This window comes from Lactuca saligna, chromosome 3 (genome assembly GCF_052625555.1).
Source record: "Lactuca saligna cultivar CGN05327 chromosome 3, ASM5262555v1, whole genome shotgun sequence".
Lineage (NCBI taxonomy): Eukaryota > Viridiplantae > Streptophyta > Magnoliopsida > Asterales > Asteraceae > Lactuca > Lactuca saligna.
Genome location: NC_136419.1, coordinates 72,739,423 through 72,811,511, shown reverse-complemented (window position 1 = coordinate 72,811,511; position 72,089 = coordinate 72,739,423).

The window sequence follows — 72,089 nt, the reverse complement described above, 5'->3', positions numbered from 1 at the left end:
CCTGCTGAAATGACCCGTCTTGCCACACTTGAAGCAACCATAAGCACCCACCATGCACACCCTATCGTGCGTCTTGCCGCACTTACTGCAGAGACCCCGACCCTGATAGTCCGTTGTCCTCGAATCAAAAACCTTGGGCCTCTTTCCCGAACCATCTGAACCCCGGACATGATCCGAATTCCTTTTCTTCTCCATCTCCAAGTTAATCTACCCCTCTTTGGCTCGTGGTATCATATCCTCTAGTGTCCTGCAACTGGATAAGCTCACAAAGTATCGGATATTTCTCCTTAGCATCTCGTGGTACATAGCCTTCTTTATCTCCTCGTCCGCCACATACTGTGGAACCAATAACGCCCTATCATGGAACACATAAGTGATCTACACTATCGTCTTAGTAGTCTGGCGAAGGTCTTGAAACTCCTTTGCCAACTACTCGACCTCAATCACAGGTGCGAACTCAGCCCCAAATCTTGTCACAAAATCCTCCCAAATCATCGACTTAATCACCTCGCCTCCAAAGGTGTGCCCAACCTCCTCCCACCAGTCTCAACCTCCTCCCAAGAATCCTATGTGCTCATACAAACTTTAATGCTTGGATTTAGGTTTCTCTATTGTACATGCATTGAATCCAAGACTTATAAACCCTAATCTAGCATACATATATCAAAAACTAACATATAGAATCAGATCTAGATGTTTACCTCTTCAATGGAAGCTTGATTCTACTTTCTTGGAGCTTAGAGTCAAAATTGTAACTCCTCTAATGGCTTATAAACACCACACACAAGAAGGCAACTATATGAGAGAGGTGGGAGGATGCTAAATTCGGCCTTAGGGTTTCCTTGGAAGCAAGTAGCCGAATTTGGGAGCTAGGGGTCCTTATTTATACCGGTAGATGCTAGAGTTTCAGTCAAAACCCTAATGGATAACTTAGCAATCAAGCAGCCCAAGGAACCTTCTGGAATAAGGCCCTTGGACGAAAATATGATGATCCTTCATCATAATTTCGTTCCCCCTTAGTCCATTAGGTTTCCTTAGCCCAAAACTTAACTATCATACATTTGACAGTTTATACCCCTTTATTTAATTAATCTCTTTTAGTCACCAAATAAATTCCTAATTAATTTATGACTAATATTAATTAAATAATATGATTTCTCTTTTTAATATATTAATCTTATAATATATTAATAAATCATAATATCCTCTCTCTCCTTAAATTACCTTGTCAAGTTGCTCTAGTGAAGGCAACCCAAAAGGACCATGCATGACCGGGTCAAGTACATACCAAATATAGTTACGGACTTAGACACTAATCAAACAAGTCCGACCTTCACCTCCTTACGACAAAGGCTAGATCGAAAGACATTTCCGACGTCTGCCAACCAATGCCTGCTCACAATCGGGTCCTTATTCTCAAAGAACTCCTGGGCTCCACACGGCTAAAACTCACGGAAAGTTAAAGTGCGAGCTCCCAGCATCGCTACCATCTCAGAAGGAAAAGCACCCAAGCTCTCATCCAAAAGCTCCAGGATACCCTCCTTGACCGTTCCAAAGATCACAAGAGTCTAATCATGTCACAACTAGAAATTCTAATGCTTTTGTAAACATTAACAATGATGACTCTTGTGATTAAAATTTGAAGGCAAGTATGATGCTTATTCAATAAAACAAAATTCCATCAAACACTCTATACAAACACTCAAATAGTCAACAAAAGGTTAGAAACCCTAGAAATCCCAGTTTAAGTCGAATATGGACTAGGATTTCCTTATTGGACCTAATGGACCAATAAGCTTCCAATTTGACTATTTTGGGCTTAGGACCCTTAAATGGGCTCTAATTAGACCCACTTTCATGAGATTCAACATTTTAGGCCATAATGGGCCTAAAATGAAATAAATCACCCTATTGGGCCATATTGGGCTGAAATTGTTTTCCATTTACACTTACGAACCCTTATTGGGCCGTGAAATCAATTAAAGGGCCCAATGGGCCAAAAACTCCTTATTGGACCATATCTAATTTAATTAGCTCTAATGGACCATATATCCCTCCTTTTATGCTAAGTTTGGGTCGTGAATACACTTAAGGGCCTAATGTGCCGAGAACCTTTTTTTTCTATGGGCTTATAATTTCGAACAAGGCCCAAGCTCATCCATAAATGACCATTTCGGCCCATGTATATATAAAAAAAATGAAAATGAGAAGAATGGTGGGGAGAATTAACTAGGAGATGCCACCTCCCTATTATTCAACATGTAACAATGCTATAATTTCCCATACTTCCATGGATGTCAACTCATTATATCTCTCTTCTCCTTCTTCTTATTACTTGCGGCCGAAGATCACAATACACACATACACACACACATTTCATCAACTTCTTTCAAACACACACTCTTTAGAAAAGCTTCATCTTCTCCATTCAAATATTTGAGATCTTGGAACATTTCAAGGAGGTTCTTCCACAAGAATCATAATCATAGGTAATTTGATGTTTGGATCCATAATCTAGTCTCTTTATTTCATCAAGAATCTCTTCTAAACTCACACAAACTCATGATCATACTCTTAGAAAACTTTAAGTTCGAGATCCACCCAAGAAGGCCTACTAGGATCAAAATCTTGTTCATTTATTCTTTAAAACCGAATCATCAAAGCAAAGGTGAGTTCATACCCCCTTGTTTTCGGTTTTTACTTGTTTTTGTGGGGGAGAATACAAGTATTTTGTGATGATCTATGTGTGTTTGCATGCTATATGTAAATTCTTTAGTTTTTGGTTGTTATATTTCGAAATCTATAACAAAAAGGGTGAAATAATCATGAAAAAAAACTTGATAAACAAACATATATCATATATCTAAGGGTTATTAAGTTAAAGAGGTGAAAAACAAAACCAAAGAACCTTATAAGTGTCATTTTTGCAAAAATAACAAAGATTGGGTGTAAATTGTAAATTTTCAGTTTTATGGGGATTATAAGTTGTTTATTAGTATAAAAGCCGATTTTTATGAAAACCATACTTTTCAAAGGGTTAGCCATAAGAACTTTCCTATGTGCGCAAGCAAAACCCTATTGCTTGGATCTAGGCTTTCTAATAAACATGCTTTTGAATCCAAGACTTCTAATGGCTAATTAGGTTAAACAACAATATTAAAACAGATCTAGAATCATACCTTTGAATCCCTTGTTGATCTTGTTTGTCTTGGAGCTTCTAGAGTCACAATTGTCACTCCTCTAATGGCTTACAAACACCAATAGCAAGCAAGATGATTTAGGAGAGAGGAGAGGGGAGGAATTCGACCAGAGGTTCCTTGCTTTAGGTTGTGTGTCGAATTCCCACATCCATAGGGTCTATTTATACTATCAGACTCCTTAAGGGTTTCACCCTAAACCCTAATTGGATAATCTTCTCTTAAGGCTATCCAAATCCATTCCATAGATATCCCTATGGACGATTTTGAGCTATCCTAAAGCTCTTAGAATCCGTCCAAGGTGTATCCTAATGGATTTATAGTCTAAATTCTAACTATCAAACAATTGACAGTTTATACCCTCTTATTTAATTAATCTCTTTAAGTCACCAAATTAATACTAATTAATTTATGACTTATATTAATCAAATAGCTAAATATTATTCCTTATAATATTTACTCTATCTTAACAAATCATCCTTCAAGTTGCTATGGTGAAGGCAACCCAAAAGGACCATGCACCACCGAATATAGTTATAGCCTTAGACACTATTCCAACAGTCTCCCACTTGGATAAGTCTAATAACTATACAAGTATAATACGGTTTGCAATCGTAGCTCTCAAAGACGCTGTCAACTCTGATCTAATCAATCTTGTCCTTTAGATAAGGGATCGTACAGTCCTCTGTTAGATATCATGCTGACAATCCTATGGAATGGTTAGTCATGCATTTAAATTTCTCGATCTCCGATTTATTTGACATAAAACTTAATCGAACACATCAATTCAATTCTGACCGGGCCCGGCACATAAGTCAAATCAAATCATCGAGTGGCCAAGATATCTCTTCTATCCTCATAGGATAAAATCTACAGATAAACTTCGACTTATATGCATTTACTTATTCATTAACCAACTATACACAACAATGCGTTTTATAACATCAAGTTACTGATGCGTTTTCGCATTATCAATGCACAATCAATTAACAAATAATAAACCATATATCTAGGTTTTAAGACCATATGATATTATCGTCTTGCGATCACCTTTTATATCGTATTCCATAAGGTGATTCCAGCAAGCGCGGGTTTATTCCAATGCTCAAAACCAGTTCATAAGCACTCATGAACGTTGTAGCAACCCTTGCTATGTCTAACACCATTTAGATACTCTACACACCAATTCATGACAATCTTCATTCATATCTACTCCCAACATATGAACGATTGTGGACCATTTGAATAATTCGATTATTCCTAATAAACTCAATTATTCTGGAAGTCAAAACATGCAAAGTGAAACAATAGTTAAACAACTAACATGTGATAGTAACTTTACTCATAAATAAAACTTCTTTATTTAATCATCAAATGTCAATTACATTTATCCATTAATATCATCCTTCAGCCCAATACTCCTAGCATGCTGCAAGTGCTTAACCCTACTCAGTCCCTTCGTAAGCGGATCTGCTGGATTATCTTCTGATGATATCCTCTTCACTACGAGTTGTCCTTCTTCTACACGATGTCTAATGAAGTGATATTTTTTGTCGATATGTCGAGATCTACCATGATCCCTTGGTTCCTTGGTCAAGGCAACCGCACCTTCGTTATCACAGAAAATCTCCATGGGCTCCTTTATGGCCGGCACAACTCCAAGATCACCGATGAAGTTCTTCAGCCATATTGCCTCCTTCGACGCTTCGCTCGCTGCGATGTACTCTGATTCGCACGTTGAATCAGCTACGGTTTCTTGCTTGGAACTTTTCCATGTCACTGCTCCTCCATTTAGGGTAAAGACCCAGCCCGACTGCGAACGGTAGTTGTCCCTGTCGGTCTGAAAGCTGGCGTCACTATACCCTCGAACCTTCAAGTCATCACTCCCTCCAAGGACTAAGAACCATTCTTTTGTCCTCCGAAGGTACTTAAGGATGTTCTTCACCGCAATCCAATGTGCTTTGCCAGGGTTCCCTTGATATCTGCTAACCATGCTCAAAGCGAAGGCTACATCAGGGCGAGTACAAGTCATAGCGTACATGATTGAGCCAACTGCGGAAGCGTATGGTACTCGGCTCATTTCTGCTATCTCAGCTTCGGTACTCGGACTTTGAGTCTTACTCAACTTGGCATTTCCTTGTATCGGTAGTTCTCCCTTCTTTGAGTTTTCCATACTAAAACGTTTTAGTACCTTCTCCAAGTAAGTATTCTGACTAAGTCCAATTAGTCTCTTACTTCTTTCTCTTACTATCCTTATTCCCAAAATGTAAGAAGCCTCTCCGAGGTCCTTCATAGCGAAGCACTTCCCGAGCCAGGACTTAACCTCCTACAGACTCGGGATGTCGTTTCCTATGAGTAATATGTCATCGACATATAGAACGAGGAAGCTTACTACACTCCCACTGGCTTTGACATATACACAAGATTCGTCTTCGCTTCGTACAAATCCAAACTCTTTGACTTTCTCATCGAAGCAAAGATTCCATCTGCGAGACGCTTGCTTAAGTCCATAAATGGACTTCTCAAGCTTACACACTCTATTCGGATGCTTCGGATCCACAAACCCCTCTGGCTGAGCCATGTAAACATCCTCAGCCAACTTTCCGTTAAGGAAAGCGGTCTTGACATCCATTTGCCAAATCTCATAATCATGAAATGCGGCAATTGCTAGCATCACTCTAATAGATTTAATCTTCGCAACTGGTGAGAAGGTCTCATCATAGTCAACTCCGGGAGTTTGAGTAAAGCCCTTCGCAACCAATCGCGCCTTATATGTGTGTACGTTCCCATCCACGTCGGTCTTCTTCTTGAAGATCCACTTGCACCCTACGGTCTTACGTTCGGGCACATAATCAACCAAATTCCAAACTTGGTTATCGTACATGGATTGGATCTCGCTATCCATCGCCTCTTTCCATTTCGCAGACTCCGGGCCTGCCATGGCTTCCTTATAGCTATTAGGTTCATCAAGATTTACTAGTGTACCATCACTAATATACGTGTCCCCTTCGGTAGTGATATGAAAACCATAAAACTGGGGATGAACTCTAACTCTATCGGAACGTCTAAGAGGTAAGGATTCATCAATCGGTTCAACCGGAGTTTCCTCCTCGGGTTGAATGCCAGCGGTTGAGGTTCCTTCATCTATCGACTCTTGAATCTCTTCAAGTTCGATTTGCCTCCCACTGTCTCCTTGGCTTATGAGTTCTCGCTCTCGGAAAACTCCTCTCCTCGCAACAAAGATAACATTATCTTTCGGTCTATAGAAGAGATATCCAAAGGAAGTTTGCGGGTAGCCGATGAAAATACATCGCTCACTTCGAGGTTCAAGCTTGTCGTGAGTATCTCGTCTTACGAAAGCCTCGCAACCCCAAACCTTGATATGTGCCAACGAGGGAGCTTTCCCCGTCCACATCTCGTGAGGTGTTTTGGCAACCTTCTTAGTAGGGACTCGGTTAAGGATATGGGTGGCAGTCTGAAGAGATTAAAGCTTCTTTTAATCTGTAAAGATCGATTAGATCTTGAACAAGTATGTAAACAATGACAATATAAACACAGTAAAATAATAGAACAGAAATGAATCAAACGTGTCGAGTGATTAAAACAAAATCCTCAGAAGAGCTCGATTAAGAACATCAACTGTAGAGGATTGGAAGGTTACAAGTATGATCAAAGAAACCTTTAGTCGTCTGGAAAATATCGTATTTTCAGATCTCTAAAACCTTAACCTAATATGTATGCAAGCATAAGCTTATATACAAAGCATAAAAGACTCACGGTTGGACAGGCCCAAACCATAATACAAAACATTATAAAAAGACGAGCCCAAAAGATGCAATCTTCTAAGCCCAACAATCTCCTCCTTTGCGTCAATTTGGAGCGAGATCTTTATTTATTACTTGGGCTAGCAGCCGAAACTGGTACCTTCTTCACGGTACTAAACAGACACTTGGTGATGGAAAGAATTGTCTGTCTAAACCGGATGTACCAGTTGATCATATCTTCAAAATACTTAACATCATCGGCCGAATTCTCTTTACACCGTTTAACAATAAATAGCACATGCTCCAAGCAGGTTGTGGTGTAAAGATGCTTATCAGCTAAAGCGAAGAGACATTTCTGTCCTTCCGCTCTAGTGAACATAACTGTGTTACGTCTCGGATCAATCTTGCCCAGCTGCATTTGATTGAGATCACTGGCCGATCCCACAGGAGCAATTTTGGGTTTCTTCTTGAAGACTGTGGCGACCTCTTGATCCATAAGGGCAACCTCCATGATATAGCAGATTAACATCCTTTTGACATGGTCTAGAATGGGACCATATTCAGCTTCATTGGTCAAAAGGATATTATACAGGACGATCCAATCATGAGGATTTAGATTCGGTAGATCTGCCAGAGAGATGAGATGAACAGATTTTGCAGATCCCCGAATCAGTTTGAACCGAACGTTTATAAAACGTCCCTCAGTGTAGGGTTTTAGCACTCGAACATTGACAATCTTCTGAGCGCTCCATGTAAGGAATTGAGGACGAGCAGCCGTCATATAAAAGTCAATGAGCTCCCTGTCAAGCTCAGCGTTCGGGTGAGGGACCTCAAAGATATTAGAGAAGATGTGAAAGATAAACGCCTTTCGAGTCAGCGGCATATCGAACTGCGAATCGACAGTATTGCTGCAGTCGAACGATATAACCGGCTCGAGCCATAGGATGCTGGGTGTTTCGATGGCCTCTTTGATTAAGCGTTCCCTGGTCCAGGCAGGGAAGAGAGTCTTTCGGCTCTCAAGGAGATCGTGGGCTTCTTTTTGCTTGCGTTCGGCTTCGGCAGCCTCACGCGCCTCACGACTGGCATCATCACCAACCTTGCGATTGTTCTTTCGTTTCAAAATGTCGGCAATGGTCTCCTTGTCGCCTTCTTCATCTTCGTCCTCAGCTATATTTTTACCTTTGTTCTTCATACCTGAACTTAAAATTTGATGAGTTGAAGATGGTTTAGTTGTATGAGTAGCTTTGGAGGAAGGAGGTGGTTTTGTACTTGTCTTCTCATCTCCCCCTTGTTTCGGAATGGACACAAAACTTGGGAGGCCTTCGACTTTGTTAAGGAGATCGATGGCTGGAGAGAGCTTTTCAGCAAGGGATCGCCTCACCGAAAAGTTTAAAATTGGATCGTGTGCTTCCAGGATGTTTGAGATGACAGCGTGGACATCCGAAACACACGTCTTAACCACCTCCCTTTCAGAGCGAAGATCTTCCAGCTCTTGTTGAGATTGAGAGAGCTGAGTGGTCTTGACCTCAAGAGCAGTTGTTTTTGATGCCAGATCGTCCATTAAAGAACGCTCGGATGTCAGATCTTCTTGAAGCTTGACTAGACGAGCTTCAATGGAGGCTGTAAAAGCCGAGTTGTCATCGCTTATTGTTTTACGTAGATTGGCGAACGATGGCAACTCCAATGTGACAAAGGAGACCAATTGTTGGACAATCGGTTCCAAAGATGCCTGTGTGGCAACTGCATTTTGTTGTATGGACTGCAGAAGAGCAGTGGCATCAGAAAATAGTTTATCAACTTTTTTGGTCGCCACCTCACATGCTCGGGTAGATGCCTGAATTGCAGCCGTTGCTGAGGCTGCTGAATCATGTTGAGCCCTGGTGAAGGCATCAACAATCTTCTGAAGTGCAGCTTCAGACAGGATTGATTGCTGGTTGGACGAGGAGGCGAGAAGGAGATCAATCTTCTCGTTGAGCTGTTTGAGATGTTTCTTAGTGACAGGTGCATCATCCTCCTCGTCACTCTGAACTTGAAACGGACTATAGTAGACCGAATCAAAGATCATGTCTTCTCCCCCGAGATAAGGGTTTTCACCCTCAGAGGCATTGCCATGAGATGAAGAGGGTGGAGAGGTTGGGGGTGTGGAGGGTTTATTAGGAGAAGGTTGAGTGGGTGAAGGTGTAGTTTCGGTTGGTGGTGCTGTATGGGTAGTTTCGGTGGGTGGTTGTATATGGGTAGTTTCGGTTGTGTGGGTTTTGGGTTGAGGAGGTTCGGCTACATGGGGTGATTCAGTGGTAGTGGTAAAGATTTGTGGAGGAGAAGGAATTGGGGAATTAGGTATTTGAATCTCTGGGGTAGGGGATCGAGGTGGTGTATTGCCTCGTGGAGGAGAAGCATCCCCTTGAGAGTCGTCAGAATCCGAACTCTCACCCTCAGAGTCACTCGGATAGGAGGGTATAATAAGCTTTCGCTTTGGTTGAGTCTTCCTCTTCTTCGGTGGGGGGGAAGGTGCAGCTTTTGTCTGTTTCTTCTTCTTAGGAGAAGGCCCCTTTGAAGGTTTTGCTACTTGCTTTCCTTTGTCCGCCTTTTTACCTTTGCTCAGTGGTTTATCTGCATCGTGGATAGATTTGAGCATGTCCGGGGTCAGAACCCTTGGACCAGAAGGTGTTAGCTCCTTAAGCTTTCTAATCAGCCGGCTGTCCAAAGGTACATTACCATACATGGACTCTGGAATAGAGCCAATAAAGGAGAATTTGGAGGCATCTGAGATGATGATCTTCTTGGTGTGGAAAGTACCAACTGAAGTCATCGATGCACCTTCGGCTGTAGGAACGTCGAACCTGTCCATTGCCCATTTAGTGATTAGAATCCAGAATCGGGCCAATGAAACTTCAGAATGTCTGGATGAAGATGAGAGGCTCTGAAGAAGTTGTTGCCATAGAACAAACCCGTAATCCAGGTTGATCCCATTGTAAACTCCATACAGAATGGTAAGGAACAGACGACTGGCACCGTCTGAACCTGAGCTTCTCTCCGACAGTCCCTTGAACAGGACTGTAAATAAACCGTTCCATTGAGGCGGTAAGCAAGACTTCTTGAATCTGGCAACGAATGTAAGAACCTCCGTGTATCCCATGTTGTAAAACATGCTATACATATGACCGGTTTGTATGGACTCCGGATGGACTCTGGATGAGTCAGAAGCAAATCCGAGCAGAGAGCAGAAACGAGGACGAGAAACGGAGGTTTTGTGGTCTCCAATCTCGAAAATACTCGGTCGACGGCCTTGTCATAATATGCAGTCGCGTAGACCTGCGATAGGGCCGTCATAGGCACCGATGCGATTCTGGATAGTGCTGGTTCGAGTTGTGAGTATTTTAGGCATTCTATGACCGGCGACATGTAAGGATCGTATGCCTTTGGGTTAAGATCAATTACCAAGCATTGCTGTGGGCGAATGGGAAGGATTTGGGATGTAGCATGAACTGAAGAAGAGTCAGCCATGGATGCAGGTGTGAAGAAGATGATGAACAGGAAACTGTATGGGAGAGTTTGTGGTTTGGAAAATTTGAGAGTGGTAAAGAGGTAAAAGGAGGTATAACGGGCTATTTATAGTGGGAGGGAAGAGAGAGAAAGATCGTTTCAAATCTCTTATGGATGACAGTTGGGACGGACGATGATCACGTAGGAGAGAGCGTGTCAGATTCCTAGGATCACGCCGCCCAACAATCCCGTTTCATAGGGACAAGCCGTTACTGTTTAACCACGCGCATTAAATGCCACAGGACAAAGAAAACTTAGGATTTCAAAAGGAATTTCCGTTATTAATACGATCAACCATTTATTGAGAAATGTTGAAAGGCTTCTTTTAATTCGGCTAAAAACGACTGGTTAAAAGAAAATGAAATCTCAGAAAGAAAGATAAGGACAAGATCCCAGGGGAAGAAAAGTTATGGGTTAATAACATTTTCATAGGAATCACATAAAACTGGAGATTTTAATATGGTACTTTCATCAATTCTTTAGTAAAAGCTTGAACAATATAATTGTTCACCGTCAATTCCTTAGGTGTTGAATTTTGGGTTTCACTTAGTTCGTAGTGTCACAAAACTAAGATCATAAACACAGATGTTGTGCAACCATAAACCTCAGTGGTAAGTGCTGAGAGTCTCAAGGGTTACCATGATGGAATGAGTGTAGTGGAGAAGTAATAAGAGATGGTGTAAGATAACAAAAGTACCTCTACTGCAAGAAGAAGGACCAAGCAGGAAGTTCTTAACTCATGTGAGAAAAGAGTGAGGTAGCTCACGATTAGAATAAATGAAGTGGCCTTGTTGGGAAGACAAGGTTTGTGTATACCAGGTCATGAAGGCCTTTATTCGAAATCTTATGAGGCTTGAGACACATACAGCAGCATGCTTCTAGGGATATGTAGGAAGTTCATAAAGTGTATCCACATAAACGAATAAAAACACAAAAAAAATTTTGGAATTTTTGAGGTAAACCGAACCTGAACCTACGGTTGGTTTCGGTTGAGAAAAGTTTTGAAAAACCGAACCCGAACGTTCGGTTGGTTTCGGTTCTACTAAATTTTGAAAAACCGAACCCGAACCTTCGGTTGGTTTCGGTTTTGGAAAATTTTGAAAAACCGAACCCGAACCTTCGGTTGGTTTCGGTTCTAGAAAACTTTGAAAAACCGAACCTGAACCTTTGGTTGGTTTCAGTTAAGAGTTTTTTTTTTTTTTTTTTTTTTTTTTTTTTTTTTTTTTTTTTTTTTTAATCATATTAGTAAAAACAGAATTGTACACCCAATACACAACATTGAGAGACTATCTTTGACGAAATGAGTGGGTTAGATAGTTGAGACGAACCCTAACGTTCGATTGTTATGTTTAAGTTTGGTACTGATTCAGATTCCATCATACCAAGTCCTTGCAATATTTTATTGAATGATGCTTCAGGAAGAGCTTTTGTAAAGACGTCAGCCAGTTGATCAGTGGTTCTTACGAAGTGAACTTCGACGTTTCCATCCTCCACGTGATCTTTGATGAAGTGATACCTTAGTGCTATGTGCTTGGTTTTGGAGTGCTACACTGGGTTATGACAGATCCTAATTGCACTTTCGGAGTCACAATATAGTGGGATCTTCTTCATATTGAGTCCATAGTCTCGAAGTTGGCTTTGGATCCAAATCACTTGTGATGTGCAGGATGCAGCTGCAATATATTCCGCTTCGGCAGTAGACAGTGACACGCATGTCTGTTTCTTGGATTGCCAGCTGACTAACTTCCCGTCAAGAAATTGACATCCACCAGTCGTGCTTTTTCGGTCGAGTCCACATCCTCCAAGGTCAGCATCAGAATAGGCTTGAACAAAGAAGCCTGAGTTGGATGGATACCATAGACCTAAGGAGGTGGTTCGCTTGAGATATCGTAGGATGTTCTTCACTGCAAGCATGTGAGGTTCACGAGGGTTTGCCTGAAATCTAGCACAATAACACACAACAAACATGATATCAGGTCTGCTAGCAGTTAGATACATTAACGATCCAATCATTTGACGATAGAGCGTGATATCAACAGCTGGTTTGTCTAGAGATGGGGTAAGCTTAGTGCCGAATGCCATAGGGACTTTAACTTTTGAGTCTCCCATCATACCGAACTTTGCTAGGAGAGTCTTCGTGTAAGCTTCCTGATTAATAAAGATGCCTTCGGGTCCCTGTCTTATGTTTAAACCAAGGAAAAAGTTAATTGGACCCATTGAGCTCATTTCAAACTTAGTCTCCATCAGCTTTCTGAATTCAGCCGTTAAGCTAGGATTCGTGGAGCCAAAGATGATGTCATCGACATAAATTTGAACTATCATAAGGTGGTTACCTTCCTTTTTGCGAAAGAAGGTTGGGTCAACCGAACCTTGTTTGAATTAGACATGTTTAAAAATTTTGTAAGCGTTTCATACCAGGCTCTCGGAGCTTGTTTAAGTCCGTACACTGCTTTATCCAGAATATAGCAATGATTTGGATGCTTTTCCTTCACGAACCCAGGAGGTTGCTCCACGTACACCGTTTCTTCAAGTTCTCCATTGAGAAATGCACCCTTGACGTCCATTTGGAAAACTTCAAAGTTCTTGTGGGCAGCATAAGCCAGAAATATTCTAACAGATTCTAGCCGGGCTACTGGAGCGAAAGTCTCTTCATAGTCGATCCCTTCCTCCTGACAATATCCCTTTACCACCAGACGAGCCTTGTTCCGTATAACATTACCTTCCTTGTCCATTTTGTTCCTAAAAACCCATTTGAGACCAACAACCGAAGCATCTGGAGGAGTTGGAATTAGGCGCCAGACTTTGTTCCTTTCAAATTCGTTCAACTCGTCTTGCATTGCTTGAACCCAATCAGAGTGATCGAGAGCAGTGTTAACTGTCTTTGGTTCAACTTTTGATACGAATGAATTGAACATGCAAAAATCTACCTTTGAAAATAAGGAAGTTTGTTTTGCCTTCAGTTGTGATCGGGTCAGAACCTTTTCAGATACATCCCCAACTACTTGAGAGACAGGATGATCTCTGGTCCATTTGATAAGAGGAGGGTAATTTGGATCAACGGTTGGGTCTAATTCGGCATTGATTATCTCGTCTAGCTCAGATTGGCTATCATAACCGAGTGTCACATCATCATGTTCCACTCCAGTTGGTGTACTTTGGAGGATATGAGGTTCGTGAGATTCTAGTGGGCCTGAGCTTCCTGGTGTTGAGACCTCTTCGGTTGAAGTTGTGGAATTTGGCTCCCCCTGGACTTGAGCGTTTGGCTCCCCCTGGAGTTGAGCACTTGGCTCCCCCTCGACCTGAGCGTCGTTGGAAGGAGAGTCGTTAGAAATTGATACTTCTTCATACATTCTCCTTGCAGCGTCTTCGACAATCTGCTCCATGTGATCAACCTTGTTATCTGCTGCACCTGCTTCAGAGAGTGAAGCATTCTCTGGTTCGTCAAAGAGCTCCAGAAATGTCTCGAATACATTAGCAACCGAGACTGTAACTTTGCCATTTAGAGGAAAGATTTCCCCAGTGATATTTTCTTTAGCCTGTAGCTTCTTGACATAGTTGTCGTCAAAGGTCACATAATACGTCTCTTCAATTTTTCTTGAACGCTTGTTTAGGACCCTGTATGCCTTGGATGCGAGAGAGTAACCCAGAAATATTCCTTCGTCGGCTTTGACATCAAACTTGTTGCGGTGTTCTTTAGAGTTGAAGATGAAACACCTTGAGCCGAACACATGGAAAAATTTCACGTTTGGCTTCCTGTTGTTTAATATCTCATATGGGGTGAGACCGAACCTTTTGTTGAGATATGACCTGTTCTGAGTAAAACAAGCAGCAGAAATAGCATCAGCCCAAAAATAAAGAGGTAAAGAAGCAAAACTTAGCATAGTTCTGGCAGCTTCACACAAGGATCGGTTTCGTCTTTCGACTATTCCGTTCTGTTGTGGGGTGTAAGGAGCTGAAAAATTATGACTGATTCCCTTTTCTGCAAGAAACTCTTCAAACTCCCTGTTCTTGAATTCGAGACCATTGTCGCTTCTGATGTTGCGAACAACCTTCTTGAGCTGAACTTCAATTTGCTTGATAAACATTTTCAGCTTTTGAGTCGCTTCAGATTTGAGCTTTAGAAAGAACACCCATGTAAATTGTGAAAAGTCATCAATGATAACAAGAATATACTTGCTACCACCGATGCTTTCAATAGATGAAGGACCACACAAATCAATATGAATTAATTCGAGTGGTTCAACAACTTTTGTGTTGATTATAGATGGATGACTTTGACGACTCTGCTTTCCCATTTCACATGCAGCACACAGATGATCCCTGTCGAACTTGAGTAAAGGAAGGCCCCTTACATGACCTCCTGTAACAAGACGGTTGATATCTTTAAAGTTAAGATGAGATAATCTTCGATGCCACAACCAGCTTTCGTCGGATTGCGCTTTTGATAATAAGCATACAGCTGGGTTTCCTTTGATGGGTTTCATGTTTAAGGGAAACATTTCACCCTTTCGCTCTGACTTGAGAATCACTTTATTTGACTTTTTCTCTATGATTTCTGAACCTTCATCATCGAATGAGACTTTGAGACCTGTACCTCCAACCAGTTGAGATACACTAATGAGGTTGTGTTGGAGTCCTTCCACATAAGCCACCTTCCTTATAGAGAAGTCCCCATTGGTTATCATCCCGTATCCCTTTATGGTGCCGAAAGAATTATTTCCGAACTTGACATTGCCACCATTTGCAAGCGATCTGTACTCCCTAAGCTCCTCTTTCCTCCCTGTCATGTGACGCGAGCAGCCACTGTCAATGTACCATTCTTCGTCGAACTGCTCGCCATTTATAACCTGCAAAATTTAGACAGATTTAGGAACCCAAAGTTTCTTGGGTCCACGTGAGCTTTGCATTGAAACAGGAGAAATGAGAGAGATATCAACAAGATAAGTTCTTTTTACGAGAGTTGTTTTATCTTTCCTTTTAATGGTGTAAACTTTTATTTTGTTAAGACTAGTAGAGTTAGATTCGGTCTCTGATGTGGATTTACTGACCTTCTGCTTCCACTTTTGCTCAGTTGATGAATGAGATTTTTGAGAACAAGAAGAATCGGATTTTGAACGAGATCGAGATGAAACCGAGGGTGAGGAAGAATTAGAAGAATGAGAAGAATTAGACTTAGAAGGAGACTCTAGGTGACCCTTTTGTTTTTGATCATTGGAGGGATCGACCTTAGAGTTTTGTACTCTTTTGTCTTCAGAACCGAACCTTTGCGTTCGGTTGGAGATACCTTTGGAACCGAACCTTTGGTTATGGTTGATATCCTTTTCAGAACCGAACTTCTGCTTTCGGTTGTTATCTTTTTGTGAACCGAACCTTGGCTTTCGGTTGATATCTTCTTGTGAACTGAACCTTGGCTTTCGGTTGATATCTTCTTGTGAACCGAACCTCGGCTTTCGGTTTTTGTGACTTTCAAGCTTTTCTGCAGGAATGTTTTCATACTTTAGATTCTTGTCTTGATGGTGAAGTATGCATTCTGGGAGCGCCAGAATTGTTTCCTTTCAGAAAGGTTCTTCCTGTATCTATTATTCCTTTCTATCTTCCTATTCCGCATCTGAGAAGGTTGATGATGAACATTTGCTTTCGTTTTTGCTGACTCCTTGACCGGTTCCATTTGAACTGCGGTAGAATTACTTTGAGCTGAAGGAGCCGAAGGAATGTCTTCTTTTGGTGAGTGAACATTCTTCTGAGGAGTATCTTTTGTACCACTAGTGCTCGGCTCATTGAAGTTATTTGGCTTATTCAATGGTTCGGGTATGTATCTTCCTTTGCTCTTCCAGGAAGTTCTTTCAGATAAACCAATGGTTTCGTCTGCATTATCAATAGGAGCTTCCCAGAAGTATTCATCATAGCCATCAGCATTGTCTTCGTTTACAATGGCTGCAAGTTCAGCTGTTTGATGTTCGGTTACTCCTGTTACCTTGTATACTTGATTTGGAGTAGTCCTGACCTTTTGATACACAACAGCTTTCTCAACTAATTTCGGGGACTTTTGATGGGACAACCGAGCGAACTCTACAGAATTTTCAGAAATTAGATTCTTGTGATTTTCTGGCTCGGTTTTAATAAATTCTGAGCAGTCAACCGTGTCCTCTACAGAAATTTCACTCATATTGTCGTCCTCGTTAAGCTCAGATGCATTTTCAACATCAATTTTGTTTTCTGAGCTTACGTTGGCGTTTAAAGAGTCAAATTTTTGCATGGTTTCGGTCCTCAGTTTAAGTCTGTCATTTTCATCCAAAAGATTTTTAAGCATGAGCTTGTGGTCTTTAGATTTAATGAAGGACTCAATTTTGTCCAGTCCATACATGTAGGTGGGATTTATGTCATCAGACGATATCACACTTTCACAATTATAGGCTTCGGCATCGATTTCATCTTCCTTAAATTCTAGGAAGGGCAAGATCATGCGGTGAATCCTTTGGCCTATTTCACAATCCAAGTGAAGCTGAGTAATATTAGAATACAGACGTTTAGCAATTAAACAAAAAACATTTCGTTGTTTTAACAATTTCAAATTGTCTCTTTGCAAATAAATGTTTTCATCTTTTCAAATTGTCTCTTTGCAAACATTTCCTTTAACTTTGCAAATAAATGTTTTCATCTTTAACTTTGACTAATTCCACATTCTCCGCTCCTCACTCTTCGATGCTGCCCTGCTCAATTGATCAGTTAGGTTAGAATTTGTAACCCGAGTTTGAGTTAAGCTACTATCTAGATGAGATATTCTTGTATTGACATTTTTTAGTTCTTTCTCATAAGAGGATGATGGTACTTTACATGAAATAAAAACAGATTGTACCTTCTTTATCAGTTCATCAAGCTCATTGAACTGCTGGCTGAGTGGTTTGGCTGTGAAGCACATGTCCTCCTTTGCATTCTGTCCATCATTGCCTCCATCGGTGTTGTATCCCCTCAATTGAGATACGTCAGAAACCATAAGGCATTTACCACCACTGCCTTCTTCCTTAGACACGAACGCCTTTCCATGAGTAGGCTGCCTCACTTCCTCGTCTTCTGAGTCGGTAGACCAAACTTCCGTGCTACCGAACTCATCACCTGGAACAGAACCCTGCACAATAAGAGCATTACTAGGCGGGTTAGCAGCAGACTTCTTCTTTCTCAGCTCATCCAATCTTTTCTGCAACACAGCTTCCTCATCGTTCCCATCATCTTTTTCAGCCATTTTCTTGAGGACACAGTCCTTAGCATAATGATTTTTCCCACCACAGTAGAAACAGCTCACCCCAGAGTCTCCGTCAACCTTCGGTTCCTTCTTGTGCTCCTCAGCTTTCGGTTCATTAACCACCTTTTCAGAGCTGTAACTTCCCTGCCAGTTTCGGTTTTTGTTGCTGGGAAATTTCTTCTTTATGAACCTTTTGGGATTGGATACCATCAAGGCATAATCTTCTGATGTGAGATCATATTCTTCCAAGCTGAGGTCTTCATCCTCCATAACGGCTTTACTTTTTGACAAGAGAGCCAACGAACCGAGACCGGAAACGACATTCTTTTCTTGCACCACAGTTTTCTCTTGAGACTTGAGAATTCCCACCAGTTTCGCCAAAGAGTATGATTTAAATTGCTCATGGGCTTTAACCGTGGAAACTACTGCTCTCCATTCAGACCTTAAACCATTCAGGAATGTAACCTTCTGTTCGATGAGCTTCCTTTCGATATCATGTTTGATCATCTTGCTTAGAAGATGATTGAATCGATCGAACGTCTGAATCACAGATTCTTCAGCCCCTTGTCTGAATTCACCAAACTCAGATAGAAGCAGAGTTTGAATAGAATGTTCAAGATCTTCGTCTGTAGAGTATAGTTCGCGGAGTCTGTCCCAAACATCCTTCGCCGTCGTGCACGAGCTAACCAATCTGAATGTATTGGACTGAAGGGCGAACCGGATCAATCTAAGTGCTTTGATATTGCATTGGAACTTATCCTTTTCATCTTGTGCAATATCTTTCATGTCCTTGAGAAGATCATTGTATTCTTTTTGAGTTTTGATGATTCTGGACGTTGCCGAATGAGAAAACGGTCCGTTGGTGATGGCTTCCCAAATCAAATACCCATTTTCCTCCGATCCAATAACATAGTCTTCGAAATGATGTGCCCACACTTCATAATCGTGGGTATATAAGATCGGAATCTTTGTTGTTGAACCAATGCTGTTTGAAATATTAATAACGTTTGATTGTGTCGCGTCCATTATGATCGTAAAAACCTGTTCAAAGATCAGACTTGTAATAAAGCAGATTAGGGCAAAATAATAAATATCAAGATACGTCAATAAAGAGATGACGGCTCAATAAATATTGATGATTGCGGAAAAACCCTAATGAAAATCTTTTTCATAGAAAAGATGTGTATCAATTACACAGCCTCCTGCTCTGATACCAATTGAAGAGATTAAAGCTTCTTTTAATCTGTAAAGATCGATTAGATCTTGAACAAGTATGTAAACAATGACAATATAAACACAGTAAAATAATAGAACAGAAATGAATCAAACGTGTCGAATGATTAAAACAAAATCCTCAGAAGAGCTCGATTAAGAACATCAACTGTAGAGGATTGGAAGGTTACAAGTATGATCAAAGAAACCTTTAGTTGTCTGGAAAATATCGTATTTTCAGATCTTTAAAACCTTAACCTAATATGTATGCAAGCATAAGCTTATATACAAAGCATAAAAGACTCACGGTTGGACAGGCCCAAACCGTAATACAAAACATTATAAAAAGACGAGCCCAAAAGACGCAATCTTCTAAGCCCAACACAGTCTCTAAGGCATACCCCCAAAAGAAGATAGGTAGTGAAGCACGACTCATCATAGAGCGAACCATATCCAATAAGGTTCGATTACGGCTTTCTGCCACACCATTCAACTGCGGTGTCCTAGGAGGCGTTAATTGCGAAACTATTCCACACTCCTTGAGATAATCGTGGAATTCAAGACTTAGGTACTCTCCTCCTCGATCGGATCGAAGCATCTTGATTTTCCTGCCCAATTGATTCTCCACTTCATTCTTGAACTCTTTGAACTTTTCAAAGGTTTCTGACTTTTGCTTGATTAAATAGATATACCCATATCTACTATAATCATCGGTAAAAGTCACATAGAAGCGGTTCCCATCCTTCGTGGTTGATCTAAAAGGTCCACATACATCGGTATGTATTAGGTCTAATAGTCCCTCACCCCTTTCACAAGTACTCGTGAAGGGTGACTTAGTCATCTTTCCAAGTAAACAAGACTCGCATGTGTCATCTTCCCTAAGGTCGAATGACTCCAACACTCCATCCTTTTGGAGTTGGGCTATGCGTTTCTTGTTGACATGTCCAAGACGACAATGCCACAAGGATGCTTTATCCATACTAGTGGAAGAATCAATATTCAAAACATCATTTCCTAAGTTATCAACAATCATAACAGTTTCATATATTCCATTACATGGTATAGCTTTAAAGTAAAAGACACCATTTAGATAAGCCAAAATAGAACCATTCTCATTATTAAAAGAAAATCTAAATCCTTGTCTATATAAACCATGAAACGAAATGATGTTTCTAGCCATTTCTGGCGAAGCAACAATTGTTCAAATCTAAAACTAAACTATTCTTAAGCACTAAAGAATACACTCCAATCTTGGTCACAGGCGACGATCTTCTATTCCCCATGATTAGATTGATCCTTCCTTGCTCCACATCCCTACTTCTTCTTAGTCCCTACACATTAGAACAAATGTGATAACCACAACCGGTGTCAAGAACCCAAGAAATAGCATGATTAGAATCGTTAGATTTGATTGCATATATGCCTGCGAAAGATGGCTTGATCTTTCCTTCCTTGATGGCTTGCAGGTAATCCGGGCAGCTTCTCTTCCAATGTCCTATCTTGTGGCAGTGGTGGCACTCTGCCTCCTTCGGGTTAGAGCAGGGCTTAGAGGGATCAACTTTGGTCCCACTAGAAGAGGAACCATCTCGGGCTTTCACCTTTCGATAGTTATTTGAAGAAGCTTTCCTCTTCTTTCCCTTCCCTTGACCAATAGCCAAGACAGGAGCAGCGGATGGATTGGGAGTTGGTGCAACAGCCTTGTCCTTGAAATTGCTCTCAGCAACCCTCAAGAGACCTTGGAGTTTACTTAGAGTGACCTCCTCTTTGTTCATGTGGTAGGTCATCCTAAATTGATTATACATCGGAGGCAAAGAGTGAAGCACCATGTCGATCGCCAAGTCTTCGCCGAAGTCAACATTTAACTTGCGAAGGCGGTCGACATACCTTTGCATATTTTGCAAGTGCACGGTAAGAGATTCTCCATGACCCATCTTGGCGGAAATCATGTTAGTGAAAATCTCGTAACGCTCTTGTCTCGCGTTTTGGTGGTACCTCTCCAACAAGTCTTGATGCATTTCGTATGGATACATGTCCTCGTAGGACTTTTGGAATTCGGAGTTCATGGTGGCGATCATGATGCAATGTACCTTCGTTGCATCTCGCTCATGAGTTTCAAAGGCGGTGATTTCGGCGGGAGTAGCAACTTCGGGGTTGATTTTCTCGAGCTTCTCATCAAGGACATACTCTTTATCCTCATAGCGAGCAATGGTGCGAATGTATCTTATCCATTCGCCAAAGTTCGTTCTATCGAAGGTGACCTTTTGGCAAAGGCTCATCAACGTGAAAGAACTAGCAGCAACGTTGTTTGCGTTTGACATCTATAGAAAGGACAAAGATTGATTAGAATAAGAATCCCTAATTATCACCCAATAAGAAAAATTAGGGCTAGGATCCAACAATAACATTTACATACTAGAAAAGGGATGCCGTAATCCAACATGCAAATAAATTGAAGGTAAGTGAATGACGATTCACTAATTCTCCATCACAAAACTTAAACTTTTAGTCCTAAGTGTTTTTGAGAATTCCTAGATTCGGATGAGATTCATTGAACTATTCAATGGCATGTTTAAATCTCGATATGCCCCTCTTGTTTGTGACTGGGATGCCGAGGATCACAAAGCGGGTGTGAATTACCATGCAAATTCACATGGTGCCTTCATTGTAACGATCACCTATTCGATGTGCCGGTAAACCACACACGCTCCATCGAACTATGATGAACAATGAATCACCCTTTGCCACCTTCGCTTAGAACCAATTAGTGTGCCGGTAAACCACACACGCTCCACTAACTTCTTAGCAAGGTGCAAAGTGTAATTTCATGGGATTGCATCAATTCACTTTTCCTAAAGTAACTAAGATTGGGAAATTTTAAAAGGAAAGTTTAGTTACTTCGTATTTCTTATTATACTTTTAATGAGAGGATGAGGTTGCCCTATCCTACCCGTTCGGCTAACGACCCTCCACCAATCAAGCAAGCGGTGGGTGTGAGTGTACACCCATTAAGCGCCATTTTATAGGCCGCAACCTTATACCCACCTTATAGATCGGCTTCGTGAATGAGGCCTACTAGCGGTAGGACTAGCATTTAGTTATACATATATATATATATATATATATATATATATATATATATATATATATATATATATATATATATATCATTCTAGTAATATCATATAAGTATAGGGCTGCATTTTAAACTTTTCAAATCTAGGGTTTGAAATTTAAGTTGTCTAAATTAAAACTTTTAATCACAAATATAAATTTCAAAACTTTAGGGTAAGTTTTAAACATTTAAAACATGAAGGATCAAATAACAAATAATTCCAATTAACAATTAATATTCTAATTATCTTTATTTGATTTATCTTGATTTCTTTGAAGATAATTACCAAAATAATTAATTATTATCATATAAGGAAATTAAATATTTTATTAGATGATAAATATCTTTAATTAGATCAAGATAATAGTTATATTTATCAAAAAATCGGATTTACATTGATCTAATATGATTAAGGTAAGTTTCCATAAGATAATTATGAAAAAATCCCGAATCTGGCCATTCCTGACGCCTGGACTCGCCGAGTGCACAAGGGGACTCGCTGAGTCAGGCCTACTCGACGAGTCCACCTTGGAACTCGACGAGTCAGTGACTCAAAACCCAAAAAATCGAATTTTGCAGGTTTGTTTCAGTTATTTAAGCAACAATTTAAAGAAAACCAATCTAGGCTCTGATACCACTGTTGGGTTTTAGCCATAAGAACTTTCCTATGTGCGCATGCAAAACCCTATTGCTTGGATCTAGGCTTTCTAATAAACATGCTTTTGAATCCAAGACTTCTAATGGCTAATTAGGTTAAACAACAATATTAAAACAGATCTAGAATCATACCTTTGAATCCCTTGTTGATCTTGTTTGTCTTGGAGCTTCTAGAGTCACAATTGTCACTCCTCTAATGGCTTACAAACACCAATAGCAAGCAAGATGATTTAGGAGAGAGGAGAGGGGAGGAATTCGACCAGAGGTTCCTTGCTTTAGGTTGTGTGTCGAATTCCCACATCCATAGGGTCTATTTATACTATCAGACTCCTTAAGGGTTTCACCCTAAACCCTAATTGGATAATCTTCTCTTAAGGCTATCCAAATCCATTCCATAGATATCCCTATGGACGATTTTGAGCTATCCTAAAGCTCTTAGAATCCGTCCAAGGTGTATCCTAATGGATTTATAGTCTAAAGTCTAACTATCAAACAATTGACAGTTTATACCCTCTTATTTAATTAATCTCTTTAAGTCACCAAATTAATACTAATTAATTTATGACTTATATTAATCAAATAGCTAAATATTATTCCTTATAATATTTACTCTCTCTTAACAAATCATCCTTCAAGTTGCTATGGTGAAGGCAACCCAAAAGGACCATGCACCACCGAATATAGTTATAGCCTTAGACACTATTCCAACAATATAGCAGGTTTACCTCGAGGTTTTGGCAGTCCCTTCAAAAAGCTCTTGGAACTAAGTTGGATATGAGTACAACTTATCGTCCTCAGACAGATAGGTAGAGTGAGAGAACTATCCAGACCCTGGAAGACATGTTAAGAGCATGTGTCATTGACTTTGGAAAGTCGTGGGACACCCATTTACCCTTGATCGAGTTCTCGTATAACAACAGCTACCACACCAGTATCAAGGTTTCCCCGATCGAAGCCCTCTACAGTCGCAAGTGCAGATCCCCTTTGTGTTGGTCCGAGGTAGGGGACACGCAACTAGCCAAGAGTTAAGTCCCCGACAGTGCTCTCACTGGTCCTGAAATCATCCGCGAAACCATCAAAAAGATCATCCAGATCCGAGAACGACTGAAAGCTTCACGAGACAGACAGAAGAGTTACGTCGATAAACAACGGAAACCCTTGGAATTCCAGGTTGGAGATTGTGTCATGTTGAAGGTCTCGCTCTAGAAAGGCATGATACGCTTTGGAAAGCATGGAAAACATAACCCGAGGTACATAGGACCTTTCGAGATCCTCACTAGGATCGGTCCAGTAGCCTATAAACTACGACTACCTCAAGTGCTTAACAACATCCATCCTGTCTTCCACGTCTTTAATCTTAAAAAGTGCCTATCCGATGAAACCCTCATGATCCCTATTGATGAGATCGAGATCAACGAAAGTCTGAACTTCGTGGAAGAACCAATTGAAATCATGGATCGAGAGATCAAACATATGAAACAAAGCCGTATCCCGATAGTAAATGTTCGTTGGAATGCCAAGCGAGGACCCGAATTCACTTGGGACCCTGAAGACTCGATGAAACAGAAATATCAGCATCTCTTACCAACTCCATGATTTGTATCTTAATTCTAAATTTCGGGACGAAATTCCCTCTAACGGGGGGATAATGTGACAACCTGAAATTTATGCCGTCATTGTAACCTCTTTTTCCGTTAATGAACTAGTTTTTATTAACATTTTCCGTTAAATTTTGGATTAATTTATTTGAATTGAGACATTTATTATGACTTCATGAGTGTCCAAACACATTAGAAACACGTGAAAACACCTTCGATATTCATTTGGAAAATTGTTAGTTTCAACTAAGTCGGATTACGACAACTTAATCGGGTATGACCATAAGCCCCGTTTAACGTCGGTATCGAGTAGATTTGCACCGCACCTCAAACTTAGACCCTATATAAGTGTGGGTGGATTTCATTTGAAGCTTTTTCATGCTCTCTCACTACTCTCTCTCTACAATCCAAATCTTGATCCAAAATCACCCATTTCAAGCTCTAAATTGTTAAGTAATCCATCCTAGCTTATAGTTTAGCTTGTTTAGCATTCAAATCCGTGTTTAAATCATCCAAATGTGCCAAAAACATGTGTTTAAATTTCCCCTTAAACACCTCCTATGGCTTGGAATAATGTCTAGAACCAACCACCATTGCATTAGGGACCTTAAACTTGAAGGAAACCATGTCCTTAGGAAATTACAGCCGTAAACCCCCCAAGGAATGGTTCCTTGGCTGTAAACTCCTCTATAGAGGTCAAATGGTGCCCTAACTTCCTTCCATGGCTTGTAAATTGGACTAGAATCATTTTTGCTTAACTTAGGACCATCATAACACAAAAGGAAGGGGTAAGTGAGAGTTTACAGCCATAAACTCTATGTTTACAGCCGTAAACTCCCTAAAATGTTCCATTTGTTGATCCAATCACTTCTTATGCCCTAGAACTGAACCTAGCCTAATTCCACATGCGTTGTAAGACCTTTAAGCATCCAAGAACACACCACCCATAATTTTACGACCATAAACTCATGGGGATATGGTCTATTGGCCGTAATCTCTCCGCGGAGTTTACTCTTGAAGAGCAAACTCCATATCTAGGCCTTACACCTCCTTAGATGCAACCCGGATCACTCCTAACACATGAGATAAAGTGTTTTCGCGTCTAGGAGTGTATTGTCTTGCGTAGTTAGTTTTTCAAAGTTTAATTAGATACAATTATGTATATCCTTATGTTACATAGGAACCTCGCGCGTGTTCAAGCCTTAGATTGATACTTAGCATCTAAATCGGCACTTTTCTCGTCTAGTGAGTTCATACCCCTACACCCTTTTCCGTGTTTTTCATGTTTTCAGGGGGAATACAAGCAAAAGTACAAGGAAATATCATACTCAAACTTATTATTTGGTATGAAATGTTTCATGTTCATTATGTTTATTATATTGAAAACCGTATTAACCGACCGTTTGACTTGCAGAGTTAGTTTTCAAACTAATTGCGAAACTCATTATAAAATGTTATATTTTATATTTCACAAATGATTTTCCACATCAATACTGTTAAAATCATTAATCTTAGAACTTTTGATACGTCCTCTGAAACAGTCCACAGAGATACAAGAGTTGAGGACCGCCTTTGTAACCATAATCTAAAATAGGATTTTCCGCATTATTACTTGTAAATTCGTTATTCTTAAGATTAGAGACACGTCTTCTGTAACACTCCACAGAGATACGCGAGTGGAGGACCTCCCCTGTAACCAAAATCTCCTAGGAGGAGAGCGTGACTTGAGTGTATAGATCTATACGGGGCTGACTACCCCGCACATTGCTGCTGTAACGCCCCGGGTTTTCTCGGTATATTTGTTTATTTTAATTTAATTATCCTTGTAACCTTGGGTTAATTTATTTAACCAATGTTTGATTTCTTATGTTATTGGACTCTTTTGATCATCTTGTAAACTCCTTTTATTGAAGTCCATGGGCTATGGGCCTATTTGCAAAGTCCATCTAGTTAATAGTACTTAATGTGTAAGTTGAATCATTTGGAACACACACAAGGAAAACACTCTAAACCCTCCCTCTCTCTCAAAAATCGTCCATCTCTCTCTCTCTTTGGGATCAAGAGCAGCCAAGGGGCTGTTTGGAGCTTAATTCTTGTTCATTTCCAGCCTTGATTCGTATTGGTATGAACCTCCTTATCCTTTCTTACAACTTGATTCATAACCTTGTTCTAGTTTTATGATTTCATCTTCACTTCTTCTCCTTCTTATTTTATTTGTAATTGTATGTTATACATCATCTCAAGATCCTATCTTCACCCCATATATGGTGGATGATGGATCTAGGGGATTACATGTGGCAAAAGATCATGGAAACCCTAAAAGGGAGAATGATGATTTTATGTGCTTATGTTTATTTTCATGTTGATTATTATTACATCCTTGTGGCTAAATGAAATCCTAATGATCCCTAACCCTTTTTAGTACCACCATTAGCATGGGGACTGAATTGGGATGATGAACACATCTTAAAATGTGTTTCAAAAGGAGAAGGATGGATAAGCCAAAAAGGAATCACGGGTGGCTACGATTCTGTTTTCCATCAGATCTGTAGTCATTTTGTAAAAATCATATCTGGATCTCTAGAACTCAAACGGACCCCAAACCATATCCAAAAGTTCAAAAATTGAGTTGGCTAACTTTATTAAGCAGGCCAACCTCACTGATAAGGGCTTTATCTATGTGAAATAGTGGCATCTTTGCTGTTAGGTCTGATCCGGGTCTGTTCTGATATGTCATTTTGTTTTCATCATTTCTAAGTCTTGGAAAAGGATCCAGAGTGATTCCAAGTTTCTATATGTTAATTATATTATGAATTTAAGATCTGGAGAATATGGGGTGTTATTTCCAATTATAAATTGGTTATAATGGATCCACACTCCAGGTCAGTGGGCAGTCACCAGCTTTTGCTAGTGCTGTGATTGTCCACAATGTGAATTTTATATCTGGAGTTTGAGAGATGATTTTCATTCGATTCCAACTCTGAGACTTTCACTTGTATGTCCTTTAATTCTCTTATTTTTGTTTTGGACGAATTCTACTCACAAGTTGGGTAGAATTGGCCAACATCACTTGACTGTATTGTTGGAGACAGAAGTGATACACCATTTTGTAAAATTCATATTTAATTCATCTTTTGGAGTTAGAATGAGTTCTTTATATTTGTGGAATCCTAAGAAATCATAGTTTCCTATAAAATTTAGTTAAAGCTATGTTTCTGTTTTATATTTTGGAGTAAATCCGTTTTGAACAGCAGGTCTGTTTTAGAGACCTTGCTGTGATCACTCTTTTCTGAACTCATAGCTTCATTACTTCTCCATTCTAACCTTTAGTCCTTCTTAGGTGAGGTTTTGAAGTTTGCTCAAGATTGGTAGCATTATTTGATTGTTATCCATCCTTAATACTCACTCAAGGTGAGTTCTCTCACACCGTTGTATTGATGATTATGTTTGCTAGTTAGCTCGTGTGTGATTATTTGAATTTATTATAAAAGCATGCTATATAAGTATTGTTTTAATTCGTACATGTGCACTGTATGTAACTAATTATGGATATGGGGACACCACCAAAGGATACGGATTTACCGGTGCGGTGGGTAGGTAAGATCACCAACGTAATACTCTTCGTGAGGTGCGGTGATTAGGGCCAAATGATACGGGATCTTCCCGGTGCGGTTCAAACCTACAAGTCCTTCTCGTAATATAGACATTGATTCGTTCTTTGCCTTTATCATTATAATTGGAAAATGGATTAGGGCTAGTAAATATGAATGTTAGTACAATGTCTGTGTTTGAATTCACTAAGCTCCGTGCTTACGTTTTTCCCTTATAACTTTTCAGGTGTTAAGATTAAAGAGGCTAAGGCTTGACATGGAGCATCGGGACATCGCTACTAGTTATTTTGTTGGGACCTTATTATTATTATTACTTCCGCACTTTATTTTATATGATTATTAAGTTGATGCATTATGTTATGACTATTTCAGTTGTTTTAATTTAATTTAAGATGCGTTTTAAAAGTTTAAAATTTTTGGAAAAAAATTGGGTGTCACAAGTTGGTATCAGAGCCACAGTTTGAGGGAACTAGGCATTCTTGTGGATGTTCTAGACTCAAATTTGAGGCTCTATAATAGTTTATTCTCTTTTAAAAGATTTTTCAAACTTTCTAAAGACTAGTAGTGAAAGATGTCGCGGTGTGCCAGTCAGCCAGCCAAGTAAGCCTTATTTCTTATGTTAAATGTTTATGTTAAATTGTTGACTATGAATTGGATTCTACTAGTCTTAAAATGTTAGATTACACACATATTTAATGTTAACATGTGAGAGAGATGTAAAATTAACGGCTAGAGCGAGCTGGAAATTTTGAAACTAGACGCGATTGCGAAATTGGAACTTGTGTGGAAGATAGTATAAGGGCCCCTACTATTTGAAACATCGGTGCCGGTTTCGGGTCGGGGCAAGGTTGAGAAATTTTCGGCAAGCTGAGTGTTTCGTCTTCCTAGAAATATCTAGGCTGAATTATTTCTAAATATTTTCCTCCTTCTACGGATACAGATGGCTCCGCCTGCTCGCCTTAATCAGCTCCAAATGGAGCAAGTTAGGAATATTGTCGCTGAGGAATTCAATAACGCTTTCAATGAACTAATCCCGGGCGTGACCAATGACATAATCAACCAGGTCAAAGCTCTTCTAGATGAGCGCCTCACAGCTATTCCTGGGGGAGCGTTACCGGCTCCGCCCGTTCGGGAGGCATACTACTTCGAGAAGTTCAGCAAGTGTAGCCCTCCTCTTTGGAACGGTGAATCCGACCCAGTTGCTGCTAAGCATTGGGTGTCAGATGTTGAGGGCGCCTTCATGACTGTTGGGTGTCCGGACCAGTACAAAGTTGTGATCGCCATGAATCAGCTGCGAAAAAGGGGAAAGACATGGTGGAACACCATCACCGCTCTATTAAACGAGGAGGAAGTGAGGGCCATGTCTTGGGCCCAATTTGTGGAGAGGTTCGAGGCACAATATGTGCCCAAGGTGGAGCAGCAGCGGATGCAGCAAGAGTTCATGGCCTTACAGCAAACTACCGAGTCTGTGAGCGACCTGAACGCCAAGTTCTTGGAGATGCTATCTTTTTGTCCCTCATTTGCTGGGAACGAGGCCTGGTTGGTCAGCCAATACACTACCATTCTACGTATCGAGATTCGGGAATTCGTTAGCATGCAGGAGTTCCCGACTTTATCCGCGATCATGGATGCAACAACGAGGAGGGAAATCGAGTTGCAGACCCAGACCAAGAGGAAGGCCAATGACACCTCCTCCAAGACATCCGGAGATGCCCAGAAAAAGCAAAAGCAGGGTGGTAAGTCAAGGTATGAGTACAGGCCGTCTTCAGGTCAGGGAGAGAAAAATCCGTTGATATGCTACAATTGTAAAAAGCCAGGGCATCATTGGAAGAATTGTAGGGCTCCCCATGCGAGTGCAGTTCCTCAGATTACTTCTGCTGCTCCCGTCTGCTATCACTGCAACGAGACGGGACACAAGAAGCCCGAATGCCCGAAGTTGAAGGCTGGTAAAGGAAGCGGGGGTACAAATCCTGCAATTGCATCGTCTTCTAAGGGACCCACTATGGTGACACGAGGTCGTGCTCACCAGATGACTGCGGATGAGCCGGTGATTACCGCGACAGTGGCAGGTAAATTTCTTTTTTTTTCTTTTCTCTCCTGCCATTATTTAATAAATGGTAGTTAGAATTGTTTACATGATCGTATGTGGTAAAACAGGCACTTATTTTCTAGATTCCAAGCCTGCTGTTGTTATGTTTGATAGCGGTGCTACCCATTCTTTTGTATCTCGCACGTTTATTAATCGTCTGGGGTGTAGTATCGGAAAATTGGCTCGCCCAATGGTTGTCGAAGTTGCCGACAACCGCACTATTTATGTCACCGATGTCTATCGGGGTTGCACTCTCGAGTTCTGTGGAGTTGAATTCCCTATTGATCTTATCCCTATTGCGATGCGAGAGCTCTGTGTTATCGTAGGCATGGATTGGCTTGATGCGTTTGATGCGGAAATCCACTGTCATAAGAAGCAAGTTCGTGTTCGAAACCCTAGAGGTGGAGAACTTATTATTCAGGGGGACATTCCCCGCCTGGCTATGGCTTCTTGCTCTTCTGCTATAGCACTAGACGACGTTCCTATCGTTTCCGACTTCAGCGATGTCTTTCCGGAGGAACTCCCTGGCTTGCCACCCGTTCGGCAAGTGGAGTTTCGCATTGATTTGGTGCCAGGTGCGACTCCGGTAGCGAAATCTCCTTACCGCTTGGCACCACCTGAAATGAAAGAGCTCCAAGAGCAACTGCAAGAACTAAGTGATAAAGGGTTTATACGGCCAAGCTGCTCGCCTTGGGGTGCTCCTATTCTCTTTGTGAAGAAGAAAGATGGATCCCAGGGAATGTGTATTGATTATAGGGAGCTAAACAAGCGCACGATAAAGAATAGGTACCCGTTGCCACGTATTGACGATCTTTTCGATCAGCTTCAGGGAGCATCTTGGTTTTCCAAGATTGATTTACGTTCTGGTTACCATCAGATGCGTGTTCGTGAAGAAGACATTGAGAAAACAGCATTCCGTACTCGATATGGGCACTTTGAATTTGTGGTGATGCCTTTTGGGCTCACCAATGCACCCGCAGCGTTCATGGATCTCATGAACCGGGTGTGTAGCCAGATGCTTAACCGTTCGGTCATAGTGTTCATAGATGATATCTTAGTCTATTCTAAGAGCAAAGAGGAGCATCAACAACACCTTCGGGAGATTCTGGAAACTCTGGCAAGAGAAAGGCTTTATGCTAAATTCTCAAAATGTGAATTTTGGTTGGAAGAAGTTCAGTTCTTGGGGCATGTGGTAAACAAACACGGTATCAAGGTCGATCAAGCCAAGGCTGATGCGGTTAAACAATGGAAGATTCCGAAAACACCTTCTGAAATTCGCAGTTTCTTGGGTTTAGCCGGTTATTACCGGAGGTTCATTGAAAATTTCTCTAAAATCGCCTTACCACTCACCCAATTGACCAAGAAATCAATGAATTTTGTTTGGGGCCCGGAGCAGCAACTGGCGTTTGATGAGTTAAGGAAGCGATTGTGTGAAGCTCCGATTTTGGCCTTACCTGACGGGGTTGAGGATATGGTGGTTTATTGTGATGCATCGCTTCAAGGTCTTGGTGCCGTGTTAATGCAACGAGATAGGGTGATAGCCTATGCCTCCCGACAGCTGAAACCCCACGAACGAAACTACCCCACTCATGATTTGGAGCTTGGGGCTGTTGTTTTCGCTCTTAAGATTTGGAGACACTATCTCTATGGAGTGAAGTTTATCATATACACTGACCATAAGAGTTTAAAATATTTGTTCGAGCAGCGGGATTTGAATATGAGGCAGATCCGATGGTTGGATGTGGTAAAAGAGTATGATTGTGAAATTCACTACCACCCCGGTAAAGCTAATGTGGTAGCTGATGCTCTCAGTCGTAAACAATCTGCCGAACCGATTAGAGCTAAGTGTCTCCGGATCACGATGGTGTCGTCTTTGTTAGATCTAATCCGGGACGCCCAAAAGACGGCAATACTGGAGGAAAACATCAGGCGTGAGAAGATTGGAAAAGAGTTGCCTAAGATGGAACGAGACGGGCGGGGTTTGCTGACTCGCTACGGTAGGGTTTGGGTTCCATATACCGGGGGAAATCGGAAAACCCTAATGGATGAGTCTCATAAGTCAAAATTTTCTATCCATCCTGGTGCTACTAAAATGTATCGGGACCTTCATGAGGCTTACTGGTGGCATGGAATGAAGAATGATGTGGCTCAATTTGTGGAAGAATGTATGACCTGTCGGAAGGTCAAGGCGGAACACCAGAAACCGCATGGGAAGTTGCAACCATTGGAGATTCCTGAATGGAAATGGGAGCATCTAACCATGGACTTCATTACAAAACTTCCTAGAACTTCCCGAGGATCAGATACGATATGGGTGATTGTTGATCGTTTGACTAAGAGTGCTCACTTTCTGGCTATAAAGGAGAGCTCATCGGCGGAGAAATTAGCCGAGATCTTTGTTCGGGAGATTGTCTCATTACATGGGGTGCCCGTTTCTATCGTCTCCGATCGAGACACCCGATTTACCTCTCGGTTCTGGAGGAAGTTTCAAGAGGAATTGGGCACACAATTACATTTTAGTACCGCCTTCCATCCGCAGACAGACGGGCAGAGTGAGCGGACGATTCAGACCTTGGAGGACATGCTTAGGGCGTGTGCGATTGATTTTGGGGGTAGTTGGGATGACCATCTACATCTAGCTGAGTTTTCTTATAACAACAGCTATCACTCAAGCATTAAAATGCCTCCGTATGAAGCCTTGTACGGGAGGAAGTGCAGGACGCCCGTTTGTTGGGGCGAGGTTGGGCAGAGGGTACTTGGGAGTACCGATATCGTGCTACAGACTACGGAGAAAATCCAAGTGATTCGGGATCATTTGATCACAGGGAGTAGTCGTCAGAAAAGTTATGCCGACAAAAGACGCTCCAATCTTGAGTTCCAGGTGGGAGATTATGTGCTGCTTAAAGTCTCCCCCTGGAAAGGTGTGATTCGATTTCGGAAGCGGGGAAAGCTCGGACCCCGATTCATTGGACCCTACAAGGTCATAGCTCGTGTGGGGAAGGTGGCTTACCGTTTAGAGCTTCCTGATGAGCTTAGTCTAATTCATAATACATTCCACGTGTCTCAGTTACGAAAATGCGTTGTTGATGAGACCGCTGTGATACCACTGGAGGACATACAAATTGACGAGCATCTCAATTATGTTGAGAAACCAATCGCAATTTTAGAACGAAAGACAAAAGCTCTCCGCAACAAGACTATAAACCTGGTTAAGGTGCAGTGGCAACATAGGAAGGGTTCGGAATGGACTTGGGAACCGGAATGCGAGATGCGGGCTCATTATCCGGATCTGTTTCTAGGTGTTGACTTCGAGGACGAAGTCCGTTCTTAGTGGGGGAGAGTTGTAACGCCCCGGGTTTTCTCGGTATGTTTGTTTATTTTAATTTAAGTATCCTTGTAACCTTGGGTTAATTTATTTAACCAATGTTTGATTTCTTATGTTATTGGACTCTTTTGATCATCTTGTAAACTCCTTTTATTGAAGTCCATGGGCTATGGGCCTGTTTGCAAAGTCCATCTAGTTAATAGTACTTAATGTGTAAGTTGAATCATTTGGAACACACACAAGGAAAACACTCTAAACCCTCCCTCTCTCTCAAAAATCGTCCATCTCTCTCTCTCTTTGGGATCAAGAGCAGCCAAGGGGCTGTTTGGAGCTTAATTCTTGTTCATTTCCAGCCTTGATTCGTATTGGTATGAACCTCCTTATCCTTTCTTACAACTTGATTCATAACCTTGTTCTAGTTTTATGATTTCATCTTCACTTCTTCTCCTTCTTATTTTATTTGTAATTGTATGTTATACATCATCTCAAGATCCTATCTTCACCCCATATATGGTGGATGATGGATCTAGGGGATTACATGTGGCAAAAGATCATGGAAACCCTAAAAGGGAGAATGATGATTTTATGTGCTTATGTTTATTTTCATGTTGATTATTATTACATCCTTGTGGCTAAATGAAATCCTAATGATCCCTAACCCTTTTTAGTACCACCATTAGCATGGGGACTGAATTGGGATGATGAACACATCTTAAAATGTGTTTCAAAAGGAGAAGGATGGATAAGCCAAAAAGGAATCACGGGTGGCTACGATTCTGTTTTCCATCAGATCTGTAGTCATTTTGTAAAAATCATATCTGGATCTCTAGAACTCAAACGGACCCCAAACCATATCCAAAAGTTCAAAAATTGAGTTGGCTAACTTTATTAAGCAGGCCAACCTCACTGATAAGGGCTTTATCTATGTGAAATAGTGGCATCTTTGCTGTTAGGTCTGATCCGGGTCTGTTCTGATATGTCATTTTGTTTTCATCATTTCTAAGTCTTGGAAAAGGATCCAGAGTGATTCCAAGTTTCTATATGTTAATTATATTATGAATTTAAGATCTGGAGAATATGGGGTGTTATTTCCAATTATAAATTGGTTATAATGGATCCACACTCCAGGTCAGTGGGCAGTCACCAGCTTTTGCTAGTGCTGTGATTGTCCACAATGTGAATTTTATATCTGGAGTTTGAGAGATGATTTTCATTCGATTCCAACTCTGAGACTTTCACTTGTATGTCCTTTAATTCTCTTATTTTTGTTTTGGACGAATTCTACTCACAAGTTGGGTAGAATTGGCCAACATCACTTGACTATATTGTTGGAGACAGAAGTGATACACCATTTTGTAAAATTCATATTTAATTCATCTTTTGGAGTTAGAATGAGTTCTTTATATTTGTGGAATCCTAAGAAATCATAGTTTCCTATAAAATTTAGTTAAAGCTATGTTTCTGTTTTATATTTTGGAGTAAATCCGTTTTGAACAGCAGGTCTGTTTTAGAGACCTTGCTGTGATCACTCTTTTCTGAACTCATAGCTTCATTACTTCTCCATTCTAACCTTTAGTCCTTCTTAGGTGAGGTTTTGAAGTTTGCTCAAGATTGGTAGCATTATTTGATTGTTATCCATCCTTAATACTCACTCAAGGTGAGTTCTCTCACACCGTTGTATTGATGATTATGTTTGCTAGTTAGCTCGTGTGTGATTATTTGAATTTATTATAAAAGCATGCTATATAAGTATTGTTTTAATTCGTACATGTGCACTGTATGTAACTAATTATGGATATGGGGACACCACCAAAGGATACGGATTTACCGGTGCGGTGGGTAGGTAAGATCACCAACGTAATACTCTTCGTGAGGTGCGGTGATTAGGGCCAAATGATACGGGATCTTCCCGGTGCGGTTCAAACCTACAAGTCCTTCTCGTAATATAGACATTGATTCGTTCTTTGCCTTTATCATTATAATTGGAAAATGGATTAGGGCTAGTAAATATGAATGTTAGTACAATGTCTGTGTTTGAATTCACTAAGCTCCGTGCTTACGTTTTTCCCTTATAACTTTTCAGGTGTTAAGATTAAAGAGGCTAAGGCTTGACATGGAGCATCGGGACATCGCTACTAGTTATTTTGTTGGGACCTTATTATTATTATTACTTCCGCACTTTATTTTATATGATTATTAAGTTGATGCATTATGTTATGACTATTTCAGTTGTTTTAATTTAATTTAAGATGCGTTTTAAAAGTTTAAAATTTTTGGAAAAAAATTGGGTGTCACAAGTTGGTATCAGAGCCACAGTTTGAGGGAACTAGGCATTCTTGTGGATGTTCTAGACTCAAATTTGAGGCTCTATAATAGTTTATTCTCTTTTAAAAGATTTTTCAAACTTTCTAAAGACTAGTAGTGAAAGATGTCGCGGTGTGCCAGTCAGCCAGCCAAGTAAGCCTTATTTCTTATGTTAAATGTTTATGTTAAATTGTTGACTATGAATTGGATTCTACTAGTCTTAAAATGTTAGATTACACACATATTTAATGTTAACATGTGAGAGAGATGTAAAATTAACGGCTAGAGCGAGCTGGAAATTTTGAAACTAGACGCGATTGCGAAATTGGAACTTGTGTGGAAGATAGTATAAGGGCCCCTACTATTTGAAACATCGGTGCCGGTTTCGGGTCGGGGCAAGGTTGAGAAATTTTCGGCAAGCTGAGTGTTTCGTCTTCCTAGAAATATCTAGGCTGAATTATTTCTAAATATTTTCCTCCTTCTACGGATACAGATGGCTCCGCCTGCTCGCCTTAATCAGCTCCAAATGGAGCAAGTTAGGAATATTGTCGCTGAGGAATTCAATAACGCTTTCAATGAACTAATCCCGGGCGTGACCAATGACATAATCAACCAGGTCAAAGCTCTTCTAGATGAGCGCCTCACAGCTATTCCTGGGGGAGCGTTACCGGCTCCGCCCGTTCGGGAGGCATACTACTTCGAGAAGTTCAGCAAGTGTAGCCCTCCTCTTTGGAACGGTGAATCCGACCCAGTTGCTGCTAAGCATTGGGTGTCAGATGTTGAGGGCGCCTTCATGACTGTTGGGTGTCCGGACCAGTACAAAGTTGTGATCGCCATGAATCAGCTGCGAAAAAGGGGAAAGACATGGTGGAACACCATCACCGCTCTATTAAACGAGGAGGAAGTGAGGGCCATGTCTTGGGCCCAATTTGTGGAGAGGTTCGAGGCACAATATGTGCCCAAGGTGGAGCAGCAGCGGATGCAGCAAGAGTTCATGGCCTTACAGCAAACTACCGAGTCTGTGAGCGACCTGAACGCCAAGTTCTTGGAGATGCTATCTTTTTGTCCCTCATTTGCTGGGAACGAGGCCTGGTTGGTCAGCCAATACACTACCATTCTACGTATCGAGATTCGGGAATTCGTTAGCATGCAGGAGTTCCCGACTTTATCCGCGATCATGGATGCAACAACGAGGAGGGAAATCGAGTTGCAGACCCAGACCAAGAGGAAGGCCAATGACACCTCCTCCAAGACATCCGGAGATGCCCAGAAAAAGCAAAAGCAGGGTGGTAAGTCAAGGTATGAGTACAGGCCGTCTTCAGGTCAGGGAGAGAAAAATCCGTTGATATGCTACAATTGTAAAAAGCCAGGGCATCATTGGAAGAATTGTAGGGCTCCCCATGCGAGTGCAGTTCCTCAGATTACTTCTGCTGCTCCCGTCTGCTATCACTGCAACGAGACGGGACACAAGAAGCCCGAATGCCCGAAGTTGAAGGCTGGTAAAGGAAGCGGGGGTACAAATCCTGCAATTGCATCGTCTTCTAAGGGACCCACTATGGTGACACGAGGTCGTGCTCACCAGATGACTGCGGATGAGCCGGTGATTACCGCGACAGTGGCAGGTAAATTTCTTTTTTTTTCTTTTCTCTCCTGCCATTATTTAATAAATGGTAGTTAGAATTGTTTACATGATCGTATGTGGTAAAACAGGCACTTATTTTCTAGATTCCAAGCCTGCTGTTGTTATGTTTGATAGCGGTGCTACCCATTCTTTTGTATCTCGCACGTTTATTAATCGTCTGGGGTGTAGTATCGGAAAATTGGCTCGCCCAATGGTTGTCGAAGTTGCCGACAACCGCACTATTTATGTCACCGATGTCTATCGGGGTTGCACTCTCGAGTTCTGTGGAGTTGAATTCCCTATTGATCTTATCCCTATTGCGATGCGAGAGCTCTGTGTTATCGTAGGCATGGATTGGCTTGATGCGTTTGATGCGGAAATCCACTGTCATAAGAAGCAAGTTCGTGTTCGAAACCCTAGAGGTGGAGAACTTATTATTCAGGGGGACATTCCCCGCCTGGCTATGGCTTCTTGCTCTTCTGCTATAGCACTAGACGACGTTCCTATCGTTTCCGACTTCAGCGATGTCTTTCCGGAGGAACTCCCTGGCTTGCCACCCGTTCGGCAAGTGGAGTTTCGCATTGATTTGGTGCCAGGTGCGACTCCGGTAGCGAAATCTCCTTACCGCTTGGCACCACCTGAAATGAAAGAGCTCCAAGAGCAACTGCAAGAACTAAGTGATAAAGGGTTTATACGGCCAAGCTGCTCGCCTTGGGGTGCTCCTATTCTCTTTGTGAAGAAGAAAGATGGATCCCAGGGAATGTGTATTGATTATAGGGAGCTAAACAAGCGCACGATAAAGAATAGGTACCCGTTGCCACGTATTGACGATCTTTTCGATCAGCTTCAGGGAGCATCTTGGTTTTCCAAGATTGATTTACGTTCTGGTTACCATCAGATGCGTGTTCGTGAAGAAGACATTGAGAAAACAGCATTCCGTACTCGATATGGGCACTTTGAATTTGTGGTGATGCCTTTTGGGCTCACCAATGCACCCGCAGCGTTCATGGATCTCATGAACCGGGTGTGTAGCCAGATGCTTAACCGTTCGGTCATAGTGTTCATAGATGATATCTTAGTCTATTCTAAGAGCAAAGAGGAGCATCAACAACACCTTCGGGAGATTCTGGAAACTCTGGCAAGAGAAAGGCTTTATGCTAAATTCTCAAAATGTGAATTTTGGTTGGAAGAAGTTCAGTTCTTGGGGCATGTGGTAAACAAACACGGTATCAAGGTCGATCAAGCCAAGGCTGATGCGGTTAAACAATGGAAGATTCCGAAAACACCTTCTGAAATTCGCAGTTTCTTGGGTTTAGCCGGTTATTACCGGAGGTTCATTGAAAATTTCTCTAAAATCGCCTTACCACTCACCCAATTGACCAAGAAATCAATGAATTTTGTTTGGGGCCCGGAGCAGCAACTGGCGTTTGATGAGTTAAGGAAGCGATTGTGTGAAGCTCCGATTTTGGCCTTACCTGACGGGGTTGAGGATATGGTGGTTTATTGTGATGCATCGCTTCAAGGTCTTGGTGCTGTGTTAATGCAACGAGATAGGGTGATAGCCTATGCCTCCCGACAGCTGAAACCCCACGAACGAAACTACCCCACTCATGATTTGGAGCTTGGGGCTGTTGTTTTCGCTCTTAAGATTTGGAGACACTATCTCTATGGAGTGAAGTTTATCATATACACTGACCATAAGAGTTTAAAATATTTGTTCGAGCAGCGGGATTTGAATATGAGGCAGATCCGATGGTTGGATGTGGTAAAAGAGTATGATTGTGAAATTCACTACCACCCCGGTAAAGCTAATGTGGTAGCTGATGCTCTCAGTCGTAAACAATCTGCCGAACCGATTAGAGCTAAGTGTCTCCGGATCACGATGGTGTCGTCTTTGTTAGATCTAATCCGGGACGCCCAAAAGACGGCAATACTGGAGGAAAACATCAGGTGTGAGAAGATTGGAAAAGAGTTGCCTAAGATGGAACGAGACGGGCGGGGTTTGCTGACTCGCTACGGTAGGGTTTGGGTTCCATATACCGGGGGAAATCGGAAAACCCTAATGGATGAGTCTCATAAGTCAAAATTTTATATCCATCCTGGTGCTACTAAAATGTATCGGGACCTTCATGAGGCTTACTGGTGGCATGGAATGAAGAATGATGTGGCTCAATTTGTGGAAGAATGTATGACCTGTCGGAAGGTCAAGGCGGAACACCAGAAACCGCATGGGAAGTTGCAACCATTGGAGATTCCTGAATGGAAATGGGAGCATCTAACCATGGACTTCATTACAAAACTTCCTAGAACTGCCCGAGGATCAGATACGATATGGGTGATTGTTGATCGTTTGACTAAGAGTGCTCACTTTCTGGCTATAAAGGAGAGCTCATCGGCGGAGAAATTAGCCGAGATCTTTGTTCGGGAGATTGTCTCATTACATGGGGTGCCCGTTTCTATCGTCTCCGATCGAGACACCCGATTTACCTCTCGGTTCTGGAGGAAGTTTCAAGAGGAATTGGGCACACAATTACATTTTAGTACCGCCTTCCATCCGCAGACAGACGGGCAGAGTGAGCGGACGATTCAGACCTTGGAGGACATGCTTAGGGCGTGTGCGATTGATTTTGGGGGTAGTTGGGATGACCATCTACATCTAGCTGAGTTTTCTTATAACAACAGCTATCACTCAAGCATTAAAATGCCTCCGTATGAAGCCTTGTACGGGAGGAAGTGCAGGACGCCCGTTTGTTGGGGCGAGGTTGGGCAGAGGGTACTTGGGAGTACCGATATCGTGCTACAGACTACGGAGAAAATCCAAGTGATTCGAGATCATTTGATCACAGGGAGTAGTCGTCAGAAAAGTTATGCCGACAAAAGACGCTCCAATCTTGAGTTCCAGGTGGGAGATTATGTGCTGCTTAAAGTCTCCCCCTGGAAAGGTGTGATTCGATTTCGGAAGCGGGGAAAGCTCGGACCCCGATTCATTGGACCCTACAAGGTCATAGCTCGTGTGGGGAAGGTGGCTTACCGTTTAGAGCTTCCTGATGAGCTTAGTCTAATTCATAATACGTTCCACGTGTCTCAGTTACGAAAATGCGTTGTTGATGAGACCGCTGTGATACCACTGGAGGACATACAAATTGACGAGCATCTCAATTATGTTGAGAAACCAATCGCAATTTTAGAACGAAAGACAAAAGCTCTCCGCAACAAGACTATAAACCTGGTTAAGGTGCAGTGGCAACATAGGAAGGGTTCGGAATGGACTTGGGAACCGGAATGCGAGATGCGAGCTCATTATCCGGATCTGTTTCTAGGTGTTGACTTCGAGGACGAAGTCCGTTCTTAGTGGGGGAGAGTTGTAACGCCCCGGGTTTTCTCGGTATGTTTGTTTATTTTAGTTTAAGTATCCTTGTAACCTTGGGTTAATTTATTTAACCAATGTTTGATTTCTTATGTTATTGGACTCTTTTGATCATCTTGTAAACTCCTTTTATTGAAGTCCATGGGCTATGGGCCTGTTTGCAAAGTCCATCTAGTTAATAGTACTTAATGTGTAAGTTGAATCATTTGGAACACACACAAGGAAAACACTCTAAACCCTCCCTCTCTCTCAAAAATCGTCCATCTCTCTCTCTCTCTTTGGGATCAAGAGCAGCCAAGGGGCTGTTTGGAGCCTAATTCTTGTTCATTTCCAGCCTTGATTCGTACTGGTATGAACCTCCTTATCCTTTCTTACAACTTGATTCATAACCTTGTTCTAGTTTTATGATTTCATCTTCACTTCTTCTCCTTCTTATTTTATTTGTAATTGTATGTTATACATCATCTCAAGATCCTATCTTCACCCCATATATGGTGGATGATGGATCTAGGGGATTACATGTGGCAAAAGATCATGGAAACCCTAAAAGGGAGAATGATGATTTTATGTGCTTATGTTTATTTTCATGTTGATTATTATTACATCCTTGTGGCTAAATGAAATCCTAATGATCCATAACCCTTTTTAGTACCACCATTAGCATGGGGACTGAATTGGGATGATGAACACATCTTAAAATGTGTTTCAAAAGGAGAAGGATGGATAAGCCAAAAAGGAATCACGGGTGGCTACGATTCTGTTTTCCATCAGATCTGTAGTCATTTTGTAAAAATCATATCTGGATCTCTAGAACTCAAACGGACCCCAAACCATATCCAAAAGTTCAAAAATTGAGTTGGCTAACTTTATTAAGCAGGCCAACCTCACTGATAAGGGCTTTATCTATGTGAAATAGTGGCATCTTTGCTGTTAGGTCTGATCCGGGTCTGTTCTGATATGTCATTTTGTTTTCATCATTTCTAAGTCTTGGAAAAGGATCCAGAGTGATTCCAAGTTTCTATATGTTAATTATATTATGAATTTAAGATCTGGATAATATGGGGTGTTATTTCCAATTATAAATTGGTTAGAATGGATCCACACTCCAGGTCAGTGGGCAGTCACCAGCTTTTGCTAGTGCTGTGATTGTCCACAATGTGAATTTTATATCTGGAGTTTGAGAGATGATTTTCATTCGATTCCAACTCTGAGACTTTCACTTGTATGTCCTTTAATTCTCTTATTTTTTTTTTGGACGAATTCTACTCACAAGTTGGGTAGAATTGGCCAACATCACTTGACTGTATTGTTGGAGACAGAAGTGATACACCATTTTGTAAAATTCATATTTAATTCATCTTTTGGAGTTAGAATGAGTTCTTTATATTTGTGGAATCCTAAGAAATCATAGTTTCCTATAAAATTTAGTTAAAGCTATGTTTCTGTTTTATATTTTGGAGTAAATCCGTTTTGAACAGCAGGTCTGTTTTAGAGACCTTGCTGTGATCACTCTTTTCTGAACTCATAGCTTCATTACTTCTCCATTCTAACCTTTAGTCCTTCTTAGGTGAGGTTTTGAAGTTTGCTCAAGATTGGTAGCATTATTTGATTGTTAGCCATCCTTAATACTCACTCAAGGTGAGTTCTCTCACACCGTTGTATTGATGATTGTGTTTGCTAGTTAGCTCGTGTGTGATTATTTGAATTTATTATAAAAGCATGCTATATAAGTATTGTTTTAATTTGTACATGTGCACTGTATGTAACTAATTATGGATATGGGGACACCACCAAAGGATATGGATTTACCGGTGCGGTGGGTAGGTAATATCACCAACGTAATACTCTTCGTGAGGTGCGGTGATTAGGGCCAAATGATACGGGATCTTCCCGGTGCGGTTCAAACCTACAAGTCCTTCTCGTAATATAGACATTGATTCGTTCTTTGCCTTTATCATTATAATTGGAAAATGGATTAGGGCTAGTAAATATGAATGTTAGTACAATGTCTGTGTTTGAATTCACTAAGCGTCATGCTTACGTTTTTCCCTTATAATTTTTCAGGTGTTAAGATTAAAGAGGCTAAGGCTTGACATGGAGCATCGGGACATCGCTACTAGTTATTTTGTTGGGACCTTATTATTATTATTACTTCCGCACTTTATTTTATATGATTATTAAGTTGATGCATTATGTTATGAATATTTCAGTTGTTTTAATTTAATTTAAGATGCGTTTTAAAAGTTTAAAATTTTTGGAAAAAAATTGGGTGTCACAGCTGCTAGCTACAGTGGGACCGGTAGGTCTACGGGTGACAAAAGTCATAAAATGATGTTGGACTTCTTAATTCCATATCTAGTCTATCATATGGTTATGGAACTCGCAACTTAGATAACGGAGATTTACTTTTTAGTAATAATGAACCTAGTGAACTAATAACCTTAAGAATTAGTTTACTACCTACTTATTAGTTTTATATACGTGTTAAAACTAATGCACTTTACAAGGATAACCAGGCTTTCAGAATACTTCATTAACGCTACAGGTATGGTAGATACTTGTACACTTCATTCCGAATCGATAACCAACCACCAACTTTTAAGGAAAATAAGGGTTTTTCCTGAGATAACTTGACTGTTCTTAACCAGGCTGTGTAATAAATGGATAACTAAACTTTTCTTATAAGAAAATATGGGATTTTCTTGAATAGCTACTTTTTCAGAAAACCAATGGAAACTTGTTCTTTTATAGAAACAAACCGCTTATGAACTCACCAGCTTTATGTTGATATTTTAAAATTGCTTGTATTCTCAGGTCAACGTTAGACAGGTATCCCACAAATCTTTTGAAGAAGACGGAGCATATTAGCAGTCTCAACTTTACTTTTGTTATACTAATGTATATATAAAACATGTATTACTTCACTTTCAAACAAATATAAATATTTCTATGTAATGTAATGTTTTGTGTTACTATGCTTGCTATGTACATTGGTTGTGATACTTTACATGAAGTCCTCCGCCCCAGAACGTTTCTGCGATCTGTTTCAGGGTGTGACACATTACGACATTCCTCTTCATAGTTCGAATTGTGAGAAATGGCAAAAGGTCTAAACATTTGAAACTTATTGTTGTATGTTCTAAAATTGTGTAGACACACATGTGAGCTATCTATGGAAAGGTGTATGAGTTTGAGAAGCCTAGATAAAGTCTTATCGAAGCATCTCATATCAGAAATCTGAACTTTGGTAAGAAAGTCAACAAGTAATGATTTCTAGAAGTCCAGCTTATTTCTGGGTACATCTCAAAGCTAGTGAGAGCATAAGTTTAATGCTCATAAGAATGTAATTATTATGCTATTGGGAGCACAATTATTACGTTAAGTGTTGCAAGTTACCAATGTTAATTATAGAAAACAAAAGTTTCAATTCGCTAAGTTGCAGGGTTTGAAAAGTTGTTTTGCTATAATTAAGGGAGAGGAATTCATACTTCGTTTCATATCTAAAAGCTTAGATTGAGATTTTTAATCAAATTTAGTTAAGGATATATATGAATGTTATGTTGAAAACATTTGACATAAGGTAGAGGATTGATTAAATAAGCTATAATATTAATCTGATCTAATTTTCCATATACCTAGGGCATTATGAGGAAAAGGGACTAGAATGAGATGTGACTAAAATGGTTAAGCAACTGTCGAGGACAATTTGAGGTTTACCAAAGATTGGTTGCTTATGGACAGTTGGAAGTATATTAATTGTAAATTTTGGAAGGACCATATTTACATACTCTGAGAACAGGTAACTCTTGTTCAGAAGTGATAGTCAAAATGTGAATATGGAAATGGAAGTTAATAATTAAATATGTGTAAGATTAGAAAACTTAAATGCAAGAAGGATGTTCAAAGGAATGTACTTTGAATATGAGACTTCGTTTCTATGGAATTGCTCACGATTGGAATACTTTGTAATGTCTGTTGCCAAGTCTTTATGACTTTTATATCATTACAAGAGGATCGTTGCATATAAGTTTAGAATATAACAGATTACAGTAAATGGCAAGAATTTGGTATTCTTATATTTACGATAAGGATTTGGAATTGTGAAATGAATGTCATTGGAAATGTTTACAATTAATCTATTTCAAAAAGTAAGGACCATAGGTAAAACATAGTGTGCATGGTTGGAGCATGGGATGACTATTGTTCTAATTCAAGTATTAAGTTGATCAATGGAAACATTATACAATGAATAATGTGTAATCAATATGGTGACTAAGTAAAGGGTAATTTTATTTATATTCAAAAGTTTTAAGACCATATTGGATTCGATTATTATTGTGTTTCACTTTGCATGTTTTGACTTCCCTAATAACTAGGTTATTCAAACTATCCACAATCGATCATACTTTGGAAGTAGGTATTGAAGCTAGACTGTCATGAATGGATCTGTAGATTGTTTAAAGGTGTTTAGACATAGCATAAGTGTTCTGCGGTGTTCATGAATACTTTTGGAATAAGATTCGAGTATTGGATTAAAACTACACTCATCTGAATCACTTCATGGATTTTATCATGAGTGACTGTGAGACGATAATATCTTATATTATTGAAACCAAGACATGTCAGTTGTAGTTTGCAAGTCAGTTGCACAATGACATATGTAAATGCACTAGTAACTTAGTGTTATAAAACATATTGTTGTGTGTGATTTGATGAGTAAGTACATGAAAGCATTTGAGTCCAAGTTTATCCATTCCTTTACCCAAAGTAGGATAAAAGCGATATATGTGGGCCCCTCGATGATTTAGTAATAACAACCCTAAGTGCTTGGTCAAGCCTGGACTAATATGATCTGTTCCATTAGTCGGTCGTCATAAATTGGAAATCGGGAAACAACACATGAACATAGAGAATGATTATAATCCATGTCTCAGTTCATACAATATCCAGAATGGAGGAACATATGATCTCTTATCTAATGGACGCATCAGTTAACTGGGTAAGAGTTCGACAACGGCTTTTAAGAGCTACGATTGCTAGTCAGGATTTTGGAGTCGTACTTGCAATAATAGTTATTAGACTTATCCAAGTAGGAGACTGTTGGATTTGGTTTCTAAGCCCATAATTATAATTTGTATGTACTCGATGCGAGAGTAGCATGGTCCATTTGGGTTGCCTTCACCAGAACAATCTGATAGGATAGGCATTTGAGAAAGATGTTATTTATGATTTATTAATATATTACAAGTATTATATATATATATATATATATATATATATATATATATATATATATATAGTTTGGGCTATTGACCCATGTTGGGCTAAGTTTATGTAAGTATCCATAATAGTTAACCCACATGAGATATGGATCATAACCTAAGTGTATGGATTAGGGTTTACCCATGACTCTTGGAATCCTACAATATATATATAGCTTAACCTTTAGCAAAAATTGACAACTAAGAGTTCTAGGAAGATAGAAATTGATTTTGGAGTGTCTAAACCTCTCTTTCAAAGTCCTCTTTTGTTCATGGTGTTAGTGAAGCATTTGACGCATCACACTTGAGGTGCTAAGCTCTTGAAAGGCCAAAACTACAAGCTAAAATAAAGAGGTATTCTTCTAATTTGATTTTATGATTAATGTACCAAATTCTATGCTAGTTGTAGGCTTCAAGCTTTGGAGATTTTATTTCATGTATAATTAGAGAAAATGTAGATCCAAAGCTATTAGGGTTGCATGTCCACCAAGAGAGGGCTCTGTCCAAGAAGGTGTTTTCTGCAAATTTTACTTTCCTTGTTTTAGGGCACGCACAGAGTTCAAACATCGATTCGGTTTTCTCGAATCAGTGTGTCAGAGTAATGACACCTCTAGTGCCGTCAAAGGGGTTTGGCTTAGCATTCATGAAGTATTTATAAGAATACTCCTTTGGGTGTCCTAGACTTTCCCCACGATTAGAGTTGTGGGCACCACTTCCGGCCCCACTAGCACCACTAACGTTAATTTTCGTCATGGTGGCAGCCACGACGGCTATTACTGCTGCTTGGAAGACAGCAGGATCATACTGTAGAGGTGGGGGCTATGGTGGAATTGGTGGATTGTTGTTTGAAACACCTATTTGATTTATGTGGTGGCATCTTTTTCTATAAATTTTAAAGAGGAAAAGATAATAAGTCCTCTTTAGTAGTTACGGTTCAGGTGATATTGAACAAGATATATCTTAGTTCTAAACGTATCATATCCTGACTTTCATAATATTCTGAGATTTACAATAGAAGTTTACTAATATAAGCAAACAATCATAATTTTATCTATAGTTATAATTCCAAGGAATTTGCATAGTATGACTCATACTGGGTCCCCCTATAATCACATAGTGTATACAAGTTATATATAATCAAAACTAAATAGCCCTTCAAATAAGTGATCCTACTCTAAGTCCACCACCAAACAAGAAACAAGAAGTAAAGCTAAATCACCAATTCTAAGTCTATAGAATCTTAATTATGCATAATTATTATGTATACACTTTGTAATTTTAAATTTACCAATAGGAGTCCTTTGTTTTCACATGATTGATTCTAGTAAGAAAGACCTTTATTGATTATTGTTGTTCCAGTGTTATAGTGACATAAAATACTCCTATAGTATTTTAACTTTATGTTTGGTTTTAAAGTTCTTCTGGTATATAGATTTGGTAAGTTTTAGACTTGTTGCAACACCACGATCACACCCAAACACATGTTGGTCGTATCTCAAATAAATATAGCCGATCAGGCTATATTTATCCTAGATATGATTACATAATTGTCAAGATTTAACTGTAGTGTCTAATATCTAAATACTTTTATGTAGTTCTCACTGTGATACTGTTTCTTGTATGTATGCATGTTAGTATACTTCTTATAAAATACTTATATTTTAAAAGTATACTTTTTGTCAAAGCGTTTCAGCCCCATTGTATTTATAGTTGTATAGCTTTTATGGTTTGATATACTTAGTTCACTATAAACAATGCTCTAATACCAATTTGTCACACCCCCAAACTGGAACGGCGGAAATGTTCCGGGGTGAAGGACGTCATATACATTATCACAATAATTGCATAATAGTAATCAAGGTACAACAACCATCACATTAATAAACTGTAGTTTTACATTCATGTTCAAATTAATGTATACTTGACACCAAAGTATAGCAAAATTTGAAAGACACGAGTCTATGAAGCTCCGTATTCTCAAAACCTGTTGATACCTTATATTGATTTCCTGATAATACAAGTACTATTGAATACAAAATCAACAATTAAGTTGGTGAGTTCATATGCATGTTTGTAACTGAAATCAATTATTTGTTGCTTAGAAATATAACTATGTTTTCCTAGAAAATCATATATTTTTTGTTGTAATATGTTGTAATCAAAATGTGTAAATGCTATTGTACTTTGAGATAGTAAAATGTAGTTTTAAGTCACATAAAACCATGAAAATTATGTTTTCTCTACACTGGAATAGTATACTGTATTAGTAATTGTGTGAAAACTATGTAATTGCAAATGCCTGGATTCACCAATAGTACTTATAAAATATTGTATTATAGTTTTATTATTTAATAAAACTATGTGAAGTTTTTTACTTATTTATACACTAATCGTATTGTTCAATACCAAATTGTGAGTTATTATAACCATGCTTGATGACCTAAGATGGCCTGAACACGACGTTCTTCAAGCGCCACAAATCAGTACGACATGTGTCACCCCAGGCTTGCTGGCCTAACTGTAGCGAATAATTAAGGTACAAGATTGTCATTCCTGTATAACTCTATACACAAGTGTCACGCTCTCCCTCTAGGAGACTTTGGTTATAATTTTAGGACTTGGTTGGTACTTAGATAAGTACGTGAAGTGTGTCTCACAGATGCAATATAGACGGTTACGTGTAGAATAATGAAAAGTTACTTTGTAATGGATAAATCTGAAGTATATCTGATAAACTATGTCTATTATAGTTTATATGTTTATTTATATGATCCATAAACTATATTTGTTATAGTTTATATGTTTTTTTTCTGCATTGTTATCTGAACTTTGAAAAGCCACATGTAAGTTACATAAACTAAACATATTAGAGTTTATATATTTGTGTTGTACTGAAACAAAAACCTTTGTATTGTTAATAATTCAACAAGTTTAAATCGTAAAATCTGTGATACGGTTGTTCAATGAAATTCAACATTTATGTCCAAATGCTACTAAAATAGTTTTCAAAAATAATATTTTTGTTTAACAAGTTTTTAATGGCTTTATACGTATATCAATATAATATTTATATAATTATGATTAAATTGACAGTCGAATACATAATTCTACCATAAGCCCACAACCAAACAAGAAACAGGAAATGGAGCCAAATTATCAATTCTATGGCTGTTGAAATTAATTATACATATATATATATATATATATATATATATATATATATATATATATATATATATATATATATATATATGTCCTAAAAATCGTTTTAGCAAACATGTCCTAATAATATTATACACACGATATTGTATTGAAAATTAGTGAAACGAATGATTAATAAGGTGTTATATTGTCACTAAATAATATATGACACTTACCAAAACTTGTAATTATTTGGAAGAATTTGTTCACTGTTAGTGTTGGAAAGGAAATGGTTTGAAATTTGGGAGAGAAATGAGGTGAGAATGTCTACTAGAAGTGTGTAAATGATCCATTTTATTGCTTAAGTATGAAGGATAAAGGTAGTCGGTTTGGAAATTTCGGCCGAGAAGTTGTTCGCGGTCCGAAGAAGGTTCTTGATGCAAGACATCTTCGGTGCTGCTATTTTCAGTCGGAAGGGTTTGCAGTCAGAAATAAATCACGGCCTCACATGATTTTGGTGGGGAAAAAGAATGGTTTCCGGTTGACTGTTTCGGTCCGAGGAGAATGAATCATGCGAGGGTTCTCGGTCTAGCATGAAATCACCAAATGGTGATTTCAATTCACACTTTTGGGATTTAACTCTTTATATCGAAGTATATAAAATGTTTTAAATAAATAACAACATTATTAACTTAATACTTGATGTGTTTGACTTTTATTTAACATGTTTGAATTTTGTTCACTTGTTTTTTACTTTTAATGATTTTGAAATAACGGGTTATTACACTAACTAATCAACGCTAGCATGCAACTCTACTAGCTCATACACTAAACATACAAAGGCATCTCTCCTAGCATTCTATCATGCAAGGACTGAGCAGATCCTTAGCCCCAGTATAGCACGCAATTCAGAGATTCATAAATTAGATCATAACTAATAACAAGTATGGGTATAATAGGGAAAAGTTACTTGAGCTCGGTTGATTGCACACATCACACCCCTCTGTTTGATTAGAAATTTCTTTTTAATTAAATGTTCATTTCAGAAAATCCTTACAAAACTCCCAGTTTGAGTTCATACATACATGAGAGTATGCCCAAATCCCTCAAACCAAGGCTCTGATAACAACTTGTAACATCCCGAAAATCATAGGGTAAAATTTTCATTTTCTTATGAGAAGTACACCAATGAAACTGTATTTGATTGTTTAAAAGTATTTCAAAATACAGAATTTTTAGAGTTCAATCCCAAAATCCCATGTTTCGAAAAACACAGGTGTATGCGATGCGATCAAGCCGGACCCTTCCCTTTTCAAACAGGAAACACCTAAAACCATAAAACATAATATGTAACCAAAAAGCATAGTGAGTTCCCCAAAAAACGAGCCAAACTTGCCATACATACCAAACATATCGAACATATCAAACACATGATAGAAAGTGCTATTATCATGAACCATACATATAGTTGCCATGGGCTCCTCCCATGCTCTTGATTTGAAATGCAATGGGCCCCCCTTATGATCTTTACCTGGAATGACATGGTATCCCCCACATGGTCTAATATCCTAGTGCCAAGGGCTACCCCCGGGGTCTCCCATGCAAGCATCACAAAGACAATTATAATACATTCTACGATACTTAACTACTTAACTTCCAGAGTCCATACTCCGGTCTTGCATACAAATTTGCTAGGAATCACCTCCGGGTCTTTCATGTTAGATTAGGTGTTTAAGCCCATAACTATTATTGGTATGTACTTGACTTGGTAGTATCATGGTCTATTCGGGTTGCATGGCATCAGAACAATTTGGATAGACTTTTGTGAGAATAGGATATTTATGAATTATTAATATAATATAAGTTCTAATATATTAATATGAAATCATATTATTTAATTAGTATTGACCAAGAATTAGTTTGGAATTCATTTTGTGATCAAAAGAGACTAATTAAATAATTGGGGATTGATGTGGTAAATCATTCATTCTTATAAAGTAGGCTTATGTTTATAGTTCTTCATGTTGGGCTAAACCCATGTGGTGACCCATGGATACTCCATGGATGTTAAAAACCATTGATCATGAGGAATGTGGAAAGTCATGAGTTACATTGTGTAACCCTAATGTGCACACTATATAAAGAAGCCTCACACTAGTAAAATCGGCACTTAAGATAGACAAGTGAGGGCTAGCCGATTTTGGTGCAATATAATCTTCTCTCAAGTTATTCCAATTGTTGGTGGTGTTGTGTGAACCATTTGAGGTGCAACAATTGGGGCACTAAGCTCTTTAAGGTTCATGGAATCAAGCAACAACAAAAGGTACGTCATTCAACTATATTTCATATTGTATATACTCCATAATATGCTAGTGAGGTTGATACCTTGGAAAATTGATATTTGCATGTATAATAGAGAAAACATAGATCAAAGGTACATAGGATTGCATGTACACCATTGGAGTGTTAGAATGCTCAATACCCAACATTTCATACTAATGCCAAGAGTCACCCCTGGTCTTCCTATAATACATATACTAAATGGGCCAGCATTGGTTCCTTCTCCCCATAGTACTGTGAGGAGACTCACCTCGAATATTGAAGTTGTGACATCCCCATTTTCACAGCCAGAAAAGACCGATTTTTTATGCTTTATAAAAATCAGAGTACCTCTTTTATTAAAAATGTTGCGGAATTTGTTCCCAGTAAAACATGATAAATACGTTATCAAATCATTTCCGAAGAAAAGTATTTTAAATTTGTTTTAAACATTTGGGATGTCAATGTCAATACAGAAACATAAGCATAAACAGAACTTACATTTATTTACACTAGTGATCTACATCTCTTTAATCTCTCAGTGTAATGTGACTTCATCTCAACACTTGTAATATAAATAAACTGAGCGGGTCAGGTTGCGAAACCTGGTGAGTACATAGGGTTTTCAACCCACAATAATATAATCGACCCAATTACCCATTATCTTCTTTACTCTTAAGGATCTATCCTAAGAGTCATCTATCTCGCATTCGTTCATTCTGAAGTCCTTTGCTTCCAGAGTTATAGGACTGACACTAAATCCATAGCTGCCAATGCTCGTTCGTAAAGACTAATTCCATAGCTGCTGGGTACTAAATCGATAGCTACCAGTGTTTATCTAATATGTACTAAGTCCATAGCTACCAATTCCTAACAGGTACTAAGTCCATAGCTACCAGTGTTTGTCCAATAGGCACTAAGTCCATAGCTGCTGATGTTATTTGGTAGGCACTAATTCTATAGTTGCCAATGTTTACTCACATAATCTTTTATCTCTCATCATTCATTTACCCATCTCATACCCAACATACTTGTATATTTAAAATACGTATACAGTTCAAATCATTTAAAACGTATAAAAAAACGTTCATCCAGCATAGACGGCAAGTATTTAGATAATATGCACACATGGCATGTAGTTTATATAAAATACTTCATATCTATGTGTAAGATGAAAGTAACTATTCACTCACTTAAGAAGGTGGTGACTTGGTACTCGGACAACGCTTCGTTTACTTTAAAATAATTTCCTTCGACGAAACCTAGTATTAATACCACTAGATTTTAGTCTAATATTTACCGTGACTAATTATTATTATTATTATTATTATTATTATTATTATTATTATTATTATTATTATTATTATTATTATTATATAAGCGTTTAAACAATGTTTTTCCAACCACTATATATACAGACAGGGGCCAGGAATAAAACACCGGAGGGCATGATCATTTTGGCGTATAACACTTTTGAAATCTAATAACCCTATGCGGTCCTTTAAAACAGATTCTCCATATCGCGAGTAGTTAAAAAGATATTATAACGACACTTATATAAGTCATAATGATAGCTTTAATATTTATTATAAATTTATAATAACAATACTAATTTTAAATATAAACTATATTTAAAATAGGGTAAGCATAACTTATTTACAAGGGGGTTTGAGTTAGGAGTCGGGCTCTGCAGGGGCAGAACTTCGTCGCTGAATCTTTCTTAGAAAGATTCGTGCAGCGCTTCAACGCTCACCTTACTATACTAAAAACTAAAGAAAGAGAAGTCGGATCACGATGGACCGATATGCTTGGGGGATAAGGAGAGAAAGACTCTTGAATCCAGAGAATGGTGCAAGAAATATGAGAGCCCAAGGCTCTTATTTATACAATTAAATTTTTAAAAACTACCCTCTATAATTACTTAATGACCTTTTAGTTATATAAACAACTAAACACCCCTTTATAATACTATTATAAATAGATTTATTGATATTTGTAGTAATCTAATGTCGTAAGAACTCAACATTAGTCTTATAATGACCGCATCGTCGATACCTTTCTAATGATATATACATATGTATATATATGTGTACGTATATATGATTCATACTTTATTTTAATACGTATATATGTTATTATAATTTGTAACTCGTTCATACGAACTCCGTTTTTGACGTTATTTATATCCACGTGTAGGTGGAGACGTACTTTACAACTTTCGTTTAGACCCCGTCGGCTTATTTTGACTTTATTTTTAAAGTTATATTTTTAACAGGCCGGGACAGGATTGGTTCGTTAAAATCTCATAACTTCTTCATCCGATGTCCATTTTCGTCTGTATTTTTATCGTTACGCTACTAATAACAAGATCTTTGATTCTCGTTTAGGTTGTGTCGGCTAAAAACCGTTCGATCTAATATTCGAATTTCAGGTTGTTCACTGCTAATCCGAAACTTCGAAAAATCATAACTTCCTCATACGAAGTCAGATTTGGGCATTGTTTTTATGGTCGCTTTCGGTTTAAAGTATTCTACGACTTTGTTTTAGATCGCTAAGGCTAAATCTCACTCTATCGTAAATTCACTATTTACGTTTTCCCGGTATCGTGTCGGTTCCATTGCGAAACTTCGATGAGTCATAACTTCTTCGTTATAACTCGGATTTCGGCGGTCTTTATATGTACGGAAACCTTTTAACATATACTAAAACTTGGTTAACATTATTTATTCTAAATAATATTTTTCCTAAAAGTCATTTTCGACACTTATTGCCTCTAAATTGACTAGCCCAGATCTACGGGCGTTACATAAGTTCACTACAAGAATCCCTAGCTACTGGCCCGACGACACATCCAATCTATTAGATCAAAATAACACCCATTTAGTAGTTGGGTTCCATTCTAAGGCCCACCATGCATACTTGGGTTGAAATGACCATTTTATCCCTGACCCGTCATGAACCAAAACTGAGGCCTAATTCCATTAACTAAAAGGTTCAAAACCAAAAGATCCACAAAGGCTCATTAATGACCCAAATTTTCAATTAATATGGGTCTTATCCTAAGCACATAATTTCCTTAGTAACAATTGAGATCACCTCAAGTACCCCCTTAGGACTAACTTGGTTAAAGATAAAAGTCAAAAAGTCAAGGTCAACACCCAGAGTTGACCCAACTCGCCAAGTTGTCCCTTCAACTTGCCATGTTTTTTCCATTTAACTACAAAGTTGGGAAAAATTAAGCCAACCTGCTGAGTTTATCAATAAACTCGTCGAGTTCGTTCAAAACCCAACAACTTAATACAATAAGCACTTAATCTATAAGGACATGGCCCAAAACATAGATTTGACTTCCTTAAGCTAGAAAACCATATAAAGTTGCCAACTTTATGTTCATGCATGTATAAATGAAGCTCTTAAGCTTAAAATGGACTTAATAATTGACTTAATGCATGCATGACACCAAAATCTTCATAAACTTTGCACCTTTAAGCTCAAGGGTACCAAAACCAACTCAGATCTGAAAGAATAAACCCCTTAAATAACTTCACTCCATCATCAAACCTAAAAGAGGACAAAAACACAACAAAACCCAAGATGAGGAGATCTAATCATCTAAAAATCAAGTTATGAACTTGATACCTCAAAATGACTGTAATAAATCGAGTGATTCTGGATCCAAGCCATCCTTCTCCAAGCTAGAAACTTCAAGATCTTATAACTCCTTCACAATGCACAAAATGAACACCGAACTCTTTTCCAAGGCTTAAATGCTTAACAATGGAGGCTACAACTCAATTTAGGGTATTGATAACAGTGGAGGCTGATATGGAGCCTAGAAAACAGACTTAAGGCCTTTCAATAGGGTGCATGACCCTAAAAATTAGGGTTTCCTTCCCAACTGCCAACTCGCCGAGTTGAGGCTCCTCAACTCGCCGTGTTGGTTCATTAAACCCGTGGCTAAAAAGCAACTCGACTCACCGAGTTTAGGCACCTCCACTCACCGAGTTCCAAAGAGAAATTTACACACTATGCAACCACCTCATACCAGAAGTCAAGCATTACATCCTCATCCCTAATCTTCATCTGATGATACCCCGAAAGAAGATCAATCTTGGAAAACCAAGATGCATGCTAAATCTGATGAAATAATTCATCATTCCTCACAAGAGAATAACGGTTCTTCACCGTCAGCTTGTTTAGCTCCCGTTAATCAATGAACATCCTGTGGGACCCATCTTTCTTTTTCACAAATAGGATCGATGCTCCCCACGGGGAACTGTTTGGATGAGTAAATTCACTCTCTAGCAACTCTTGGAGCTGCATAGACAACTCCTGCATCTCAGGCGGAGCTAGACGGTACGAAACCTTGGCCATCAGAGCCGCACCAGACACCAAATCAATACGAAACTCCACTTTCCTCTCAAGAGGCACCCCATGTAACTCCTGTAGAAATACATAAGGGAAATCTCACACAATAGGTAGCATGCTCATCTTTGATGTGGACTACACCCTCGTAATCAAGACATAAGCCAAAAACCCAGAATAACCCTGCTGAAGGAGATCCAACTCAATTTCGCATTCCCGGGCCTTCTCCATCATGTCATTCAGGGTCTTGCACCCTAAAAGTCTCAGATTCCCAAAAATATCATCCCTTGGCATGGAATGATACTATCTTCTTCATCTCCTCATCAACAGCATACTGCGGAATCAATAGTGCCCTCTCCTGAAATTTGGCAGTGATCTCCACCACAATCTTTATAGTCTGCTGCTGATCCTGGAGCTCTCTCACCAAACGTTGCACCTCAATGGCCGGTGCAAATTCATGATCAAACCTCCTCACAAACTCCTCTTAAGTCATCTAAGGAACACCCGCTAATCCCACCTTGCGGGTAACTTCCTCTCATCAGTCTTGTGCTCAGTCCCACAACATACAAGATGAAAACCCCACCTTTGCCGCCTTTGGGAAACAGCTCGTATGTTGGGCATTCTACATGTCTGCCACCCAACATCGACTAGTAATGGGGTCCCTGACCCCAAAGCACTCAGGCATACCACACGCCTTGAACTATCGAAATAAGGGAGCGCAAGCCCCAATCTGGTCTGCAAAAATCTCAACTACGAAAGACTTGAGCCACTCCTCCATGATCGCCATGATGCCCTCCTTGACGGTACCAAAGATCACCGGGGTAGCGTCAAGGATGCCACAAGTAACCTTGGCCGCAATGAGGTCGCACAACCTCTCATCAATGGGCTCTGCACCAGAGCCTGAACCTAATCCTAATCATGATCCTAAACCCGAACCTCGTGTGATCAACACCATCCTCAACTAAAAATACCACATAATACAAATTGATAAGGAAGTTCGAAGGGGTTCCTCGTCACCGGAATCCTCAGAGGTTCCACGTATGACATTGTTTTGGGTACATGTTATATGCTTTCACTAGTATGGGCCCAATACTACCTTTCGTACCTACATGTACCTTCCCCAAGCCCATACATGATACCTCTAGATTAACCAAATAAAATAACATGACCACGGAATACATCATGAAATCAAATCCTAGATTATTCTAGAATTTCTCGATCCTCACCGAACCAGAAACTCAAATCAATTATAGCAGGCTGCCCTATACGTGCAAGTTATACACAAATAGAATCACATAGACTATCATATAAGTTTCTACCCTAAACCACAACCAAACAAGGAACATGAATAAGGCAGAATCCATCATTCTAGGGCTATGCAATCCTAGACATATAAAACTTTCAAAGCATACAGTTAGCAAATAAACAATTCAACATCAATTTCCAAATATAATTATAGCATGGCTAGCACATTGGGAACACTTACTTGAGCTCAACCAATTACACACATTGCACTCTCCCCTTTTTACTTATGAAAACCGTTTTCAAGAAAACTTTAAATTTTGGTTTCTTTTTTGAAAAAGGGTTTACCATTTCTTCAATCCGAGTTCAGACACACCCAAAAGTGTGTCTGAATCCCTTAAACCAAGGCTCTGATACCAACTTGAAACAACCCAAAAACATTGGTAATTTCTTTTCATTTAATACATAGAAATCACATTCGTGTATGTTATCCAAAATTCCATTACATAGCATATTGTTCAAAAGATAAGATTTTCCAAAATAGCTAGTCCAGAATACTGGAGAGTGCATGTTGCACCATCAAGTCGTGCCCTTGCCCTTAGAACCAGGAGTACCTGAAACACCAAACAAAAATGTAAGTACACGCTTAGTGAGTTTCCCAAAATACACAAATCACATATTCATATAATGTCATGCACATATACACATAAAACTACCATGGACTCCCTCCATGGTCTTCAACTGGGATGCCATGAGCTACCGCCATAATCTTATACCCAAGCATCATCGGCTCCCCCTCATGGTCTTAGCAGGTGCCATGGGCTCCCCTATTGTCTTCACGTAAATCAATACACACCAAATAACAAACCATTGCATAATAATTTATAGAGATTTCACATCAATTAATGAGCCGGCATTGGGGCCTTCGACACATTGGTATAGTGAGAAGATTCACCTCAGTCTGCTGAACACAAAAGTTGCTTGACTACTAGCCTGAAATCTCACACTGAACAAATGTACAAAACATCCTAATAAAAATTGAGCCACAACTTAGACAAAGGCCCACCATCAAAGCCAAAATGTATAACTGATATATATGGGCCCATGATCAAAGTCCCAACTACAATGGGCCACATAGCCCAATAAGGCCTAAACATGACACCAATGCCCCAACAAGAACAAATGTCCAATAACTCTGAATAGGACCAGGCCCAAGGCTGAATAGGGCCCAATAAGCATGCAAGACCAACGGAGCCCAACTCTTCTGTGGTGCGTATGCCCAGCGTACCACATTAGTACGCTTAGTGTACTCAACCGTTTTGGCGGTAGGCACTACGTACATGATCTTACGCCCAACGTAGAACCATCCCATGCGCAAAAGTCTATTAAATGCTTAATTCTTAAGGTTTCATCATCCAACTTTAGATTTGAGTCTATTAAGATGTCCTAGGGCATAAAGTTGGCAACTTTATGCCCTTGCATGCCACATGGGTCCCAAATACTTCATTTCTCCCATTAAGATAACATTTGAGACCTTAGACTAATGCTTGGTCTCAGTACAACCTTCAAGATGGAAACTTTATGCATCAAGCATGCTCAAGGAGCTTAGATTTAACAGTCCTAGCCTATGGAGTTGCATAACTGAAAAAAGAGGGTCTAAAAACCAAAAATGGACTTCATAACAATACCCTAACTCAAACTAGCAAAAGAGATGGCAATGTTTGAGCTTTTAACTCCACAAGATTCCTAGGGAGCTCCAAATGCAGGATCCAAAAGATTTTCCATTTCCAAGGCTTGCTTCCACTTCCTTCTCCTTGCTAGAACAGTAAAAAGGAGGTATTTGAGGCACTCACAAACTCAAGACGCACACACAAAGGATTTTAGGATTTTATGGATGTTAGAGAGTGATGGAGGCCGGTTAGGATAAGGTCCAAATGACATAAGGACATTTAAATATGTCACAAGTTCGAATATTAGGGTTTTAGTCCTAAGCCATGTACGCCCTGCGTACGTAGTGCACACCCGCGACCAATTTCCCCTAATATGCTAAGCGTACACCTATGTACACCCAACATACGTAGGGACCCTTTTGCAAAGAAATTTCATTCTAGGGGAAAAAGAGTAAGTACCTGAACCTAGATCGTTACATCATGATACTAAAGAATAGAGGAAGTTAGAATGGTTTCTTGATGAAAAAAATATCACACTCTCCATGAAATGACCAACAAACCCGACTGTTAAAACTTCTTTGGCTCGACCAAGATCACCAACACCACCATGGATGTTTGATAGAGGTGCATCTCATCATGTTGCCTTCAATCCTTCATCATTATACACCCTATCGGAGTATGGCGGGCCTGATGAGATTGTATTAGGAAATGGTAAAAGCCTTTCTATATCTTACATTGGAAACACCACACTTTCCACTCAATCTCCTTCCTTAAACTTGCAAAATGTTTTATTTGTCCCTTAATTACACAATAATCTTCTTTATGTTGCAAAACTATGATAGTATAACAATGTTTATGTTGAAATTTTTCCATATCATTTATTGGTTAAGGACCTACGCACGAGGGCGCATATCATGTGGGGATTGAACATCAATGATATTTACTATGAGGCCATACATTCTCATTACAATCTTACACAAATAAATTCCATTACATCATCCACCAGATCACTTCTATCTTGGCATCACAAGCTTGGTCATCCGTCAATAAAAGTTCTCAAAATCTTATTAAAATTTTAGGACTTGATTACAATAAATTGCCTGATGTTTCGTTTCACTGTGATGCTTGTTCAATGAATAAAAGTCATAAAATGCCCTTTGATGTCAATTATTTTAAAGCCTCCAAACCAACAGAACTTGTCTATCCAGATGTTTGGGGTCTAGTTCAATAATCAAACGATGGCTACACCTATGTCATATGTGTTGATTTTTATTCCAAATACACATGGATTTATCCTATGAAACGAAAATATGATGTTTCCATATTATTTCCGCAATTTAAATCTTTAGTTGAAAAATATTATAACACTCCCCTCGTCTCCCTATTTACAGAGAATGGAGCAGAATATATTTCCCTTACTTCTTACCTACAAGAACATGGGATATCTCATTTCACCACTCCTCCACACACTCTTGAACAAAACGGAGTGGCTGAAAAATGACATAGACACATTATAGAAACTGGTCTTTCCCTCTTGCATTATGCCCAATTACATTTTACTTTCTGGTCCCATGTATTTCAAACGACAGTTGACCTTATCAATCGTCTAGCAACACCTATTCTTGATTTTTAATCCCTTTACCAGCAACTATACAATGCTTCAACAGGTTACAAAAGACTAAAATTGTTTGGTGTTGGGTTTTGAGCATTCTAACACTCCTAAGTGTACATGCAACCCTAAATACCTTGGATCTATGTTTTCTCTATTATACATGCAAATAAGAACATCCAAGGTATTATCCTAATCTAGCATATAAAACAATGAGTGTAACAAGATAGAATACATACCTCTTTGATGTAGAAAGTCTTCATGAAGCTTGAGTGCCTAGCCCCAATAGTGTGGAAGCCTCAAATGGAATCACAATCATCAAAACACTTAGAATAACTTGAGAGAGTTCTACACTTCATGAAATCGGCTAGCCCTCTTCTAGAATAATACTAGTGGCCGATTTTTGTCAAGAATAAGATCTTTATATAGTGTTACAATTAGGATAAATCCTTAATTGTCATGGCTTTCCATTTCCTTGGATCCATGGGTTCAAATACACCATGGAGCATCCATGGACCATCCTATGGGTTTTAGCCCAACTTGATTATCCATGGAGCATTAGCCCACTATATAAGTATGGATGATTTACACAATCAACCCATATATTTAATTAGTCTTCTTTTGATCACTTAATTAATCCTAGATTAATTCTTGATGAATACTAATTAAATAATCTTATTATTCTTATTATTAATATACTAGAACTTATAATATATTAATAACCATAAGTGTCTTATTTCTCTCATTATAGTCTATCCAAGTGCATGGTGGTATGCAACCCAAATGGACCATGCCGGGTCGGGTCAAGTCTTACCAATTATAGTTATGGACTTAGACATTAATCCAACAGACTCCCACTTGGATAAGTCTAAAACTATTATTGCGTATGACTTCAAGAACCAACTGGGAATCGTAGCTCTCAAAAGCTTCTGTCGAACTCTGACCTTGTAGATTAACTCTGACCTTGTCAATGACTTGTCCATTAGATAAGGGATCATATAATCCTCTGTTCTCATGATATCAGCCGGACAAATACATGGAACAACGTCGTACTTATTGTCCAACAATTTGTTTCCCGATTTTCGATTTGATTAACAAAGAACTTAATTGAACACATCAATTCAGTTCTGACTGGCCGGTACATAGGTCACAACAAAATCATCGAGGGGCCCAGATATCGCTTCTATTTCTAGAAGGAACAGATAAACTTCGACTCATATGCTTGTTCTACTACTTGTTGAATTGTACACAAAGGCACGTTTTATAACATCAAGTTACTGATGCGTTTACGTGCAATCAATGCACAACCAACTCATAGGTAACAACTCATATCTCTAGGTTTGAAAATTTATATGATATTACCGTCTCACGATCACTCGAGATAAATTCCATGAAGTGATAAAGTGAGCGTGGGTTTATTCCAATACTCATAACTTATAAGCACTCATGAATGTTGTAGCAACCATTGCCATGACTAAACCCATTTAGCCATCTACAAACCCGATTCATGACAGTCTTGATTCATACCTACTTCCAACATATGAACGACTGTGGAGTGTTTAAATAACTTAGTCATTCGGAAAGAATAACCTAGCTATTTTGGAAGTCAAAACATGCAAAGTGAAACACAATAATAATTGAATCCAATATGGTCTCAGAACCCGTTTGAATATAAATAAAACCACCTTTTATTTATCACCATATTGATTACACATTATTCAATGTTTCAAATAATCAACTTAAGACTTGAATAAAAAAAACAGTCGTCCCATGCTCCTAGCATGTACACTTTGTTTTCTAAACAATAGTTATGCCATACCCCAAGTATGCACACTATGTTTGTCTATGATCCTTACATTGTGATGTAGATCAATTGAACATGATTCCAATGATACTCATTTCACAATCCCAAATCCTTATTGTAAATGTGAGAATCCCCGATTCCTATCATTTACCAAAAAAAAATATGTTAGAATTTAAACTTTTATGCAATGTTCCTCTTGTAATGATTATTCACAAAGTCACCAAAACCTTGTCACTAGTCATTACAGAGTATTCCAAAGAAGCTCAACTTCTATGGAACGGAAGTCTCATATTCAAAGTACATTGCTTTGAACATCCTTCTTGCATTAAGGTTTTCTAATCTTACATAGATTGAATAACTTCCACCTATGGAGACATTTCCATAGTCCCATTTTGACTATCACTTCTGAACAAGAGTTACTTTTTTTCAGAATATGTCAATACGGTCCTGCCAAAATTAACACTATACTTCCAAATGTCCATGAGCAACCAATCTTTGGCAAACCTCAGATTGTCCTCGACAATTGCTTAATCACTTTAGTCATATCCAGTTCTAGACTTTTCCCTTCTAAATGCCTTAAGCATTTGGAAAATTTAGAAATGATGAATATTATAGCATGTGAAATCGATCCTATATCCGAAGCATATGGGACACGATTCATGATGTTTGACATAAAGACATGATACTAGACCAATCTTTTGCTACAATATTTTTTATTTGCCATGTTTTCAAAATTTAACTATGAAGAGGGATGCCGTAATCATAATCGAATTTTGAAAATGCAATATATATAGAATTTCTTCAAGTTGAACCATTCCAACACAAAATTCATATATATTCTTGACTAAAGATGATTAAAATCTCAATCTAAGCTTTAGAATTGACATGAAGTATAATTTCCTCTCCCTTAATCATAGCTAAACAACTTTTCAACCCCTGCAACTTCACGAATTGAAACTTTGTTTTCTAGAATTAACATTGCTAGCTTGCAATACTAATCATAATAATCATGCTCCCACTAACATGATGATTATCAACATAACACTTATCCTCCCACTAGCTCTGACATATTTTCAGAAATCTGCTGGACTTCTGAAATTTAGATTCATACATCCTTTCTTAGATAGCTCACATGTGTGTCTAAACAATTTTCAGAACTATGAAAAGGGATGCCGTAATCATAGTCTCAATTGCTTAGGCATTTTCCATTTCTCACAAGTCCATGTTAGTGTGCCGGTTAACCACACGCGCTCCACTAACGACTTTTGAAAATGCAAATAACACAATTGCTATCTACGTAAAATCTACTTAGTGAAAGCGTTTCCTCACCATCATTTTCATGAATCGGAGAGAAACCTTATGACACTTAGATTTTATAGTGTATGAGTTCCTATCCATGCGAATTTGTCAAAACCATAATCACAAGATAAGGTTAGTGACAAATTCAGCCTTACATGGATTAAACTTATTCAATCTTACTTTCTTGTCACCTTGGTAGCACAAGGCCCACCAATGCTTCCAAGTTGAACTCTGATAACTCACATGCAAATTCAACTTATTTGAAGTAGGTACAGAAATGAGAATTATGTCAACACGATAGGTTGCAAACCTTAAGTCGTGTGCTAGTGATAAATTACAGGTTTCACTCTTGATTAAATCTTGAAACTCTTTCAGGATCTTTAAGGCTCCCACTATCCCCTTGACATATAAGTTTCCCCAGTCAAGAATCATTCCTTGACAAAACAAATATTCAAGGGATAGTGCGGATTCTTATCAAGACTAACACTTCACACAATTGGTCTTAGTTGGTCTTTGTCTCATCCAAGACATCACAACTTACCAATCTCAAATGTACAAGAGTAGAAACATTTCACACTACATTTGATAAGTGTTTTAAACCTTACTTTATGTCACTCAAGGTTACAATCTTGGAGTAAGACTCTAAGAATTGTTTTGGAACGAAGTATGACTTATCTTCTTGATCTTAACCAATCCAACAATTCATGACCTCTCTTCTTAGCCATAACAATGCACTAAGACGTCCTTAGAGTATGAATTTGTGATATGGTTTCTAAATCATTAAGATGATCATAAAACTAATACTAAAGTACTCTCCCATCTTTTCAGATTTGAGAAACTTTTATCCTTCTGCCTAATTTGATTCTTCTTATTCGCTCTGCCATACATTGGAACCTTTTCAATGTTACAGAATTATACTTAACCTTATAAGTGTAATCATATTTACTAATCTTTAGTAAATCATGACAAATCAATCTTTGTGGTGAACCTTGACCAGTGCACACCCAGTGTACCTAATTCCTTAGTACTTCAATTGACCCACATATACATGTGATCAAAGAATTAGTCTTAATTTTTCAAAGATGAAAATTCTCATTCATCATACAATACAACTTGTATGATTCCAAGTTTTTGTCCAATTGAAACTTGGGTGATGAAAAACTTTCTTCATTTGGTAAATTCAGACACTACCACAAATGAAAGAATCAAATCCACTTTCCAATATTGCTATTACTGGAAACATATAAGCAACAATTTTCCACAGATGCCATTGTAAGGATATTTTTAAAATAAACAAAATTAAAACCCCTTTTTTTTCTTTTATTTTAAAACTTTGCGGAAAAACTTATCCTTACAATCCACATGAAAATCTTGTTGTTATCTATTCACTAGCAATATATTATAACTCCTAAGAAGTAGCTCAAGAATCCGATCTTCAAACTACGCGATAGAAATCCATCTACGCGATCAAATTCAACATATTCTTTCTTTAAGTTTCTTTAGCTTTTCTTTGATTCTTAAAACATCACCATGTGACCCAGCACATCATGTATCAAGAATCTCAGAATAGAAACTTAGCAGAGTTAAGTAGTGGACTTTACCTGAAGTAGAGTCAAACTTATCGACTTTAACATCCTTAGGTAAATTATGGCAGCTTTGCAACCAATGCCCCTTTCTTTGGCAATATAAACATATGGACCCTTTGATAATGGTACACAGGACTATCACAGACTTAGTTTTTCTCTTTACCATTTGGTCAACCGAGTTGACTATGGCCGGTCCCTTTCCATTGGGAAGAGAATGCTTTTCTGGATTTCCTGTGTCACTATTGTCAATGTCCATCAAGTTTTGAGGAAGTTGATCTTAACAAATAGATAAAATCATTAGGGTCTTGTCATAGTCTTTTTCATAGGTGTTCCAAAAGAACTCACTATGTGACTTAGAAAGTGATTGAACCACCAACTTTCTCAAGACTTTGACACCCAACTCTCCCGGCTTGTCAATATGTGACTACATCTCCAAGATGTGACCACACCAAGACCTTTACTTGCCAATAGGGCTCGAGTGACTTTAAACTTTTCAAGAACTTGTGGGTGAGGGAGAATAATTGGAGGAGATAGAGGAAGTGAAGCATGATGTTGAGGAACATCATCTTCAAGAGATTTGGGAAGATCATAAATGTCCAAACCAGACATGTTTTGGGAGATATTCAAGATAGTTGATTTAAAGTCCTTAATATAACACCCAATATGAAATATTAAGGCTAGGACCCAACACAGTATTTTATAACTTGGAAGAGGGATGCTGTAATCCAAGATATAAGATATTTGAAGGTAGGCGAATGACGATTCACCAATTTCCACCATGAAAAACGAAATAATTTATTAGGTTTTAATTGGATTTGAAATTCCTAGATCTTTTGAGATTCATTGAACTTTTCAATGGCATGTTTCAATCTCGAGTGTGTCCTCTCAAATTTTGTGACTGGGATGCCGAGGATTACAAAACAAGGTGTGAATAACCATACCAATTCACTTGGTACCCTTAATATTATCACCTAATCAATGTGCCGGTTAACCACACACGCTCCATTGATCTATGACAAACATTAAGTCACCCTTCGTGGTCCTTACTAGTCCAAGTTAGTGTGCCGGTTAACCACACACGCTCCACCAACGACTTGGTATGGTACAAAGTGTGAATTCCATGGGCTAGCACCAAATTCACATTTTTCCTAAAGTAACTAAGATTGGGAATTAAATAAAAATATTTAGTTACTTTATAATAATCATTATACTTTTAACGAGAATTTAAAGTCATTGTCCTACCCGTTCGGCTAACGACCCTCCACCAGTCAAGCAAGCGGTGGGTGAGAGTATACACCCATTAAGTCGCCATTTTATAGGCAACAACCTTATACCCACCTTATAGACCGGTTTCGTGAATGAGGCCTACTAACGGTAAAACGACTTGTTCTTATACATATATATATATATATATATATATATATATATATATATATATATATATATATATATATATATATATATAAAATAATTAACCATTAATGTTATAAATAGTATAAGTGTTGAATTTTAACTCTTTAGAATTCTAAGGGCTAACTTGGAATTAAAGTATTCATAAGAGAAAACTTTTCAAATTTCAAAACTTGAGGGCAAGTTTTGAAACTATTCAAAATTAATTAATTCCATAACTTATGTGTTTAAATTAGTTTTAATCCAAAAAACTCTTCAAGTTCCATAACTTATGGAAGACTTTAAACTAATAAGAGAATTAACTTTTCTTTATTTTTATAACTTATGGAATTAATTAAGGTTACACTTTATTTATTTATTTATTAATGAAGTGACTCTTGAACTTCCATAACTTGAGGACATGTTGTGGAGTCATAAAAAAAATCAATGACACAAGACTCTTTATTTTGTAACCATTACCAACTTTTAAGAGTTTTATGAGTCTTTAATGTGACTCTTCATGTAACTTGAGGACAAGTTACACAAACACATTTTATACTCAACTCTTAGATTAAAATGGATTGAAAACAACTATTTCAATTAACTTTTCTATTAATCTAAGCAACTCATAAGAACAAGATAATTCAAATCAAACTTTCTCATGTAATTAGTCTAAACCTTAAACTAATACAAAACATGAATCTATTGACAATTATCTTTGAAAATGGATTAGCATGAACATTACCACATTAAAACAAGTTTGTAAGTTCAAAAAACAACTTAGGGTAATGTTCCTAGTCCATTTCTAGCCAAAAACCTCGAAAATATGCTGTCTGGGGGTCCAAATCGTCAAGTGCATGAACCGACTCGGCGAGTTGGATCGTTTTGATCAATTTTTAGGCATGGACTCACCGAGTCCCTTGATGGACTCGCCGAGTCTGATGATCAAACAGCAACACTTTCGATTTTTTTAAGCAGTTTTGCAGGTATAACAAGAAAACAAGCCTAGGCTCTGATACCACTGTTGGGTTTTGAGCATTCTAACACTCCTAAGTGTACATGCAACCCTAAATACCTTGGATCTATGTTTTCTCTATTATACATGCAAATAAGAACATCCAAGGTATTATCCTAATCTAGCATACAAAACAATGAGTGTAACAAGATAGAATACATACCTCTTTGATGTAGAAAGTCTTAATGAAGCTTGAGTGCCTAGCCCCAATATGAAGCCTCAAATGGAATCACAATCATCAAAACACTTAGAATAACTTGAGAGAGTTCTACACTTCATGAAATCGGCTAGCCCTCTTCTAGAATAATACTAGTGGCCGATTTTTGTCAAGAATAAGATCTTTATATAGTGTTACAATTAGGGTAAATCCTTAATTGTCATGGCTTTCCATTTCCTTGGATCCATGGGTTCAAAGACACCATGGAGCATCCATGGACCATCCTATGGGTTTTAGCCCAACTTGATTATCCATGGAGCATTAGCCCACTATATAAGTATGGATGATTTACACAATCAACCCATATATTTAATTAGTCTTCTTTTGATCACTTAATTAATCCTAGATTAATTCTTGATCAATACTAATTAAATAATCTTATTATTCTTATTATTAATATACTAGAACTTATAATATATTAATAACCATAAGTGTCTTATTTCTCTCATTATAGTTTATCCAAGTGCATGATGGTATGCAACCCAAATGGACCATGTCGGGTCGGGTCAAGTCTTACCAATTATAGTTATGGACTTAGACATTAATCCAACATTTGGTTGTCTATGTTACCTGTGGTTGTGTCCTTATGCCTCGGCCAAACTTCACCCACGCTCCACCAAGTGTATTTTTCTTGGATATTCCTCCTATAAATCATCTTATAAATGTTATGAACATCTCTCCCATCGTCTCTACCATTCACTACATGTTGAATTTGTACAACATATTTTCCCTTATGCCACCATTTATGCCACCCCAGTACCTCTCTTTACAGCTGCCGAATTTCTTCCAAAACCATATATTCATTCTAAACAAACCAAAACCTACTTCCCACCACTAGTTGTAACCCATATACTACTTATTCCAATACACCTTTGATTAATCTAACAAATACTTCCTTACCAACTTCTCCTATACCGATGCCAAACATGTCACCCTCCTCACCATCCCCACCATCTTCTTTTTCTTTACCTAATAATTCCGAAACTCCACTACTCCATCATCACCATCTTCTTCCACTTCACCTATCATCACATCTCGCCCTACCTCTCAAGTAAACTCCCCAATATCCCAGAACACTACCTTGCCACCCCAACGTACCCGTAAATGCAATCCCAAATATTACAATTTTCTTTCAAATTTTGCAAACCCCTTTTAAATGATTTTTTTACTAGTTAAACGTATGGAATATGAATATATAAATAAAATCTTAAGAAAATTGTAAATCAAGCAAGAAAAATGAAAATTTTATTTTATTCTTCACGTCTAGGATTACATCTGCTACCCTTCACCCGATTCCACCAACACTTAAGCCATCCACCTATAACTAAGCTCTAAAAGACCCCAAATGGTGCAATGCATGATCTTCCACACTTGAAACAAGTCACCTCCTTTTACATTTGCTACCCTTCACCTGATTCCACCAACACTTAAGCCATCCACCCATAACTAAGCTCTAAAAGACCCCAAATGGTGCAATGCCATGGACTCAAAATTCAATGCCCATCTTCAAAACCAAACCTAGGAACTTGTACCTCCAACATCTCAAACTCCGATTGGTTATAAGTGGGTATTCCATGTTAAACGAAAACCTGATGGATCCATTGACATATACAAAGCACGTCTCGTTGCTAAAGGTTTTCTCTAGCAATATGGCAAAGACTACTTTGATACCTTCAGTCCTGTCACCAAACCTATCACCATTCGTACCGTTCTCTCCACCGACTTAGCAATAAATTGGCCATTGCGACAACTAGATGTCAACAATGCCTTCCTTTAAGGAACCCTTCACGAAAAAGTCTTTATGACTCAACCTCCGGGGTATGTTCATCCTCAATTCCCTCACCACATATGCAAACTCAAAAAATCCATATACGGTCTAAAACAAGCTCCCAGAGCTTGGTACATCGACCTCACTACCTTCCTTCTTCGGTTTGGCTTTCAAAAGTCATTAGCCGATGCCTCTTTGTTCATCTGCAAACACCATAATGTCGCTTTTTATTTTATGGTTTATGTAGATGATATTGTTCTCACAAGAAATGATTCCATATTTCTAAATCACTTCATTAATTTCTTAAGCAACAATTTTTCATTAAAAGATCTTGGCATACTCCATCATTTCCTAGGTATTGAAGTTACTCCCACAACTTCAGGCCTCTTCCTATCTCAGCATCACCATATTCAAGATATACTTAATCAATTCCATATGGATGGTGCCAAAGATGTAACTACCCCTCTTAGTGTAATTGATCCTTTGTCTGCTACTGATTCATCACCTACTGTTAATGCCACTCCTTACTGTAAGCTTGTCAGTTCTCTTTAATACTTCGCATTTACCCGCTCAAATATCTCATTTGTCATCAATCAACTCTCTCAATTCATGCATGCACCTTGTCAATTTTATTGCTAATACCTCAAACGTCTTCTTTGATACCTTAAAGTAACCATTCATTACAACCTATTGCTAAACCGTAACCCTCCTCTCAGTCTCTCAGCTTTCTCTGATTCCGAATGGAGGTGGTATTTATGAGGAGGGTAGATCTACTACAACATATATTTTGTATCATGGTACAAACATAGTCTCCTAGAGGTTTACCAGGCAAAAATCTGTCTCTCGTTCCTCCACCAAAGCTGAGTACAAGGCCTTAGCCAATGCCACTGCTGAAATCCTCTGGTTAAAGAACTTATTGAAAGAATTGGGAATACCAGCCACGCAAACACCAACCTTATTTTTTGATAATACCATTGCTACGTATTTATATGCAAATCTAGTCTATCAATCGCGCATGAAGCATGTAGCTTTGGACTATCATTTTGTTGCGGAACAAATCTCAAGTGACCTTCTCCTAGTTCTTCATATCAACTCACATGATCAAGTTGCTGATATGCTAACAAAACCTCTATCACGAGCATTGTTTCTGCGAAATCAATCCAAGATTGGTCTATCCGATAGACCCACTATCTTACGGGGCCTTATTAACGATATTGGATCCACTGGGTCAAATTAACCCATTTATATTTATAGTGTATATTTCAAAAGATATTTTCCTATCAAATCACTAGATTAGCTCCTATGTCGTCTCCTATAAATATGTTTATTTCCTTTGTGTAATCTGCCTATATAAGGATGAATTTTTTTTAATGTATTTAAGCGTTTCATCTCAATTTCATACATCTTTTATATATATATATATATATATATATATATATATATATATATATATATATATATATATATATATATATATATATATATATATAAAAGTTGGTGATCGTATAAAAGAGAACAAAATTGAAAAGGTAAAGCGTGAAGGACCGAATTCTTAAATATCACTCCTCTAGCAATCAATTTCCACACCCACTTTTGGATATGAACTAATGGTATAAAACACAGGCTTCCCTTTCAAGGGTGAATGAAAAATCATTGCAACTCTATATATGCAAAGTTCTATATATATATTCTACATAAATTTTGCGGGCCATTGGGTAAAATAATAATAATAATAATAATAATAATAATAATAATAATAATAATGATAATAATAATAGTCTTATGATTATTATAATTAAATACATTAAAATAAAATTATTTTAATGAGATCCCTTAATTATTTTGGCCAAAGAAACAGGATTTGAACATGAGACTACTGAATGATAAACCTTTTTGGTTTCCTCAAATACCAATGTTGCGCAATTTTCAGTTTATAATTTTATATAAATTTAAGGTAAATATAATCTTTCATCTATAATAAAAATCTATATTTATTTATATATTTTGTTACTTAATATGAATTTAGTTACAATTAAATAAAATTTTTATTTAAATAATATTTGATTAAAACATAAAGTTTTATGCAGAAAAATCTTATTATTTTTTGAAATTTTTTAATAAAGTCCTAAATATATTTTTTTGAACAGAAAAAAGTTTTCTTATTTTGAAAAAATAACACAAACCTTCATTTCATGCTAAAATTTTAATTTTTTTAATTTTTTTTGTTAATTAGGTCAAAATGTTAAATAATCGATAATTTCATGTTCATTTTTTATAGGATTTTAGCAAAAAAAATTTCAATTTTTTTTTTTTTTTTTTCATAAAATATATATATATATATATATATATATATATATATATATATATATATATATATATATATATATATAATTAACTATAATTTTTTTATTAAAAGTTATTTTTAACTATTTTCTTATTAGTTAATTTATTAGTTATTTGTATAGTTTCAGTTATTTTAAATTAGTTTTTGCCCATTTTAAATTTATTTGAAATTTTTTATAGGTTTCATATTTAATATTATATTAATTTATTGATTATTTTGAAAAGTATTTTTCAGATATTTTATAGTTTAACACCGCATTTAGATAAGTTAGAAATATAACGTTGAATGTTGAAATGTTAAACTATTGTCATTAAAAAAAACTTTAGTGTGTTAAAAGAATCAAATCAGCATATCCAAGATAAATATTTAACTTAAATCACAATTATTCAAATATAATGTGTAACAACGTAAATTTTGAAA